The sequence below is a fragment of the Centroberyx gerrardi genome, chromosome 11 (assembly GCF_048128805.1).
Source record: "Centroberyx gerrardi isolate f3 chromosome 11, fCenGer3.hap1.cur.20231027, whole genome shotgun sequence".
Taxonomy (NCBI): Eukaryota; Metazoa; Chordata; class Actinopteri; order Beryciformes; family Berycidae; genus Centroberyx; species Centroberyx gerrardi.
Genome location: NC_136007.1, coordinates 11890536 through 11959737, shown reverse-complemented (window position 1 = coordinate 11959737; position 69202 = coordinate 11890536). Strand labels below are relative to the sequence as shown.

General features: G+C 41.4%; 7 protein-coding genes and 2 non-coding genes across 9 annotated transcripts; 2 read left to right on the top strand and 7 right to left on the bottom strand.

Moving 5' to 3' along the window:
* The first annotated feature begins 9133 nt into the window (after positions 1–9133).
* Positions 9134–14971, top strand: abhd11 (abhydrolase domain containing 11). The gene is made up of 6 exons (XM_071910415.2): positions 9134–9290; positions 9925–10060; positions 10858–11031; positions 11299–11469; positions 11994–12175; positions 12721–14971. The coding sequence occupies exons 1-6, from the start codon at positions 9166–9168 to the stop codon at positions 12854–12856; spliced, it is 924 nt and encodes a 307-aa protein (XP_071766516.1). The 5' UTR covers positions 9134–9165; the 3' UTR covers positions 12857–14971.
* Positions 14972–15093: 122 nt separating this feature from the next.
* On the bottom strand, positions 15094–20715 carry bicdl2l (bicaudal-D-related protein 2-like). Its single transcript, XM_071910413.2, has 6 exons — positions 20053–20715; positions 19076–19195; positions 18783–18941; positions 17551–17642; positions 17277–17397; positions 15094–15744 (listed from the first exon to the last, which is right to left on the bottom strand). Exons 1-6 carry the CDS (start codon positions 20602–20604, stop codon positions 15340–15342), a joined length of 1449 nt encoding a protein of 482 aa, XP_071766514.2. The 5' UTR covers positions 20605–20715; the 3' UTR covers positions 15094–15339.
* A 2902-nt stretch (positions 20716–23617) lies between these two features.
* sumf2 (sulfatase modifying factor 2) lies at positions 23618–27126 on the bottom strand. The gene is made up of 9 exons (XM_071910417.2): positions 26951–27126; positions 26635–26785; positions 26428–26542; positions 26206–26250; positions 25424–25574; positions 24889–24944; positions 24709–24793; positions 24162–24303; positions 23618–24071 (listed from the first exon to the last, which is right to left on the bottom strand). The coding sequence occupies exons 1-9, from the start codon at positions 27006–27008 to the stop codon at positions 23969–23971; spliced, it is 906 nt and encodes a 301-aa protein (XP_071766518.1). The 5' UTR covers positions 27009–27126; the 3' UTR covers positions 23618–23968.
* A 2577-nt stretch (positions 27127–29703) lies between these two features.
* cct6a (chaperonin containing TCP1, subunit 6A (zeta 1)) lies at positions 29704–37033 on the bottom strand. The gene is made up of 13 exons (XM_071910405.2): positions 36806–37033; positions 35995–36058; positions 35204–35338; positions 34749–34922; positions 34398–34501; positions 33985–34255; positions 32690–32772; positions 32278–32374; positions 31965–32112; positions 30998–31131; positions 30446–30548; positions 30207–30279; positions 29704–30086 (listed from the first exon to the last, which is right to left on the bottom strand). The coding sequence occupies exons 1-13, from the start codon at positions 36940–36942 to the stop codon at positions 30014–30016; spliced, it is 1596 nt and encodes a 531-aa protein (XP_071766506.1). The 5' UTR covers positions 36943–37033; the 3' UTR covers positions 29704–30013.
* Positions 31268–31404, bottom strand: LOC139920434 (small nucleolar RNA SNORA22). Its single transcript, XR_011785046.1, has one exon. It is a non-coding gene; the product is annotated as a small nucleolar RNA SNORA22 (small nucleolar RNA).
* On the bottom strand, positions 32918–33054 carry LOC139920435 (small nucleolar RNA SNORA22). The gene has a single exon (XR_011785047.2). It is a non-coding gene; the product is annotated as a small nucleolar RNA SNORA22 (small nucleolar RNA).
* A 1216-nt stretch (positions 37034–38249) lies between the features above and the next one.
* On the top strand, positions 38250–41514 carry LOC139920416 (phosphoserine phosphatase-like). The gene is made up of 5 exons (XM_078286815.1): positions 38250–38389; positions 39933–40067; positions 40316–40461; positions 40724–40872; positions 41404–41514. Exons 1-5 carry the CDS (start codon positions 38250–38252, stop codon positions 41512–41514), a joined length of 681 nt encoding a protein of 226 aa, XP_078142941.1.
* Positions 41515–42983: 1469 nt separating this feature from the next.
* Positions 42984–51143, bottom strand: LOC139914533 (protein NipSnap homolog 2). Its single transcript, XM_078286755.1, has 10 exons — positions 50940–51143; positions 49754–49893; positions 49523–49568; positions 49295–49389; positions 47531–47601; positions 46350–46490; positions 46172–46203; positions 45432–45526; positions 44809–44892; positions 42984–44657 (listed from the first exon to the last, which is right to left on the bottom strand). The coding sequence occupies exons 1-10, from the start codon at positions 51029–51031 to the stop codon at positions 44593–44595; spliced, it is 861 nt and encodes a 286-aa protein (XP_078142881.1). The 5' UTR covers positions 51032–51143; the 3' UTR covers positions 42984–44592.
* A 473-nt stretch (positions 51144–51616) lies between these two features.
* Positions 51617–53738, bottom strand: mrps17 (mitochondrial ribosomal protein S17). Its single transcript, XM_071902874.2, has 3 exons — positions 53645–53738; positions 53073–53216; positions 51617–52350 (listed from the first exon to the last, which is right to left on the bottom strand). The coding sequence occupies exons 2-3, from the start codon at positions 53193–53195 to the stop codon at positions 52054–52056; spliced, it is 420 nt and encodes a 139-aa protein (XP_071758975.1). The 5' UTR covers positions 53196–53216; positions 53645–53738; the 3' UTR covers positions 51617–52053.
* Positions 53739–69202: the final 15464 nt, after the last annotated feature.

The following is a 69202-nucleotide window of genomic DNA, read 5'->3' as shown; positions in this document are numbered from 1 at the left end:
GAGAGAGAGAGAGAGAGTGAGAGAGAGAGAGAGAGAGAGAGAGAACAGAGAGAGAGAGAAAACAGAGACAGAAAGAGTTAGAAGGCAATGTAAGTTATTGTGTTCCTCCCTCACTACAGTGTCGGCAAAATGTCATCAGTTCTCAGAGAAACAGAGAAAGAGACACACACACACACACACACACACACACACACACACGCTTCACTACAGCTCCAGTGACACTTTATGAGGAAGTAAAACTTGAAAACATCGATACTTGTTGTTCTAAGTATCAGTGTTTTTTTGAATGAGTTATTTCCATGTAGAACTTCCCTTCTTGTGGTAGATGAAAAAACATTTAGTCCCTCACCTTTGTCAGAAGAATATTTCAAGTAAATTTGTATACAATTACACTGAATACATTTATACATTAGTGTTTGTTGTAGAAGTGCAACAAGATGCACATTCCTACTTTTTCTACTTGCTCATCTCCATCATTTCTCAGTGGATTAACACCAATCTAGACTGATGTTGTTGTGAGATGTGTCATTCACATCATGTTGCCTGCTACTGCTTCAGTTTCAGACTCCATCAGAAAGCCTGTTGACAGACATTTGAATCAATCCAGAGCCAGTAGGAGTGTGGCAAGATGCCGTTTGCCAAACATTGTTTATGCAGCTTCATAATGTTCTTGTCTATACTGTTGGGACTAGAAAGTAAAGGGGATCAGGGGATCAACATGTTGTCATTATAATGGAAGTCATTTTGATGTGATTGATAATGTAAAACCTGGCCTGCTGAAACTGCTCCACACCAAGCTTCAGACTCAGACTGACAGAACACCGACAGACGCATCTTTTTTTTGTCACTTATTTAGCCTGTGAGAGATGTAGTTCATGCTTGGGAAAAACTGCAGCTTCATTTTGTTGCGAGTGTCTCTCTCATGTAAATGATCTATTTCATGAATTACAACCAGGGGTGGAAAGAGCACTAAAACATCCTACTCAAGTAGAAGTACTGTTACCTTGCTGAAATTTTACTCAAGTAAAAGTAAAATTACTGACAAAATACCCCAAAAACAGTACAAGTACACAAAAAACTACTCAATTACAGTAATGTGAGTAAATGTAATTAGCTGAGACTGAACTGACTGCTCAGTATTTTCCTTGCCTATATAGTGTCACTGTAAATGTGGGAGGGTCATGTTTTGAAGCACTGAGTCACTGCCTTTTACCTTTTACAGCCTAATAATCTGTAGAAAATAGATCCAAAGGTACTTTATCAGCCAGTAAATGACCCTCCCATACTCACTCTTCAGAGAACAGTTCTCTCTCACCAAGTATTACAGACAGTTACCACATACTCTGTACGCACACGCACACACACACATACACCTTGCCCCTCTATGGTAATCTCAAAGGACCGTGAGTGGAATTTTACCAATTCAACTGCAACAAATGTGCCAAGTGTGACACTCATCTTTTTGAGAGCAAAATAAAGTACCTATTGTAAATAACCTTCATCTAACTGCAGAGAGAGAGAGAGAGAGAGAGAGAGAGAGAGAAAAGTTATTGTGTTCCTCCCTCACTACAGTGTCAGCAAAATGTCATCAGTTCTCAGTTCTCCTAGACAGCGTCACCACTGGAACAAAACTGTGGGGAATGCAGCGTCACGTCTTAAAGGAAAGATCCACCCTAAAACACCTTAACACTGTTTAAAATGTACTGTAGGCTACCTTGCATTTCTGGGCCCATTTTGTTGTTTGGTGGTGTATTTTTAGATGCAAAGCAACTCGTGGACCTGTAAAGTAACTCACTCACATCGTCATGGTCGGCCTATCTGACCCCTATAGGCCAATAGGAGACATGGCGATGTCTACAGGCAACACACTGAACCAGGATCCTTCACTATGACACTGTGTGTCCTTGTTCTTTATTCCCGTAGATAATTGGCCAAACATAGACAATCAGCAGTTCAGCAGTAACACCAACAGTAAACATCAGGTTTTGGTGTCAGTCCCTCACAATCATTGGGCTTCTTTCTAGAGCGGCCATTTTGCACAGACATTCAACAATCTTACAGGGAGAAATCCATCAAGAGAGACCAATTTCTCCACTGACAGAAGCCTCAATAGACCAGAATGCAATGCAGCTACATGTTGAGTTTTGAGTAAGGGGCACAGCCATGGTCATAGACACGCCTCAATGTTCACAAACTAGTTGGCTAGCTAGCCAGATTTATTTGCCCATATGCCGACCTTTGATTGAAAGCAAAGCACATTCTCTGGGGGCTGTGAAAAAGCATTCTGGGAAATGAAGGAAATCACTAACTGAAGTGGAAGTAACAAGGCAGGTTCAGGGAAAGTGGATACATCAAAAAAGTAAATTACAACACTTCATCGCAAAATAACTCCTGGCATGTATTGATCATCAGAAATTGATGATATATAACAATGTTAGAGTATCTGAGGGTGAAGTTTTCTCTCCACAGTGGAAAGTAAAGACACTAGCAGCATCTCTATGCAACAGACATTGATTATTGAAAAGCTGCTCTAAAGTAGAACAAAGTGAGAAGTACCATGACATGCCAAAAAATCAATGACAGCCAGGTAGAACAGAGTATGGAGAAGGACCGTCGGTCTTTCAGGCCCACAAATGTCAGTGAATACGTATTTGAATAATAACTTCCCTTTGCCTGTTTCCACAGGAACGTGTTCAGCTGACAGGTAGCAGGTTTCTCACAAACAAGCTGATGATCGGACAGCAAAGTCCAACAGGTAACTGATAGGGAAACTAGTAAAAATAATCACAGGTTATCACTGATTTTTTAACCTCCATTGATTGTTTGTGTGAAGCAGATAATCTATCTGATGCAAACATTTCAAGAGGCTTATGGCAGTAAATATTTGTCACGCAGGCGAGATTACGATTGGCTAGCTTCAGCTGAAGGGCAGACAGTATGTTGTAGTAGATTTAGTATTACGGAGCTTAAATCTATGCCTATGACAACACATATAAAAATCAACATAAAATTTCTAGCATCTGTGCTTACTCTACTAAGACTCCTGACTCCACAAGATAAAATATTGAACCCAAAGTTCACCAGAACAGAATATGAAATAATTTTAGAAATCTCAAGTAAATACTATTATTAGAATCCCAACTTCAGGGCCAAAAGACATGCAAAGAAATATAAAAATGTGTATTTTCTTTTGCTGCCCTACATCATTCCTTGGCAGATTAAGAGTAAACTAGACTCTGGTTGCATACAGTGTTTTGTGAGATGTGTAAATCAAATCATGTTGCCTGCTACTTCTCATGACAAAATATTAAGTTTGAAACTCTGTCAGATCAGAAAGCCTGTTGACAGACATCTTAATCAATCCAGAGGCAACCGGACTGAGTCTTTTACATCTTATTATGTATATTGCTATAGGATAGGCTGATGAGAAATAAACCCTTTCTGTCATTGAGTTTATGTCATTTTGTTTCTCTTATCCCATTCAGTTGTGTTTTGTGTATCAGCTTCTTGTCAGGTAAAATGTTTTAATAAGCATCCTATTTTTTTTTTTAAATTTTATCTCACCTACACAATCAGCATTTTTTCTCTTCCATTAGTGTTTTATTACTTTTATATGCATGAATAAATTAACCTTAAACTGTCTATTTAACCAAAACTTTGATTTGGTGAATATTACAGCATATTTACTCTGCTACTTTGACCGTTGGGCGGTACTGTTAGGCGGGAATCAAAAATGTTGGCTCTGGCTGTGGGAGCATGGGGGAAAATCCAATTCCGTTCTGAGAAAGAGAGCCATTTAAAAAAAAACTTGACAGGTCGTCATGGATCAGAGATCACGATCAGAGTTGTGTTTCCCTTTCCCACCGCCAAAATCAGTGTTATGACAGTCAGGCAGATCTGACTCTGGAGTCCAAACAGGAGTATGAAGTGAGTTCATGTAGTTGTTGTGCTCTGTGTCATCCTCGAGTGTCTGCTCTCCCTGGAAATAACAGCATTCCTTTCTGTATCCAAGCGCATCCCTGATACACCGACTCTTATCAGGGAGCTTTGAGCTTGTGCTTTATGACTTAATGAGTCATCAAACTATTTATATCTGTAAACACAGATAAATGGGCCGTGTTGTGAAAGACTAAAATAGCAACTAATTGGATGGAAATGTTTTGATATCACCTTTGATGTTTGTAAGATAAATAAACAATACAAATTCTGTCGGACTGCTGTCTCGTTTTATGAATACCAGGCCTGTATTCCAGGAAGTGACTAAATGTGGAAAAGCTTGTTATTTCTTGGAAAGTCAATGAGTGGCGGTCTAAGTTGTGCCATTATTTACAAAGAGTCATATATATATATATATATATATATATATATATATATCGATACTCTCCCCATGTGCGTCATAAGCGTTGTTAGGCTCAGGTTTTTAATATAAACATCTTTCTCCATAAATCGTTCTCATAAAACAGCCTGTGAAACCTCTTACACATTTCTATGAAACAAAAAAGATATAGGGTGGGCAAAGGTTTATAGAGACGACACAGATGACACTGAAACACACAGTTAAAAGCAGAAGTAAGTAAGAGTCTCTTCACATTGCTGTAAAAGAGCTGAAACCTGATACCATGGCAGAGGCATTACGTGCGCATGAAAGTAGAAAACACAATAGGTCCGCACACTGAAATGCTCCTATTGTTGTGTATTTATTTATGCTACTTTTTCAACTTCCGTGGTCTTCAGCTTAGTCCAGCACCTGTCTGAAAGGTTTTGGATGTTTGTGTGACTTCTGCTTACAAGGCAATTAAGCATCAGTCAGTGCAGGTCACAGGTGAGGCGTTTAACCACAAATCATGACTTGCTGAACTGACTAGCTGTGTGTGGTGTAATGAGTCATGTGAACTGAAAAACCATAGAGGCACATATAGACTTTGACTTTATTAATTCATGCTTGCAGTAAACTATACAGAAACAGAGCAGAATTTTACATAGAAACACTGAATCCATAAAAGAGCACATTTGGACACGTGGACAAGACAAAGAAACATAAAAGATTAAAAAGGAATTATATAGATAGATATAGATATACATACAAAGTTCCTAAAAATAGGTGTAGCACAGACTGTTATTACATGACAATGCAGCCTCTAGGGAACTAGACAAAAGGTGAAAAAGATTTTCCCAAGTTACTTCCTACACATTTTGACAAAGGAAACAAATATACACAAACTGTATTCTCACCACCTGCCTCAAAAGGTTAATAGTTCATATTTTTCAGTCGATTTGTTGTAGTCTCTCAATGTTCTGGCAGTACAGCTGCCTCACATTGGGGGCAGCAGGTTTACAGATCTATATTTCAGTGCTCTTTGATTTAATAAATGCATTACAGGGTGCCATTAACAAATAGCACATCATAGTATGAGAAACTTGACACCATTATGTGTGACAGAAGCTCGTCTTTATCTGTGGGTTCATGGCATTTGGGTTTATGTGCCATTAAGCTTAGTGAGCTATCCTCATGGCTTTGGCTAAAACATACATTATTCATGTTTTTATGGGCTAACATAGTGGTTTTCAAAGTATGGGTCATGACCCAATGCTTGGTCTCAGCATGGAAACGTTTGGGTCACGGAATGAAGGCGGGGAAAAAAGTGTTAAAGGTTGTGTGAGCTGTGCTATTCTGTTGTTCAATGATGATTTAGACATGTTACAGTAATAGACATGTATTAGTACATTTTCACTGCCAATTTAGTAATTGTGAGCTAAAAATATTCCCACACTTATAAGATAAGATAAGATAAGATAAGATAGCACTTTATTGATCCCCTTGGGGAAATTCAGGAATATGGCAGTTGATTTAAGGTGATTTTAGTCAACTGTGAGAGCATCAATTACCACGTTACCTTGACCAATGACACTATACACTGAGTGAACACTGACTAATGTTCTCTGTCAATGCAACAACTCAAAATAGTCTATTTTTCCCAATATTAGAAACCGAATAAAGAGTCCTATAAAGCTTGAATTCTCTATTTTGCATCAGGCAGTCAAACTGAGTGAATACTTTCCCATGTGTCCTATTTAATTCCTTCACTGAATGAAATGTTTTGTCAGTCCCAAGTAGCTCTTGTGGTTAAAAAGCTTAGGAAACTAGAAAAAAAAGCATTAACTTCTGTGAGTGTGTGTGTGTGTGTGTGCGCACACATTTTGAACGAGCAGGTGAGACAAAGACAAGGACTTTATTTGCTGTGCTTTGTGTAGCATGGAGAAGAGCCGTAGTTAACCGTCTGGCCACTCCGGTTCGTCACACAGGAGACAACTTATTCAGGGAGCAGGTATGCAAAGTCAGCAGAATCACCAAAGTAACTTCAGCACCTTCACTGCTCCGACTTAATAAATCATTTAGTCGCATATTCAGTCGTAAAAAAATTCTGCCATTGGAGTGAGATTATTCCACTCGTTACCAATGCAGTTTCACTTGTTTTAGGAATTTAAATGACTGCCAATATCTTGAAACAAGGCATAACAAGGCAAATCACTCCACTAGTATCAAGAAAATTACACTTGATTGAAGTCTTGAAAGAAGTTGATTTGCATTGGACACAAGTGAAGCTGTCTCGCCCCTTTGGCAAATTTGATTTTTTTTTCTTTTGGTTTCAGGAAAATAGGAATTATTACTCAATACTAGATTAAATGACTTAAGATGGATAATATTTGGAGTGTGGAAAATGGCTGCTCCCCATCCCCCACCTCACCCAGTCTCTCTCTTTCGCTCTCTCTCTCTCTCTCTCTCTCTCTCTCTCTCTCTCTCTCTCACTGGTTCCCCATGGGCCTCTGTGTCACGCCATCTCTATGGTGACAGTGCATAACGTGCTTTCCCCCAGCAGACTTGTCTCCCATAGTAATGAGCAGTTAGAGACATACAGAGAGAGAGAGGCCCGGCCTCCATGTCCATAGATTGATGGTTTCTTTTTAGCTGTATACGGCAGGAGGACACACAGATGGCACAAAACAAATCAACTGTACTGACTATAACCCATGGTGATGGGAGCAGGAGAGGGCGAAACATGACAACAAGACTCACAGTTACACAGCACTGTGTTCACTATTGAGCACCTACACCTATAAATAAATATCCCTGTAATAACTTGTAAACCTCCAAAGGGGCTGAGGTGTCTCTGAGGTTGATGAGTGGCTCAAACTCATGAATATGTTACAAAGGTTGAGCTATATGCAAGTGTTTTTAAAGCTTTTTTTTGTACAAATGCACTTTGAAAAAAAAAAAAAAAAACCTGATAAATAATTGATAATCATACAAATGGACCAGCAAACACAATGAGCTGCTGAACTTCACCCAAATTGCATTACATTGCAGGAAAAGCTTTGTCTATAAGTTCATTAAAATATGAGCACATATGATAATTTTGCCTGATATTGACTGTTTTAAGTTTTTGAGGAAAATCTCAAAGAAAACCTGAGCTCACTCCAAGGCTCAACACTGAGCCACAGAGAAGCAACAGGTTAACTTTCCCTCAGAAAAGTGGGAAAATGATATACAATGTCTCCAGCACAGGGTGTTTTGCCTCCTATCAACAAAGCGATCGCATAGATTCCAGAGATGAACTCCAGTCTCTCGATCTCAAGTCATGATTTTGATGAAAAATAATTTTTCATCTGTGAAGTGTCACGGTGAAGCCACACTTGCATCCTGCAGCTTGTTGTTACTGCAGGCCAGCTCTCTGCTGGTTAATGTTTGAACTGACATTGAAGGCCAGCAAATCCTCAAACTACTGGGTCAATACTAAGCCTACACAGTGGATTGGGGAGGCACTTTGAAAATTTTTCGTTAAAATCAATTATAATGAGTGATGCAGTTCACTGGATTAATCAAACTCAGTAATGCTATCTAATTAGGATTAGGGTTGCAACTAACGATTATTTTCATTGTCGATTAATCTGTCGATTATTTTCTCGATTAATCGATTAGTTGTTTGGTCTATAAAATGTCAGAAAATGGTGAAAAATGTCGATCAGTGTTTCCCAAAGCCCAAGATGACGTCCTCAAATATCTTGTTTTGTCCACAACCCAAAGATATTCAGTTTACTGTCATAGAGGAGTAAAGAAACCAGAAAATATTCACATTTAAGAAGCTGGAATCAGAGAATTTTGACTTATTTTTCTTAAAAAATTACTCAAACCGATTAATCGATTATCAAAATAGTTGGCGATTAATTTAATAGTTGACAACTAATCAATTAATCGATTAATCATTGCAGCTCTAATTAGGATGCTTTTTTTTGCCTCCCAAATCCACAAAATGTTTAGTTAAATTAATGGACAATTTAGTCCATCATTGAGTGAGATCTGAGTGATGAAATCATAATCTACAACCATTAGCAAGCATTATTTCATAAATGTATAAAATTATGGTTTCGTCCATATAACTCCACAATAAAAACATCTTCTTCTCTTCAGGATTGTTAAGCTGTGGCTGACTAGAGAGGTGTTTTCCTGCAAGTGGAGATGAGAAAGACAGAAAAGACACTTTAAAGGATTAACTAAGTGATCAAGCCTGCCAGCTTCACTGGGTAAATGCCCCTTCACTATCTAACTGGCTGTGACTGCCAAAGCTTCCCCTTTGAATGTGGCCTTTCAGCTCTTGACAGCTGACGACCTTAGATCTTGAATGTTTTCATGAGGGGTTTTCATATTTGAGGGTTTCTCCGTGGTGGTAGAGTGGCCTGAACGGTCAGAGAGACTGTCCTGTAACAAAAGGGTCACATGTTAGATCCCTGTACAAACTCAGTGCTTGTTTATCAACAGCCATGAGCTGTTCCTGAGCAAGACACTGAACGCCCTCAGCTATTTTCCCAAAATGTAAATGTAAACTCAAATGTATTTCTGAGTGCTAAGTGGCTCACATTATAATACTCTGGAGCCCCCTGGTGCCTCCCTGAGCAGTGGCTTGTGTGCCTTACGTCCGTTTGCGTGCTGAACCGATGTCGCTGCGTGCTACGTCATTACGCACTATCAGCTGTTACCGAGGCTACTCATTCCCGAACTCTGAGCCTGGCGCGGTGCATGCGTACTCACAGATTTTACTCCGGTTATTGCTGCATATTTTAAAAGCATATGCCGTTTTTTAACCTCCGAATAATCGAGCATATGCTGCCATGAGTGCTTTGTGTCGCGTAATCCAGAGAGGACTGCTAACCGGGCGGCCGTCGTGTCGTTTTGTAACCGGACAGCAGGATGTGTGCGGCGTGCCTGCGATGGTGCGGGCATCCAGCTCATCCAGGTAGCAAAGCTAGCCGACCGGCTAACTAATGCCCTCTGTGCTTTAGCTGGGCTAATGCAGCGTATACCGGTGCTGCTGTGTGCAAACGATGGCTCGACATCCCAGTGTTTTTAAGCAGTGAAAATTTCGCGAATGGATTTTGTTACTTTTTCACGTCTGCATCCTTTAATTGGGCGTCCATGTTAACGGCTAACTTTACACTATTTAGATGACATTTAGGCTTCTAGTTAGCAAGCAGTTTAACCTACAGCCGGGCTGTAGCTCCTACATTTGGCACGCCGAGAGCTTGACTCGCAGTTGATAAAGAGGGTTTTACAAATGGGCTCTCCCCGTCTGTTTCTGATTTATCTTTTTATTGGGGTAGTTAATGGCAATGAAATGGTGCTATCACGGATGTTGGTGTAATTATGTTGTTGGATGTCTATATCAGCTGTTAAAGATGTCTAGTTCAATGGGTGTCGGCAGGGAAGGGAACCCCAAGGTTGCCACGCCTGCCTTGCCCTGAAGGTTTATTATACGCCTGTCAACAAAATTATCTGAGATTTGTGTCTTCTTCTCATCTAAGTGATGACAAATCTCACCACAGACGTCTCAGAGGAGAGCCTAACTAATGATGATGTGTTTGCTCTTTCAGCCCAGTCAACTTGACCTATGATGTCTTCGATGGGAAGGGAGAGAGCACTCCACTGGTGTTCCTGCATGGCCTTTTTGGCAGCAAGTCCAACTTCCACTCAATAGCCAAGTCCCTGGTGCAGCGCACAGGCCGGAAGGTAATGCAGTGGTGAAGACATAGTACATGCCTGTTGTTGCAACAGTAACGCAATGCATCTTTATCTCTCTAAATGGTTTCTCAGCAGCATAACAATAGGCTACTTATAAAAAGCAGGCATGGGAATGTACTGAAAATCAACCGGTGTGTTGCCAGTCCTTTGATACAACTCCCTGCTATTGGCACTGCTGTAACAAATATTAACATACGTAGATACCCTGCCTTTTTGCTTATTTAAAGCTCATCACCTCATGTGCACAATACAGCCTTTGCACTTAGATTCGACTGTAATTGCACATTACCTTCCTAATGTAATGTGCAATTACAAGATACAGGATGCTGTTGACATAATCACTTGGAAAAACACACAAGAAGTCTGATTGTGTTCCTTCTGGGGGGGGTTTCTGTTTGTTTTATTCTCAGCATTGTAATCCAGCATCAAGTCAAAGTCTCTATTGTACGTATTAGTTGTAGTGTTGAGTGTGTCAATGAGCAAATAGACAAATAAGACATTTGTTAATATTTATTTTTACAGGGTTGCTTGCTTGTAATTATAAAAAGTGACCAACAGTGCACTTGGACTTGCCAATTGGACATTTATGAATCTGTCACACCAGCATGTGCATGAGTAAACCACAATATTCAAAGCCGCTCTCTTGTGACCATCAGTATGATTAGTGTCAAATCACTGGCACTGTTGGGGCAAACAGATTATTAACTGACTACGTTTTTGTCTCCCTTCTCCGTTCCCTCTTTTCCCCCCATCCCAAGTGTACTAACTGTCCTTTGTCCAGTTAGGTGCTGACCATAGATGCTCGTAACCATGGCAACAGCACGCACAGCCCCGTGCTGACCTATGAGGCAATGACCAGTGATTTGAAACACCTCCTCGCACAGCTGCACATTGAGAAGTGCGTCCTGATTGGGCACAGCATGGGAGGGAAAGTCGCCATGACGACTGCCCTTACGCAGGTAAGCTGTCCCAAAATGTCACCATGAATTTATCATGATGCTTCAGTCCCATCACTGGGTGTCACCTAACCCTTCTCACTGCACTTCTTCTCTTAACTCATCATTTTCTGCTTGTCTTCACGTCAACCCCAACTGTCCTCATTCCACTTTATCGTTCTTTCTCCACACTCACTTCTCTCCTTTCCTCCTTCCTTTTCTTCCTCCATCCTTCCTTGTCTTCCTTTCATACTTTTCCTCCCTCCTTTCCCCATCCATCCCTGCCCACAGCCCAGTTTAGTGGAGAGGCTGGTGGTAGTGGACATCAGTCCGGCACAGACCACCACCCGCACCAACTTCCGCTACTACATCCAGGCCATGCAGGAGATGAAGGTCTCCAGTGACCTGCCGCGCTCCACCGCCAGACGAATGGCTGAGGACCAGCTGCGCAAGTTGGTCAAGGTGAGGACTCCTCTTCCTCCAGTGCTTACAGATCTGAGATAGGTACATGTAGGCTGTGCTGCAATCCTTGTGACAAACAGACATCCAGTAGGTTTCAGCACAGGTGCGTCAGATTAGGGATGAAGTCAATTGGAAGAGGAGTCCCACACACTGTTCTTGCATGACTACAGTTTATTACAAAACTAACATTTAACTCTGACGAAGGTTTGTTTGAGCCAAAATGTTTGTTTTGTAACAATCTGTGGTTGAGCAAGAACAGTGTGCAGGACTCCTCTCTCAATTGTGTTCTGTAATCCTTGAAACCAAGGATGAAAGTTGCTTTTTCCATTAAAACCTTGGTGGTTTGTCAGGAGTGATCAGTCCCTCTGCTGTGCTCTGCAAATGGCTTCACAGCGGCGCTTAATCTCTCTTGACAAGGAGTTTCCAGAATTAGATATTTAAGTCGATATCTGATAGACACAGACTGAATCTAAAATTGAGTGTGTTTAATAAGTCTAGTCATGTACCGTCCTTCCCTTCAACAGGAGCACTCAGTGCGTCAGTTCCTGCTGACCAACCTGGTGGAGCAGAACGGCCACTATGCCTGGAGAGTCAACTTGGAAGCCATCTCGGCGCACCTCGATGACATCATGAGCTTCCCCAGCTTCGACACAACCTACGAGGGACCCACACTGTTCTTGGGTGGAGCCAGTTCTGCTTACATCAGGTACAAACACCACAGACTGCCATTGTGCAAAGACATGGACAGAGTTATTTACATTTAAAGATCCCATGAAATGGAAAATACCTTTTTTTACCTTTTTGCCGATGCTGCTGGACTTAGTGTACACATATTCGCCAATACAGGCCAAAAAAATGACAAAAAATGTTTGTTTTCTAGAAATTTTATATCCAAATTAACAGACCGCCTCTTTCCGGTAAGCAACGGGCAACGGAGGCGGAGAATATTCCTCCACAATCGAGTGTAGACTGCTGTCCATGTTTGATCTGAGTAGGTTTGACATTGACGCGCCCGCTGCTGCGATATTCAAATAAGTGCCTCCCACTGAAGCTTCCCACCCTAACTTTCTGTTTTATTCGGAAATACGTCACTACATGGAAGCAAACTACGCTCTCCATGCCACTTCATGGGGTCTTTAATCAGTTCATGTTATGTCTGGTAATTAGTGATAACTGTGAGTGAATGTATGAATGGCTCTGTTGTATTTCAGATATGATAATGTTCTCTTGTTCTTGTTCTCTCTCTTGCAGCTCCGAGGATTACCCAGAGATCCAGAGGTTGTTCCCTACCGCTGACATCCAGTACATCCCGGACGCGAGCCATTGGATCCATGCAGATAAACCCTTAGATTTCATCAGCTCCATCATATCCTTCCTCCAGTCCTAGCTTCCTCCTACTTCCTCCTTCCCGCTGAACTTTTGCGCTCAGCGTCTCTCAGAGGGTTCCCTCCCTGAAACTGGTGGTGAGAATTAAGCAGCTTCAGCAGGAGCAGGTGGAGCCATTAACAATGCTAATATTCACCAATCCTGGACCAAACTCACCCTCTCAATGCAGTCAGATCTTACCTTATAATGCTCTGAAAAATAACGTGTAGCCTAGATGTCTAGAAGTTTATTTTGTTCAGTCTCTGTGGCAGAGAGGTAGTGTCGCTGGAGCGGTTGGTTTCTAGATTTATATGTGCATTTGAGTTATAGATTGGTAGGTTGACAGCAGTAGGAATATGTTTTCATTTTAACATAAGGGAAATGTTTTGGAGATGACTTACTAATCCAAAGAATCTCTCATTTGCACAGTACCATTCTTTATGTCAAATAGATTTATGCCATTATCATAGAAAAATTGGCTTTTGGCTAGTACAATCTGGGGCTGCCACAATGGATCAACGACGAGATGTTTTGGATCTGAAATCCTTGACAGTACTGGAACAAAAGCAAATACGGATGAGAAGTCAAGCATGTGGACTTTTAAGCAAAAATTCCTTTTCACGAGGGCATTTGGTATCATATTTGAGGGGACGTGTCTAGCTCTGCAGGAAGGCTGTAATGCAGACTGTGTGTGTACAGTTGCTTGTTTTAGAAACACTGTTTTATGTTGTTAATAGTGGTATGTTTAGTATTTTGGTCTGGAAATAAATTTTTTTTTTCTCATATCCTCTCCTCGGTGTTATCCATGTCAGAGTTGAGGATTTCGAGGTTGGTTTCTCTTTCACAACTCGATGTCATTGAGAAAGCTGGCTATATTTTTATGCCAACAACTACATCAATAAGAACCAAGCTGAAACTTCCAAGTGCAGTATTGTCAAGCTGTCTCCTGAATATCTCAGGTTACAACTGTATATTCTAGTTATTATACTCTATTATACTGTTATTCTGCTTCTCTCTGTCTGGTAAAAAGCCATGTTGTTATTGCTGTCGTGTCTATGTATTTGGTCAATCTACTCAGTGTTTTGATGAAAAACGTTTTACTCAGATTTATTATCTGTATCACACTTATCTATGTACACAACTAAAGTGCAAGGCTATATGGGTATGTGACAAATATATGCTGCAACAATGTACATTGTAATCTAATCGTAATAGTGTTAATGACATCATTTCTGTTCCCACGAGTTGGAAAAGTACGGTCAAATAGTGAAACTGCCATGTATGTGTTTTATGAGTAAGCAGGGTGTTGTATATTTGTATGTGCCTCACTTGTCTAGAGCTCCTTTTTCATCTCTGTAAAACTTGACAAAAAGTTTTATTCTACAATAATAACAAGCAGAATGGAGGTTGGCAGCTGGGTTGCCAGATCTGTGTGAATTGTATCACAGGGAATCCTAACTGGCTACGGTTTGCATGCATTCAATTTTGTATATCCTTTTATGGCGGTAAATATTGAACTCAATCAGTGTTTTATGCTGTTATCATTTTATGTGAATACCCGGTCTAAAAGACTTTAAATAATCAGATTTGATTTGAGTGAAACTCTCCCTTATTTTATCCCTTTTCGAGTGCTCCAGTACAGTAGCCAGACAACCCCCTTATCCATCTCAACCACTGGCCGCTGGTCAGATTTCTCCTGTTGCACAATATGAATGGACCAGTGGGGCGGGCGGCGTTAGCAGTGGCATTTGGATGCAGGTCCTGCATCAGTGTCTGTCGCCTTGCTGTGGGACCAGAATGTGTCAAAGAGTATATTGACTATATAGTAAAGTTAATTTATTGAGTCACATTGAAATGATGTTTGAAGACTGTAATAATCTGATCAGGATTGTGCATTGTATTTTACTATGAGCATGCCTTTTCTCTTTTGTCTTCAGGTGTGAGTTTGCTGTGCTATATGCGTCCGAGTTTGTTGAAAACATTGCCACAGTAATGACATTCATTCTAGATAATGGCATATAGAAATTTTAAATGTGTGCGAGATGCATATGAGTGAATTATTTAGATATACATTATCTATTGAAAATGTACAAAATCTATTACTGATATACAATAAAATGGAAAAATTTTGACTGAATGTTGATGCCTTTTCTATTGAATCTTTAAAACAACAAAAGTGCAGACAAAAGAGATTTTGAAGGTTTGGGACTTGGTGACAGGGTCCCTTGGTGTCCCTGATAAAAATAAATACGCTCTGACTCAGCAAGACATCTGAAGGAGCTTTTACAGTAAGGCTTTCAGTTCAGAATTACATTTATTAAGTTTTTGTACAACAATATGGCAACTAGCACAGACAAACAAAATTCAGAAAAATAAGTGCAAATCAACAGTATTACACAATTATATGGCTCAATCTTAACCGCAGTTATACTTTCACACACAAATTGTTCCCATGAGTACATGATGACATCAGCATGAATGCACTCGCTGCAATGTATCACTGTTTCAGTCGAGTGATACGACCTGGAAGCCGTCCTCATCCTTGCCCTCTTGCCCCACTGCTTCCTGGTCTCCTTGACGACTGTTCTTGCCCCTCCTCAGCCGGTCCCTCCAGTTGCGATGGGGGGCGGCAGGAGCAGGAGGGCTGGGGGACGGAGCCGGAGAAGGAGCTGGAGCCAGAGCCGGGGCGGATCTGGGAGTCGTAGTGTTGGAAAGGGAAGGTCTGGAGATGAAGATTTGGTTTGTGTTGGTTGAGGGAGTAGCAGGAGCAGGGAGGGGGAAGGAGGTCGGTCTCTGGCTGAGGGGCTGCTTGTTTCTCCTCAGCAGACCCAGACGGGACGGCTTCCTCTGGGCTTGTTCCGCCTGCTGCTGACTCAGGAGCTGCTGGTGGAGGATCAGCTGAACATCCTCCTGTGACGAGCCGAGGAAAACACAAAGGTTAGCGAGACGCAGTAACTTAAAAAAAATCTGGAATCTCTGCTTTATTGCACAGCAAATGGAGGACAGTAACAGGAAAAATGGGAAAGAGAGTGAGGGCATGACGGGACAAAGATGGTGAGCCAGATTTTAACCTGCGAGAGTGTGGTCCAATGTTACATTTACATTTTAAGTATTAAGTTGACACTCTTTTCTAGAGCAACTTACGAGTGCAACTGTAGAATAAGCTTAAATCAAACTTTGCAAGTGAACAGTATTGAGGAGTGCAAAGGTTAACGTCAATGCACACAGACAGCAGATATAAGAAATATTCCTGTGTCCCTATAATGCAAGTAAAGGAGGAAGATGTGATAAAGATACGATAAGATTAAATTTTAATGATCCCCATAGGGAAATAGAGTTTTTGCAGCAGCAAATAGAAACTGGATACACCAAAGAAATTAATGAATAAAAATGGAGCAAATGAGTAGTGATAAACTTAATGCAACCGACAATTATAACACCAGGGGGAAGGGGGTAGATAGACAGTGAGTGGATAGAGATAGGTAAAAGTACTTTGTGAAGAAATTAGTTTTCAGATCACATTGACTTGCAGCAAGATCCAAACGTTTTTATTCATTTAAGACAGCATCCATATTCAGATTAGGGTTCTCTCATAGTGATTTTTGAAGGCTGATGCCAACATCAATATTTTGGGATTTTAAGATGCCGACAGCCGATATTTTGTGCAGATATTCAGTACCTTTAAATTTGACGATTTTATGCCAAAAAATGACAAGAATGAAGTTTTTTCCCCTGGACAAAAGGCTTCAGAGCCTCTGAAACAGCATGTAGACCATCGTGGGACACTGAAACTCTCCACTGAAACCCATGCTGATGAAAATATTTTAGGTATGTTGGCAGCTCCTTAATGCTGGGTGAGGCAGGTGTCACTGCAGGGTTTACTGACTGATATCCGATTATTATTAAAAGGCCAATATCAGCTCGATATTTATCGATCTGACCCTGATCCAGATCAGTTCAGATCCAGCATGTATAACTGAAGCAGATCCTGCTATCGCTGCCAGTGAACTTGTGCAGCGTCGTCCCAGTTTAACCCTGCAGTGCACGAGTCGCTCAGCAGATGGACACATGGGCCTCAGGCTTAAAAACCAAGCCAAGATAACCAGCTGGTCATAATGGCTGAATACACTGTGGGCACTGCATGTAATGTGTGTATATTTTAACACTAGTTGTGTGTGTGTGTGTGTGCGTGTGTAATTGCTGTTGTTCCAATTAGTAAGAACTACTTTTCCAGACTAACGCCCTCTCTGACTGAGTCCCATGTCAGAATATCCCTTCTGCTCCCTGCCCTCTTCCCATCATTTCTAGTTTATAATATTCCCTTTCATTATTCCACTTTTTAAACTCTAACCCTAACCCTCAGCACCGTCATTAGGCTCCTAATTAGCACTTCAGCCTTTCCTTCTTCCTTTCCCCCTTCCCTTCATCACTTCCAGTCTTACCTTCCAGGCCTCCAGCTCCAGCGACAGCTCCAGACGTTTCTGCACGGCCTCCAGCAGCTGGTTGTTCAGCAACATCATCTCCGTCTTACTGCGCAGGAGTTCGGCCTCCATCGCCTTTTTTCTGTACGGCAGAAACATAAAGAATGACGCATTCCTCAAAAATAGCTCAATGTCTTTCGCAAGGGAGCTTCCCTACTTCCTTCTATCTTGATTCATCTGCTATTTAGAGGAGGTGAGTATGTGTGTGTGTGTGTGGGTGTGTATGGGTGCTCACTTCTCCATGGCTTCATCTCTGTCCCGTAGCGCCTGCTGTAGAATAGCACTGTCCTCCTCTCCGTTTCCTTTTGTCACTCCAGATTTGAACTCCTGAGTGAACAATGAAGCAAGTCAGAGTGTGAAGGAGAGTCAGGTTAAGTTTTGATGGCACTTTTTACCTAACTGTGTTCCCTCTGCCTGTCTATGTGTCTATCGGCCTGAAAAGATTAGACTTCACCTAACCGCAGTCTATCACACACGTTTTGACTTTCCATTGGCTCATCTCTAGCCCGGCATGACTATAACAAAGACTCTACTTGTTGTTATTGTTACCCCTAAACTTGTCAGGCCACATTGCTGAGCTTAAATACCTGGGAGGAGGAGTTCTGGTTCAGCTCAGGGACAGGATCTCTGCTCAGCTGGAAGATAAGTGGCTTCATCCCGAGGGCTCAGCTGCCTTTCCCCTGAAACTTAGTGTCTATATGTTCTGGCCCCGGGGCTTATTCTGGGCTTCAGATACTGACCTACATTGATAGCAGAAATTTCTTGCTGCACTACACTGCCAAAAAGTCATTTAATCTAGTATTAAATGAGCTGTAGTAGTAGAGTCTTAAAAATCTGCCACTGGGGTGAGATAATTGCACTTGCTTCCAATGCAGTTCCACTTGTTTTTCTGTAATTTTCAAGTGACAACATCTTGAAATAAGGCAGATCCCACCACTTGTATCAAGATAATGTGATTTGATTCTAGAACATTTAAGTAAGATTAAGATTAAGATAATTAAAGACTTTAAGACTCAATGTAACATTAATTGACTTGTTCAGTTGAGATTTTTGCACTGTAATTAGTGTAATTTCTTCTTTTTTTTGTTTAAACTTTTTATTGAGGTATATAGAGTAAAAAAAATGACAATCCTGGTATCTGAGACTTTTTCCAATTTTTACAACAATTTACAATTTTCACAGCAATTGCATGGAAGCATAAAAGCAAAAAAAAAGAAAACAGTGGAACACCCTAATGTCCCCCTCATTTCTCCTGCCTAACCCACAATCTCACCCCGTGTTCCATTAGTGTCACTTCTACACAAACAGAATTAGCCCCATTTATCTCACTTTTCCTGTATTTGCACTAGTGTGTGAAAAGCAAGCACTCCTCTGAATAACTTCCCCACTAAGATCAATGCGGACTGAGATTGCTGCGATAACGTCGAGAGTAAACTTGATTTGAATGCACCCAGGCTTTGTGCTGACCTGTTTGGTGTGGCTGATGGCCAGCTTGCGGGCCGCACTCTGCAGCTGGCTGAGCGCGGCGTCCAGGCGGTTTTCACCAGCAGAGGGTTCAGCTGGACCGGACTCCGGCTCTGTCAGCGGGTGCAGCAGCCTCAGAATTGACAGAACTTCCTCTGTCACCTGGAGTGAAAACATAGATGAATTAAAATAAGTGTTTTCATCAAAATCTTAAAGAGCTCCGTAGACGTATGTCCTCATAGGTTTGCTCTGTGTGTGTGTGTGTGTGTGTGTGTGTGTGTGTGTGTGTGTTTTACCCTCTCTCTGTGTTGACTCCATCCTGGTCCATCTCTGCTCTCCTGTAGTCTGTCCACCTGGGCCTTAAGCTTGAGACTGCGCCTCCGAGACAGCTCCACTTCTCTGCGCACCTCCTTTAGCTGCACACACACACACACACAAGTAAATATGTCATTACATTTTAAAAAGCCATTTTACCTCTTTTAGCTACACACACTTCCGTGTACACACACGCACACACACGCACATGGAAAACACTGTATCGGGACATTTTAACGTAGTGTAAATAGAAACCCTGATAATCTAGATTCCTGGGTGAAACTGTAGAAGACAAATCCAGTCTTACCGGCTGAAATGATATTCAGCACAAGTGGATGCTTTCACAGAAACACACACAGACACACACACACACACACACACACACACACACACACACACACCAAGATAACTGACTAAGAAAGGCTATGAACATATGAGACACAGCATTCTTCCCACACATCTTTCCCAGCTAACACTCATAACCACAAATCATGTCCTGTCATCATCAAGTGATAATGTGTTGCTGTGTTAAATCACACACCAGCACACTGCGGACAGAGGCTGGCTGGGCTCCGTTCTGGTTTGAGGTCTCTGACGTAATATCATCAAACTGATTTTGGTCATACTTCCTAATACTGAGGGGCATTTTTGTCTCGGTGCAATGTTGAGAGTCCTGAGTAAAACCTTACATCTTAAATTTTGTCCTTTTTCAAGTTTGATATTCCAAGTGACAGTTGAGATTTTCTCCTACATGTGTAACAGGTTTCATTACCTATGATATTAATCCTGTTAGTGGAGAATCCATTTAAAATATGCTGTATATGCAAAGTATATGTAAGCATCAACAAGGATCAACAAGGAGCTAATCTTCTGTCCCACCTCCAGAAAACTAGCCTTTTTCCCATGTCAAACACACACTTGCTCAATACACACACACACACAAAGACTGTTATCATACTGTATCTGAGACGGGTCCCAGTGTTCTGCGTCTGCTGAGCGGTCTGCCACTCCTGATCAGGTCCGGTAAGGTCCCGTCTATGTAGCTCCTCCTGGACGGACTCCCACCTTCACCGTCCCGCGCTGCTGGCTCTGGACCCTCTCCGCTCCCCGCTGTGGTCAGATCGTTCGGACCGTCGCTCTCCTCGGTCTGAGAGGGGCTGCTGCTCTCCTGATCCAGCTCCTCCTCACCCACAGATGTCATATCTGTTAAGTTCAGAGAAGGGATCGGACACTGGCTGATAAGCAGATCAGCACCTTCCTCTAACCCATCAGAGACCAAATCCTCCTGCTCTGCCTCTTCTTCTGGTTCTTCTGGCTTTGTAGTGATCACAGGATCCTTTGGTTCTGGTTGTCTAGACAGAATTGTACATCTGACAGTTGAAGAGCTGCTCCTCAGTGAGCCTGGCTGTCTTTCCTCCAGCGTGTGGAGAGAGGAGCAGAGCTGCTCCATAGCACTGACCCGAGGTCTCAGCCTCTCATTCAGGACCGAGAAAGGCAGAGAGTATTCCATGGTCAGCTTTACAGGTCCAACAAGGCAGATTCAGGTGAAGATACAGGCAGAAGTAGACTCAGTTAAACCTCAGAGAACCATCTGAAGCTTCTGTCAGCCGGGAGATTTGGATGAGCGAGACTGAGTAAGAGGAAGAAAGAAAAAAGGGGGAGGAGGGAGGGTGACAAACAGAATGTCTCCCAACTCGTTTTTCCTGAACCCTGTGCGTCTTTGCAGGGACCTGATGTGACATAACGCGACGTGATGTCACTGGAGGCTGAGCCTTCACCCCGCCCGTCTGGGTTTTCTTCCTCCCCTTCTTTTTTTTTTAATCGTTACAGCAACAACAGCCTGGACACGACGTGCAAACATACCAGAGCTGCAGGGCAGCAGAGGGAGGAGGCCCTTTGATCCTTTCACACAGTCCCTGATAAATTACGCGGGGCCTGACGCACAGTTCCTGTTTTAGACTGCTCTTTTATCATGCAGCTCCATTCCACAGAGCAGAGGGCAGGTAGAGACGACAAGACAACAGACAGGAGGACAGAGCAAAAACAAACTCATCTAGTCAGTGGCAAGGGCAACTGGAGAGTGAAGGGAAACTGGCCCTAACTGCTGTAAACGGGAAATTTTCTCATCTGATGAGTCAAAAGATGAGTCAAAAGCACCAACTGTCAACTATTCATTGGTGTATTTTTAGTATTGGGTTAAAACATTTTGAGAAAAATGTCAGTTGTTGTAATCATTCCCCCCAATTTAGTCATGTAAAGAGGGTCTGTTTTGGTTGTAAACCCCTTACATAGCGCTGGGTGACAATTCAATATTATCATTTATCATCTTTCAGTGGAATCATATCTGATAATATGGTGATTTTGGGACATTGTGACACAATTCTGCTGTCTAAATTGATGATAACAAGCACATTTTATTTAAAAACGGAGGTATGAAACATTTTAAGGAATGTTATTTGAAAATTTAAGTTTTGTTTGACATCACACCGAACATTACCATTCGGTTCAATGGGATGAACATTAATTTGATTATTGAACATGTCATTTTGCATATGTGAACAATATTGAAAAAAAATCTTATGATTATAGTGATATTGATTTCAACCATATCGCCCAGCTCTTCCCTTACGTACAATAACAGAGTAGAGTCTGTGACCCATCCACACATCAGACTGAAGTTGAGTAGTCAGAGCTGCTGATGGGCAGCAGGGAGAACAGGTCTGGTCTAAATGAATGTGAGCGTCGATGGTTGCAGCCAAGGCTCCACCTACTGTCCCAAAGCAGCAGTTCCCAGAGGGACGAGTTTCACCCTGGCATGAGGGTAATATGAACTCTCTGAAGTAGGACGGCTCTCTGCCTTCTGTGATAACTTGACTAAAACTATGGAAGTGTTTTATTGTCAGTTACACTAATTGTTTTCCTTTTCTTTCTCTTTTACAATGCTGACTGCTGTTTTGCGTATTTTAGATTCTGTAATGTCGTTGCATATTTTGGAGAAGAGAGAGATTTTGGAGAGAGAAGCTCTTGCACTTGGCTGTGTATTTACTGTGATGTAATCTGACCAAACCAACTGCCTCTGTACAACTAGTTTTTCTCTGCTCCACTGGGGAGTGGTTGGCAGTTGTTGCTGTTTGGAATTGCGGATTAAGCATTTCCCTTCCAATCACCTGCAAGCTTGTGTGCCAAAAACGTTTGCAGTTAACACTTTGCACATTCTTTATCGTCTTTTGCAGTGTATGTGTGTGTGTGTGTGTGTGTGTTTTTCACGTGTGGTGGTACATAGCTCACACCTGATTTAGCACATGAGATCCTCACCCATTACTAGATTGTTTTTTGGTTGTTTTTTTGTATTTTTTAGATAGGAGATTTAATCATCTTCTACAAGCTAAATTGTTTTTTTTATAACCTGGTCGCCTTTTTCATCTCCACCAATTTATAATCTTTTTTTTTATTAAACAAAACATATTTATGTAGTTGGAAAACTTGTCTCTGCTTATTCTTTACATAGCTTTTATATGCTATTATATTATCACTTTGGGGGTGTGAAACCAACTCTTAGTCTTAAGGTGTCATAGTCTGTTAGGCTGAGAGGACATTTCTGCAGGTCACAAATGTATTCACACACTATTAATGCATTATACAGTAGATTACTATCTATAGATAATTCTCACTGAAATGCAAGAGGCTGCAGTTAGGGCTCAAAGAATCAAGAGCCCAGGGTTGTTGTCGTTTTTCCAACCAAAATGACTTTGCATAAATTTACCTGATGTAAATTTTTTCCCATCTGTTACTTTTAGAACAAGAAAGTTGCCAGTTTTACTTTGCCAGCTCCACAAGAACAATCTCTTTGCCATTGATTGTATAATTAGATGAAAAGTACTTGTTAATGTCTTAAGAACAGCAAAAAGGCAGGCTAATATACATAACCTGAATGGAGACCTGATACTGCTGCTTATCTGTGGCGTTTGACACAATCGTTCCATTCTTATGAGTCCTAATTTATATCAGTCGATCCAAACTGCCGCTGAATAGTCGGCCACTCATGAGAAAGTAAAGAAACGGACAAAGGCAGCATTAGAGGAGGCCATGACTAAGCCCATCAGCCCCCCCAACTCCCATTGCTATTTATAGGAAGTTCCTATTTACTCTCTGGTCACATAAAAACCCACAAAAGACAGATCCCAGTGTGTGGAATGTGGAATACCAGTGCTGACAATCAGTGAGTGACCCATTTCTTCCCTTTGGTGCTGTGTGCATGCTAAAGACTTCATTACAATATTTAATGTTAAAGACACTACATGTGGGATTTTCTTATTAATATGTTGCAGTGAAATTAGTCAATGAGACTTTCCAATGAGTGTTGACAGTTAAATGATCTGTGTGGGGCTTTGATTTGTTCCAATCTGGATCGTCTCTGGGTGAAATCAAAAACTCTTCTGTTATAGTGAGTTATGGACAAAAACCAGCAGGAAGGGGAGACATTAAAATGTGCATTTAGAAAAATAAAACTACAAAACATAACGTCAGCAGTCATTTACCACAGTTTATTTAAAAATAATATATTTACTGCAAGTCTCACACTATTTACTGGTTAAATGTGTTAGCATTTTTACTTTTATTCTTTATCAAATTAATAATAAAAAAAGGTTTCCATGATGAGCTCTCCACAGGAGAAATACAGCATTTCTCTATGCTCACATGTTCGTGTCACCATCAGCATTCATGTTATTATTATTCAATTGGTCCCTCTGTTTGTTACGGTCCTCCGTCAACATCAAAGTCATCAGATCCATGAATATTATCTGATTCAAAATCTTCAGCATCAGCTCAAATGAACATCATCTTCATTCACTCACTTTTTTGTTATCTTGTTTCTACAGTTCTGTTTTCTCTTTTTTCTTCCCTTGTTTCTGTCCATCGCTGGCAGCGCACCTGAATCCCAGGTTATCGGAGGCGGAGTCAGGAGTGTTACCCATCCTACATGACACACATAACCATTAGTCAGGACTATTGTACGGTTTCTCTGGATGCTCAAACTGTGAAAATACAGTGCATCTAATAACTCGCCTGGTAGTGAGTCGTGCCTTGTGATTGGCCGATCCGTCTACAGTGTCGATCCAAGACGCACCGCGCAGCACGTACATTTTATTCGCTCCAGGAAACGGTGTGGCTGTCCATTCCCATGCGTTTCCCATCATGTCGTACAGTCCTGTGGGAAGAATTGACATTAATTATGATATTAAAAGAATGCACAGTGAGGATCCAGCCTATATCAGATTTCACATGTGGTTTTGCTACGACCTAGGAAAAGGTCAATCAAGATATGACAGCATGAATAATTCTTAAAGCTGGAAACAGAAAGGCCAGACTCTAATCTGTAATGTCTGTTTCTTGAGATTTAGAGTCTTGGTTGTTGGTCATGTTCACAAATACTGATTTAACTGTCCAACATTGTGAAAATAATAATACTAGGGTGGTTTTGGATGCTTGAAGACTAGGCGCTATGCCTGGTTTTCATATACTTGAACTGCTTGGGCTGCACTTCATGTGACTTTGAACAGCATCAAAAGTGGCCAAAAAACTTGGAAGTGAGGACAGTTTGATGGAAATTTACCATAACTGTTCTGAGGAGGAAAGGCTGTGACAGGGGAGACGCCATGGTAGCCATCTTCTGCAGTGTCTCCATCTGGAAACAATCCCTAAAACATACAGAAAAATATCATATCAAAGCATGTTAGAAGGAAAACACAGGCTGCTAATGCTACTCCAGTATGCATTATTTTAGTAGGCTGACCTGCCACAGGTTGGTTCGGTTCGCCTGGAACTTGTTTCCCCAGGGATACGTCCTGCCTGGAACACAAGATACAAGAGAGGGATGGGAGGAGAGAAAACAAAGAAATTACCGCATCTCATCCTGAGTCTATTGCATGTCTGTTAGTGAACATGGCGCTGAGAAATAGTAGTTTCCCGTCTTTCTTCTTTGACTTCCATAAAAAGACTTCCCGCTTGTAGCAGAAAAGGCACTAGTCATATTTCAGGACAAACAAAGACATTCACCTAGTTTACAAAAAATGAGGATGAGCTGCTCCCTCCATGAAATAAGACAGATGCATCAAGGTAAATACAATTATTGACCGACCCTATTAAATGAACTTCAGCCATGAAGGGGAGATTGTGTGAGTACATGAAGGTGATGGAGACAGGATGAAGGACTTTTTAAGTCTTAAATCAAATTGCATGCATGAGACGGATTGTCCAAAAAGTTACACAACTCTGTATTAGAATGGCAGTACACTATATTGTATGGTTTCAGTGTATAAGCTGTGTACCCTGCAGCCCCCCGCGTGCCGCCCACTCCCACTCCTCTTCCGTCGGCAGCCTCTTCCCCTTCCAGCTGCAAAAGGCCTGGGCGTCACTCCAACTCACTTGAACCACTGGGAAGTCAAGGCGCTCCCGAATGCCTGAACCGGGTCCTGCTGGCTGGACAACAGAGGGGTAAAGGAATCAAAGGCAGCCAATGGCAGCAGAAGATACACAGAAAATTAGGGATGGGACGATATATCAAAATTCAATATAACACGATACGAAAATGTGACGATACGTATCGTGGGGCAGAAAAATGAATTGTGATATTAGCTACACTTTATTCTGCTGTAGAAATCACAAATGAGACGGTTTGTCCATCACAATTTCACAAGAACTCCATCAAAATTATATTATTTACACTTTGTAATGACATTTTTAAATTGTTGTTTACATTCTAGCAAGCCAATCCCATTTCTAGAAAGATTTGTGGCTCAAAAATAAACAAATCTGCTCAGTCAGACTTTGTTGTCATCTATTAAATCGTATCTTGGTTGTATTGAATTGTGAACCCCATATCGCATATTGAATCGTGAGATAAGCATATCGTCCCATCCCTACTGGAAATACAGGAAAAAAGGATCCAGGGCACTCCAAAAAAAATTGAAAAATCATCCGTGTCCAAACAGCACACAATGTTTATAACCTTTTAACATGAGGAGATAAGCATCGTTACAGAGGTTTTTTTACTTTCACAGGTATGTGTATGACTGAAAATGGACTATGGAAGCAAAACAATTGACCTCACCTGTCTCCAAAACACCCTTTCTATAGGCAGCCACCAAGGAGCAGACTGGTTGGGAAAGATGAGAAAATGAGTCAAGAGTAAAACATAGAAACAGTCATTCACCAGCTACTCTTATGGAAGACCACCGCTAACCATACAATCCATGACAAGTGTATTGTAATAGTGTATGTGTAGCAAACAGCCAAATGTTCTGAATAAAAGTGGTTTCAACAACTCTAATACCTCTATCCTCTCGGTAACTTTGCTCTTCAGCTCTTCTGACACAAAATCCTGAAACACAAAACTCCAGCCAAACGTCTCGGCTTCAGTTTTGTACTTCTGCGCTCTCACAAAGTCTCTGTGGTGGATGACACACACCAACAGATCAGTCAATGACTTTAAATTTATAACTGACAATCTACTGACTAATCACAAGTTAAGCTTCTTCACCTAAAATCAGCATTTGTGACAGGGTATGTGTCTATTCTGAAGGGTCCAACTTTCACTTCCTTGGTCGGGGATTCTCCATCTCTGCCATCTGCTGAGTTTGTTCCCATGGTCATCTTTCCTCCTGGTACCTTCACCATCTCCTCTTCAGCTGCTGAGGGACAGAAAAATGGTGTCAGACTGTCACTGATGGCCACCATTTATATATGATGTTCATTCAATGGCATACTTTGTATTGCAGTAGGTGAACAAAGCTAGTCAACATGTTAAGAAACGGCCGGTCTGGTTGTGTGATTCGTATTTGTGCGGCTCTTCTTACCTGCCGCTAGTGCTATTAGAGACACAGCAGACATCCACAAAGCGGCTTTGACATACATCGCTGACTAGTAAGTTAGACCGAACACTAATTTGACACGACACACTTAAATATACACGTAAATGTTTAAAAGTTAACTAAAGCTAGCTCTCTCCAACTTTGATTACATGTTTTGTCGTTTCTCGTCGGACAATCTTCACGGTAGGACGGGAAACGGGACCAACGGTAGAAAGATTCCGTGTGAACAAAGGTTCCGCGTCAACTAAAAACTTGATTGCAGGAGCGTTGTTTTCATTTTTCTAGCTTGCAATGAAGAACGGCAACGCAAATTTTAACACTCTATACCACATGATGCTGTAGTCTTCTATAGAATCAAATAGAAACGTGGCATAGTGCTTACGGAATCACCAAAATCTTCCCTAAATTGTAAGACAGTTGAAAATGAGAAACAAGGTCCATTAATGAAACTTCCCTTGTCGGAGGAACAAGATGGAGAATGTGCAATCAAACAGCAGAGAATATTTGTCTAGATGGGGAGTGTAAAACAGACAAAAGAAAAAGAGAGTGTGAAGATTTGTTTTTATTTTTGCCAAAATGCCAAAGTCAGGCAAACCTGTTACTTATTAAAGATCATGTATTACCTTCCTATAATGGTTGTTGTATGGAGAGGAAAAGAAGTAGCCTACAGAGAACCACCCACCTTAACAGAAACACATACCACTTGGCCAAACGATTAGGGGAAGGGAAGACAGCATTCATTCTAATACTTAGTGAGCTAGTTAAGATGTGAAAACGAGAGGACATCCAGGAACTACATTAGAAATATGAAAGACAGTAGAAAAGTTAAGAAGAAACAAGACAAGGAACACACCATTTTCACAACAAGACAGGCGAGAGATGTTGGAGCGTCCAACCAATTGAGCCAAACATCAAGTTATGTCCAGCATTTGCAAGGAGAAATCCATAAATATACAGATACAGGAATACAAGTCTTCACTGAGCATCTGAGAGGACAAACACTAGTCTCACCCTGCATAGATGTAACTGGTGGGATATGTTTGGTAAAAATCACACATCAAGCCAAAAGAGTTCTCTGTAAATATGGAGGAAACATTGATTCTGTGTTGCCATGCAGGGACTAGAAGAACAGCAAGCCGCCTCTAACTGTTTCTGAGCTGGTATCAAATTGGCACTCAGCCCAAAACCCTTTGATACTGGCTGGAGACCCTCCAAAAAGTCTCATCACAAGAAAGGAAGGTTCAGCATGTTGAAACAGACTAAACCATGAGCTCCTCAACAAAGAGGGGACCTTAAACCTCTTTGTTTCAAACGTGAATAAAAAGAAAATAGGTCACTGTTCATTATCTTTTCTCAGCCCATGTCCTGAAAATAACAAATGATACTGGTGTCAAGGGATGTGCTACTTGCTGTAGACAGTTGTTAGATAGCAACGTAACAGATATTAAAGTCCTTTCTGCATTTCACCATTTGTTCAGTCCTTTGGAGGAGAGTTGTTTGGTTCAAAATGGCAAGAAATGTAGATAATACACGTCCAACTGCAGACATCACAGCAGAGAGGATTTACAGTAGCCTACCACAACTGACACTATACACACTATAGTATCCTATGCAAAATCTATATTTGGGCAATCACCATTTCACACACATCTCAGGCCAAACTCAATCACGTCCAACATAATATTTTGTCAGAGCTGAAGACTGGTGTCAGTCCAAACATTTTCCCATAATAAATTTGTTCCTGTATGCCTCCTGCTGGCTGGTCAGCCAACCTGTGGTACATACTGTACCTAGAGCAAGTGTTAATTTCAGTTGGCTATGATGTGGATACAACTTCCATATATGCCATCTTTGTTAGCCCGATTGGTATCAGTTATGAACAGAGGTGGGTAGGTCTATGCTCAACACCTGGTTCAATTATTGACTACTATTACGCTTTAATGTAGAGAATCCTGCTGAGGAGACAAGATGATCTATTGCTTTAATAAAGAATATGGCAACATTACATGATGAAATGTATTATCAGGTAATCTAGAACTAGTCAAGGGATTTGTTTGATAGAAATATCTTGAAATATCAGACCAAAAAACATGCATACACATTCTAAAACCCTTTTAAAGATTTGTGACTTAAATGTTTTGAAATTCCCATCAATTACATTTCAACAAATGTAATCACTAGAATACTATTTTTGCATTACAATATTCATTACGCTGTGTCTAGTCAGTTCATGAGTTTGTATATATTATATTCAACTTTATGTTCCATTGTTTTGAATGGTTTAGTCAAGATTTATTTATACAAACAAATCTACCCCATAGCTTGAAATAGAGAACCAAGAGTCTAATCTGTAATGGTATAAAGCTGTTTTTTCAATGGCAGCTGTTCCATTGACAGTGAATGTGAGACTTGACTTCATGGACACTGTGATAGCACTTTTACTGGGAAAATTGATTCCTTTTCTAGTTTAAATAAAGCCAATTTTAAATCCAAAAAATTAGTCAGTCACAATGTCAGTGGAGCTGCTGCAGAAAGTGTTGCTTGATGACATCAGAAATGTGTGTTAATTCTACGTTTTCTAATCTTTCGAAGTTTGGTTATGTTTGCAACACTGACAAACCTGTCCAACATCATAACATGCAAATCCTGTTGGGACAAATTTTCTTTTTAACCATCTATAATGTGGTTCACACCATCCACTCATCCTTCACATAAAAAAAACAAACACCAAAACTCACTTCAAGAGCCAAGAAAACTTTTAATGGGTAGAAACAAAACTGAGTGGCAGAGGTCAGTGCTTTTAACAAAATCTCATAAATAGACCAATCATTTTGGAGGGAGGCGTTGACAAATCCATGAAAAACCCATGAAAAAACATAACAATGGTTTCTGACACACACTGTGATGGATGCCGTGACGTTGACAGTGGGCCGTCCATCTGACTGGGGTGCTTCAGCGTGCCGAGAGCGGGAAGCGCGTTGACTGAACCTTCAGGTAAACAACTATCGCTGTGGGTATGAGAACGGCCGCAGCTTCTACAGTTGACCTTTAACCTTTGAGAGACGACATTCCAGCTCGCATGATCTCATCTACCAGCAGGATGTTGCTGGCGATCACCGTGCTGGAAAGTAACAGGAACAGACAGGAAGAAAGACAGATTGGTGAGTATTGGAAACAATGCATCAAGGAAATAATAAAATATTCTGTTTGTCCTTTACTCTCCAGATATGACTAATCTCACCATGAATGCAGAAGCTGTTTCTTGACGCTGTAGTTATCCCACACACCCGCCTCTGCTGCCACCATGGGTTCCCCTACAAAGAAAAAAAACAAAAAAAAGGGATCAAACTCAATAACAAGCTTGCGATAGAAGTGCACCATAACCCAGTAGTGTATTTTGAACACAGTGGGTTATAGGGATTAAAGAACACAAATATCTAACAGTCTTGTGAAGCACCATGACTGTGCAGCGGGTCTGACCTGTGCTGAGGTCCACTCCCACCAGCTGAGCAGACTCTTTATACTCCGTCTGCAGCTTCACCAGGGTCTCCTGTGGGTCATAGCCAGAGTTCTGGGCCAAAACCTACAGCAGTGACAGAGGGACAAGAGCAGAGCATTATGAAATGAACAGGGGTTCTCATGAGTAGATCAACCATTTTTCCTTTCCAATTATAAACTTCAGATCAGAGGGTAACAAGGCCAGAGACTAAAATTCAGGGCTGTGATCAGGAGCACAAAGCACAAATAAATAAAGTGCTCTATTACAAATTAAAAGAAACCTGGTCAAAAAAGGAAACACTCCTCACAAAACAACGGCGTTCCTCATAAGCATCTTCTAGCAGTTGAAGTATCTTATTATCAGTGCTGATCTCAAGGCCACAGCTCCTTCACTCACATCTGAATTGGCCAATTGTAACATACTGTATCTCCATTAGTAGTTTTCCACTGGGTTACGCTGAATCTTAAACAGAGCATTTTCTATTTGGCTTATGCTTTATTATGCAGAGTGAGCCGCTGTGTGTGCCTCCTCACCTTGGGGATGACGAGGAGAGCATCTGCAAAGGCCTGGACTCCCAGCTGGGCTCTGCCCTTCACCTTGGGCTTGTGTTTCACCAGAGCATCCGCCACAGCCACCTCAAACGCTCCCGCTCCAGACACGACACTGCCTGAAGACACACAGAGACAGGAGGGTTGTCAGAAACACGTACACAACTTAGGACTGCCTCAGCTCAGTAAAGGCAAGAAGCGTCTCAATGTGAGAAAAAAGATTCACTGCTGAAAACTCCTTGAGGTGGGATGCGAGTTTGTACTGATCCGCTGAATACATGTAGGGGAGAAGGCAGCTCTCCTAATGCAGAGGTACAGATCAGAGTCACTGTAGCACAGATATAGGAGACCAGGGAGAGCCACATTAGCATCCTTGGGTGTTCTCTGTGCAAATGAGACCAACTACACTATAACCAATATTCAAGAATATAGGAAACTATTTTAGTCACGCCAGTGGTTCTCAATCCTGGTTCTCGGGGCCCAGGGACCTGCTAGTTTTCCTTCTAGCTGTCTAATCAGGGACCTGGGACATTAAGTGAATGAAATTAACTAGCTGGTAGGATAGACAACCAACAACACTCTGGGTCCCGGGGACCAGGATTTGAGAACCTCCGAGTTGTGTGATAGGGATGTTATCAGAACAAAAACAGGAATGGAAAAAGGGCAACACGCTGTTGAGTGGAGCTGGTGTTCCCAAAACAGTTGAATTCAGCTGTGTGGATCCACCCTAGACTGGCCTGGGAGAAGCAGGTCGCCAAGACAACTGGAGGACGTTGAAATGGACCAATGATGTAACTGAATCATTATGAATATTGTTGCACTTAACTGCAACACACTGCATAAAATAAAAAAAATAAAAAAAATAAAAAAAATCACGTTTCAGTGAATTGTAGCCTTCGTCGGGAGATACGAAGTACACACACACACTGTAAAACTTCCTCTAGTCTCTTACCGTCTTCAATGGCGTTCTTGACCGCCCGCAGGCCGTCCCTCACAGCATCTTTGATCTGTGTGAGGGTGTGCTTGTTGGGTCCCTTCACCAACAGGGTCACTGAGCGAGGGTTCCCACACTTCTCAATGAACGTGTATTTCTCCTCTCCCTGTGGAAGAGGGCGGGCAAAGAGGATTAGGGGCAATTCTGATTAACAACTGCGCCTCAGCTCTAAACAGGTGTCAGCAGACTGCATGCACTTCAAGACAAGAGGTCAAACAATCAGATTTTTTTGTCAATGAACCAGGACGGAGAAACCCAGGCAGATACTCACCAGTGTGTGTTCGTAAACCAACCCAGCATGTCCCAAGCACTCTGGAGTGAGGTCGTCAACCGAGTTCATGGCAATGCCGCCACAAGCGAGGGTGAGCCTGCAAAGAAACACAGACACATATGAGTCATCATACGTACAATTTAGTTTTTTGCTGTGATTTATGCAAAACTTTGCTCAATCCCCAAGCAGCTGTCAGGGAGCACTCTCCCAAAATTGAGCAAACACAGAATGAGAGTTGATTTCACTCTGACTTAAGGAGCGACACAGTTGTCTTAGGGACCGACTTAGGATACTCATTATCATTATTATACATAATGTCAAAAACAAAAGGCCTATCAACCACAACAATCCCATTGTCACTAAACAAAGGCAAGTGATATTTGCAACGGGGCAAACATTTTTTTTTTCTTACCTCTCCATGTTCCTCCTCTTCGCCCTGCGCAGGGCTACAATGCCTTCTTTGGCCAGAGCATCTAGGGAGTACGGGTCGATACCCTGCAGGATACCAAGAGAAGAAACAAAAGGTATTAATGTGTAAAATGAATTAGAACTGAGATACAGCTGCCATGTATGCTCATCAATTCAAGAACCAATTCATCATGTACTTGAACAAGCCTGAATTTTAACATAGGTAACATAAGTTTATTCTGATCCGCTGAATACATGTAGGGGAGAAGGCAGCTCTCCTAATGCAGAGGTACAGATCAGAGTTACTGTGGCACAGATATAGGAGACCAGGGAGAGCCACGTTAGCATCCTTGGGTGTTCTCTGTGCAAAGGACAACTTAGGTGAACGCATTAGAGCATGTGGTAACAATAAATAGATCCTGAGTTTATTCCACTATTTATATCGGGGATAGAAACCTGCTAAAAGAAAATGTATTGAGGATACCGCTTACTTCTGTGGTAAAAGCAAAAATTAAGATTGAGCTGAGCAGTGTCATTTTTCAGGTTCTCTCAGGATTTCAGGTTTTCTGGAAGTGCAACTCTAATTTCTAAAAAGAGGGAGTTGTGTTTTCCTGTTTTTGTGCTGCAAATGACACTTATGACCCTTTTCCTGCCACCGTCTCTTAGTTGTCCGTGTGATGGGACAAACTAGAGTGTTACACCTTTGCACCATGACAGTATTAGTCGTGAGGTAAGAATCTTTTCTCTCAAACTCTGTGGGAAGATTTCAAGGGAAACAACCAAAGTTATAATCCTATCAATCTTTAGGTTATGCAGCAGAAATCAAATTTAAATTAATTAATTTATCGCTTACTTGTTTTATTTTATCTAGATCATGTACTCTATATTGCCTCAGAGTAACTTACAGCCAAGCATAGTCACAGATGAATCTTCAGAGAGACATTAAAATGTAAACAGCCTGGTGAGAGACTCTGACAATAACATTAATAGTCTGGTAAAGTTTAAGGGTTGCAGACTACTAGACATCACTGCACAGATGTTTGACTACAGGCTAGAAATTACAACATTACCATCTGTGCAAAATACTTCTGAATGATAAATATGAACACATAGGGCTTTATTCCTGCGACTTTCATCCAATATAGCTGAAAATAACCACATATTAAAGCTGACAGTCTGCACTTAAACCTCATGGTCAACGTTTCATTTTACATTCAGTAAGTGAAACAAAATGAAAGGAGCCAATACTTTAAGTGTGCTGACGTTCAAATACTTGTGTAGCTCACTGTACAACCATACCTTCTGGTTGATGACGACAAAGCTCTTCTCTCCACTGGGACAAACGGCGTTCTTCAGGGCGATGATTTTCTGCACGCGCTCCTCGATGAACTTCCTTTCCGCGGCCACAAGCTTCTCCCTCTCTTCGGCACTCTTGTAGAAGAAACCAGAGTTGACCTCCGTCTTTTCATACTCCAAGGAGACGTTGCAGGTCAGAACGTAGGCGTCCTCCACCCTCTTCTTCATGTCTGGGTGTCGCGCACCGTGGTCCAGCACCAACCCTCTGATCAGCCTGAGAAAGAGGCATCGTGGGAGCTTAGGAGGCTATTTGGGCCTTTGCCATGCCAACTTTTCTTTGGTTTGACAAATACTAAATGCAATTAAGGGATGAATTACTTTGCATTGCAAGTCTTTTGTCTTAATGAGAGACTCACTGTGTATCACTGTCAGTCTTGTGCTTCATCTCCATGATTTCCACCATGTACAGGTCGATGGGCTCATTGGGTTTGGTGATGGCCAGCACAGCGTCTACTACAGCCTGCAGACAATCAGTCATGAAACCCATCAGCAACAGAATAATCACAAATTAGGCCTACAGGAACTGGAAAATCAATCTGACTGCAATAGCACTGTTCCCAACTGGAAAAATGCTCTGTTGTGTTTAAGTATTACACAAATTTAAATAGCTAGCCGTCATCACTAATCTCCTTAGTTCATAGGTCAAGGTTCAGATGCCGGTCCCCTAAGCCCTGCATTTGCTCCGACATTTTTCCCTCGTCTCTCACCTCGGTGAGGCAGTCTGCCAGCTCTGTGTGGACCTTGGTTCTCAGGGAGGTGCGCGCTACGTTGATGAGGGTCTCTCTGTCCATTTCCCGCGTCACCTTAACCTCCTCCAGGACAGCCAAGGCCTTCTCCTTTGCCGCCTCAAAGCCCTCAGCAATGATTCTGGGATGGAGGCCCTGCAAGGCAAAAATCAGTTGAGGGAGTTGTGTCTTAAGACAACATTTTCAGTGTTTTGTAACATAATTATCCATTTCATTTCTAAATACTGAATCTTTACATGCTCCAGAGATCCACACATCAAATTAGATAAATAATATCAACTACTTCAAGACAATTACTCATGACACAGATGGATTAAATACGTTCACATAGACAGTACTGCTACACATCCTTGGAGAGATCAATAGACAGAGTAGTGAGTGTAGAGGTTTTTAATAGACAAGCCTCGACCTCTCACCTCTGACACGTAGAGGTCGGCCTGCTTCAGGAGTTCGCCAATGATGAGAACGTTGGAGGTGGTCCCATCACCTGTGATGTCATCCTGCGCTGTGGCAACCTTAGCAATAAGCGACGCTGTGGGATGCTGAATTTGCTGAGGGAACAAGAAGAGAAACATTTGCAAATGCATCGGAACACCAAAAGTAAGATCTTCATCACAGGGGTTAAGCAAAAACCCTTGAGGGTGCATAAAAAGAGAACAAATTCTTATGATCAAATCCGGATTTTCCCCAATCATGTGATGTTGTACTAGTCTGATGAATACATGTAGGGGAGGCAACAACTCTTGCAGACCAGAGCTGCTTGCTGTAGCAGACATACAGGAGACCATGGCACCCTGAGGTGTCTCTGTGCAGCATGTGAAAATGCATGGATTGAATTACATCCATGCAATAAAAGCATTTTGAATGCATGCATGTTCATTGTTCAAGATATGTGAAGATAGAGGACATAAGATATGTATAATCATTTTATATGCATCATCATTTTATAATATATTTTTTTAACATATTGTGTTTTGTGGTCTATTAGGCAGTAGTTATGCATGTGTTAAGTTAATTACCATTTATTATCCTATATGTTGATGTGAGAATGTGCTAGAACAGTCTCGCCACAGTCTTAAATGACAACGACACACAATAGGGGTGTGGTTACGAATGCCTCTATTCATGACTGGACAGTAAACAGTAAGATAAAGACAAGTCGGTTGGACAAAATAGAGATACATTTCACAGTTGAACACTTCCTTACCATCTCATGTAACAAGACATTGCCGTCTTTGGTCAACTTTATGTCCCCCGCACCAGACACAAGCCTGCGGGTCGAGACAGGCAGGGATGGGTTAGGAGAGGAAAGTGAGACGGGCAGCTAGCTGGCTCGCTCCAACATACAGTTTACATGGCAATGCTGGTCAACAGTTAGTAAATCAAATCTGATTTAAGCCGTCTGGACTAGGCAGACAAGGCGTGACTGTTTAATATGCCCAGTCTGCTCACACAGTAACTTGTCAGACAGATTATGAAGCATTATCTTGCTGAACTTCCTTAAGCAGCAAAAAAATAAGATTTTCCCGGCCCTGTAACGTTGCGGTTCAACGAAAATTAAAACATTAGCTCGTAACTCTGAAAAAACAATAAGGCTAGGTTGGCAGAAACTAAATTTAACTAAGTGTTTTTGTGTCGTGTAGTTTAGTATTAGCACAGTCTGCTAACCGGCTGGGGATGTCATGCTAACATTAGCTTGATTGTCAAAACGGATCATGACGATGACAAGGCAGGGCAACGTGCGCCGGGAAAATCCGTTATCCGGTTAGCAAAGGGAGGCCTCAACTGAACGACTTTATAGTTTTGTACATAAAAGTATAAAGTACGTCATATGCACGACTTATTAAATTACACAGATACATAATCAGGTGGCGAAAACAATGACTACAATGCTACTTGCCCAAACACTCTCATTAGAAGCTAATGTTAGCTAGTTAGCGAACTAGCGAGTTAGCTTAGCAAGCGTGCTTAACAAAAGGTTCCGCTGCTGCGCATGCTGCACGGGGCTGGACGCTCACATTTTCATGGTTCCCTTAGGTCCCAGGTTACTTTTCAGCACATCTTGAAGTCCGCGGGCGGCACTGATGTTAACAGCCAGGGCAGCCTGGGCCCGGGCCACCTCTGCTTTCGGGTTCAGAGCTTTCACCGCAGCCATGGCGAAGCAGTTAGAGCCAGCGAAGGGGGGAAAAACTGCCGCTGGTCGGGAGTGTAGACTGCTCGGCCTCGGACGCTCACGAGAAGGGGTGTCGGCTTCCAGAAGGCTCCAACATGTGTTCTGGTGCTGCGTTTAATGACCCCACCTAAACTCGTACATTCCCATTTTAGGAGTTAAATACGACTTGTCTTATTTATATTATAAGTGCTTTTGTCCGGAAACGATATCAAATGGACCCTGTAACAAAAGTACATCTTAGTTGGCTGTTATTTTATTTTGAAAATCAAGAGCTACTTTGTGCTATAACGGTAGAATGAAGAGGTGAAATGTGCATCAGGCATGTCATTGTTAATAAAAGTAATCAAGGCATGCAAAACCCAAAAATAGAAACACAGCTATTCATAGCATTCCCATGATGTCACATGCATTTCCTACCAATATAATGCTTTACCATATACACAGCTCATTGACTGAGACTGTCATTTGATTATAATCACCTGTTAATTAATTATAATCACCTGTTATTTTCCTACCAAGATGACCGTGTGGTGATGTAACAGAATACTATGAATACTAGTTGTTGTTTACATACCATGACCAACCAATGGCATGTAATAAATAAATAAAATGCATCACATTTACAATCAGTTGTCCACGGCCTCCGCCCATATCGGCAAATCAAACGCAGTCATTCTCATTATTCACCACTTTGACGGATTGTTCATTTGCGCTCAATCAGTAAGCTCTAGATTTCCGACATCACATGAAGGCAGCATTGGTCACACACTAAACGGCGTGCCGATTGGACGTGTTACGTCGGCCGAAATCTTTACTATTCGAGCGTCTAATTGGTTCAGACGTTTGTCAATCATAATATCCCGTGCGCTTTGAATCTTCATACAGCATTTACTGTAAATGGTAAGTCAGGAAACATACTATATTAGGCTATAAATGCACATACCATAAAATCCTTTCAATGGATTGATTTTCAGAGAGATTTTTTTTGAAGTGTCACACAATCGAACCACTAATACTAACATTTGAACAAAATGTGTTTATGAAATCCAGCCACGTCCTTGAATATGCCTAGTTTAGTCAATATTTGAGGAATGTGCCTGGCCCTTCACACAACACCACTACGCATTGTTCAGCATTTTCACGGATGGTCTGACACATTTATCCTGAAAAAAGCATGAAGCCACTGCCAGTACCCACCGTTGGCTTGTAGACAGTGGACGCAACGTGAGAGCGTGAGCACGGACTCTCTTGTCTCTTTAAACTATCTCTAATTTTGGAGTCTATAAATCATGACGACGTTGGCCCAGACCAAGGACTTGTTTCGAAATGCCCAGGCTGTGTGTTTTGACGTGGACAGCACCGTGATCAGAGAGGAGGGCATCGATGAGCTGGCCCGGTTCTGCGGGGTTGGAGATGCTGTGGCGGAGATGTGAGTAAAGTCTTCACCAACTGAAAGCGCAGTAGAATATCCTACTCAGGTAGAAGTGCTGGTACTTTGCTGATATTTTACTTAAGTACAAGTTAAAGTGCTGGTGTAAAAATCTTCTTAAGTAAAAGTAAAAAAGTAGCTTAAAATGGACTCAGAATAAAAGTTAGGCTACTGTTTTAGAAAAGAGATCGATATCAAAGGTGACTCCATGCAACTCCAAAAGGACGAGAGGACAGAGTTCAAACTCGAGTCTTTTAATTTGAAAAATTGGAAATTACAAAATAAAGTGCACAAAGTAAATCCAAAATATTTTATATTCTTTGCTGACTGACCGTTCACTGTGAATGGCTCCACAATTTGCCACAAAAGTGTCCAGTTTCTGTTGCTTATGGAGAGCCACAAAATATGTGTTCTGTAATGGATGTGATTTAAAAATGTAGCTAAGTATAATCCTTGAGTAAACACGTACTTAAGTAAAAGTAAAATTAGCCTACTGACTTTAAAAAATATTCAAAAGTTCACAAAAACCTATACTCAATTACAATAACGTGAGTAAATAATTAGTTACTTCCACCCTTGGTCTTCACTACTTTCTGGAGCCAAAGCTACAATCATCATATTATTGAATTCCTTAGCTAGTGGAGTAGGCTAGTGTGTTGTGTGTAGTTGTAGTATGTACTAGTAAAACATTGTTATATAGGTCACTTTATAGGAGGCTATTCACATTGTGGCAGCTATCAGCCTGCATGGTGTAGTTTCCTGCACATTTCAGAATTCCCTCTATCTTCCTCACTTTCTCTCAGGTCGCCTAATTGATAAGATGTGATGAAACTTAAACATGAAAAGGGGCAAAAAAAAAAAAAAAAAAAAGGAAACGAGATTCACACAGTTTATTTTCAGTGAGATGCAGTCACCCCAGGTAACAATAAAAGAGTGAAAGGAGGGTTGTTGAATTTATGGCCTGGCAGGAATTTGCAAAATAAATCTCACCAGATAAGCAAGTGAGATGAGTGGATCTCTTACTGCTCCCCCAAAGGCACAAATATTTGGACAGTCTGCTAACACTGGTCTTTGTTTTTTCTATAAATCTATCTAATTTGTATTGACTGCCCAGGCTCAATTTTTCCATTTGTTGACCAATTGGCTTCATAAAGGGGAATATCACTAAATTCCACTAAATATGTGATTCTTATGTTCTAATACAGTCTGGGAAAGATGTCAAAAAAGACTGTATAAAATGTGAAATGTGACTGCGAAAGGATCCATGATGATTTTCTGGGGATCAGGATAGATTTTCTAAAAAAAATAGTAACATCACCATTAAAGTTCTCATTTATGAGTCTATAAAAACTGCCTCTCATGGAGGACAAATCCTCAAATCAAAAGCTGGCAGTTTTACTTCTGCCCCACATCAAGGCATCTTAAATGCAAATGAGATGAGTCTACTTTTGACTGTTGAACATATTGTGGTCACACTGTGTGAGGCAAATTCAAATCACCTATAACAGTGTTGAAGTAAGTATGAATCTTTTTAAACTCACAGGACTCGGCGGGCCATGGGAGGGTCAGAAACCTTCAGAACCGCCCTCTCAGAGAGACTGTCAATCATCCGCTGCTCCCGAGAGCAAGTTAACAAACTCATCACCAACCACCCGCCTCACCTCACCCACGGGATCAAGTGTGTGTTTTAATGTGGGAAGGCAACATGTCTTTTCTATGGCCAGTCCCACAAGTTTTAACAGTTTGTATTTTAATAGATTTCCAAATCATGTTTTCAGATTTGACAGAAATCAAAATCACAATCATTTACTCACCAACTACATACAATGAATACACATACAAGGAATTTGACATAAGTAGCTAACTGCAAAAGATATGAATAAATTCTTGGTATACTGACTGACTGACTGACTGACTGGTCATCAGGGAGCTGGTTGACCGACTGCACCAGAGAGGAGTGAAGGTGTTCCTGATTTCTGGAGGCTTCCGCTGCATTGTGGAGCATGTGGCAGCTCAGCTTGGCATTCCTGCTCACCATGTCTACGCAAACCGACTGAAGTTCTACTTTAACGGTGAGTAGAGACAATAAAGAGACACTACAGGCAGCCCAATATTGGAAGATGCAAGGGAGAGAGAGAGTCCCAGAGCATGAGAGACTTGTAGTAGGGAGAAAAGAGTTTATTATTTGAAGAAAAATGCTGCAGAATAAGTTGGATAGACTATAAGAGCCGTTTTTCGATCAATAACGTGTTTGTTTTGTATGGAGCAGATTGTGCTGATTGTGTGTGTATGTTTGTGACTGACTGGTGCGTTGTGTTTGGTCCCTGTGTTCAGGCGAGTACACGGGGTTCGATGAGTCCCAGCTCACTGCAGAGTCAGGGGGGAAAGGAAGAGTGGTGGCCCTTCTTAAGAAAACCTACGGCTTGCAGAGAGTTGTCATGGTTGGGGATGGAGCCACTGACATGGAGGCGTGTCCACCGGCTGTAAGAGTGAAAACATGCAACACATACATACACACACACACACACACACACACACACACACACACGCACAGTAACACATAAACACCATACTTACACTGCATAGCATTGGGACCAATACACACACCATCTTGCAGAAGAGGATTAGGGCCACATATGAAAAATTTCTGAGAGATCTGAGACTAATCTCAGAATTTTGAGAACAAAGTCAGAATTCTGAGATTAAAGGCCGAATTCTGAGAATAAAGTCCAAATTCTGATTTCAATCTCAGAATTCTGAGAATACAGTCAAAATTCTGAGGGGGGAAAAAGTCAGAATTCTGAGGGGAAAAAAGTCAGAATTCTGAGGGGAAAAAAGTCAGTTAATCTCAGATCTCAAATACATTTTTCACGTGGCCCTAATCCTCTTTTGCATCATCTGCTGTGATTTACAAAGCTTCTCCTGAATACTAAGTTTGTCTTAACAAATGCATTTCTCAAGCCACAATTTCCATTCACTTGACTTGTGTTTTTTTTTTTTTGGTTTCTTGCCAGGATGCTTTCATCAGCTTCGAGGGCAATGTGGTGAGGCATCAAGTGAAGGAGAATTGTTTGTGGTATGTCACGAGTTTCACTGAACTGCTGAGGGAGCTGGAGAAGATATGAAGCCACAGCCTGCCTGATGAAAGCTCACATCTGTTAATCTGTCACCACTAGCATCGTAAATGTGCTGCTCTTTCCCTCTCAGTTTTCAATAACGTAGTAAGGATTCAAAAATAAATATTACCTTTGTATATCAAGGTGAATGTACTTTTTCAGTAAACTGTTTTTTTATTCAGTATAAGACGGCTGTGTGTACAACAGGAATTACTGCCTTATAAATTGACTGTAAAGTAAGATGTATCAGTATATGGAATGGAAATATTTTGTCAAATGTTGAATGAACAATGACCACAGCTGGGGACTTTATCAGAAGGTGGAAGGAACTCTTAGGAACTATTAAACACAACAGACTCATCCTCTGTTCAGGAGGCAGTGCTGGAAGACTGTGGAGGGTCTAACTCATGATCTCCCTGGCCTAAGTTAGAAAGCTCTGCAGTGGCATCGCTCCATGGATGGATCCGTCCTGAAATGCTGAAACCTCTGGATATTGTTGGGGTGTTTTGTCTTGACACATCTCTTCAATATTGTGAAAAAAAAAACAGAAAAAAAGAGACTAGAGGGGTGTGTTCCAACTATCTCGAGTCACACTGCTCAGCTTCTCTGGGAAAGCCTATGCCAAGGTGCTGGAATGGAGACTGCTGATGGTCCAGCCTCAGATCCAGGAGGAACAACAAGGATTTTAGCCTGGTCTTAGAACAGCTGATCAGCTTTTTATCCCCTCTTTCAGATAATCAAGGGGTCATGGGTTTTTTGGTTTTGTAAAATGCCTGTGACCGTGTTCCCCAAGGTGTCCTGTGGGACGTGCTGCAGGAGTGTGGGGTGCTGGGGCCGCTGCTGCGAGGCATTGGGTCCGTCCTTATACAAGCAGCTGAAATGACAGTTGAAGTGGTTCAGGCACTTGGTAAGGATGCGCTGCCCCCCTCCACCCTTTAATATTGGGCACAGCCAACTGAGAGGAGGCCCCAGGGCGGAGGGAGGGAGGAGCTGGCCTGGGGAGCCGCCAGGGGGAGCTGGAGGCAGTTGCTGTGGAAAAGGATTATCTGGGCTGCTCTTCTTCAATGGATAGATGGATAAAGAGAAAGAGTCTGCACACTGAAGTTCTTCAGCAGAGTTATTGCATTTTTGCCCCCCTGGCCTGCTTCAAAAACCATGCTTTCATTTTAAGGAAGACCAGGGGGCTGAAATGTCGTGCAATAAATCTTCCAATTCTAGCCAAACTCTGCAGACTCAATTTCTCTTTATTACTTCTTCCTGCACCTGTAATATAGCCTTTTTGGATGTGCATGTTCCATTTTTTCTGTCATGGATGGATGAATAAACAATATGATGCAGCTATCCAAAGAGCTGCATGGCTAAAATCTTTATCTTTAGCCAAGAGCTGTGTGATATAGTCACCCTGCAAGCCATGAAGTAAACTGGATCATCCTATAATTTCAAATGTGTGATTTAGTAGAGCCAGAGACAAAACCCACTTTTTTCATTTTCATCAGAAGTTTAATTCAATATGTACAACTAATCTTATTAAAGCACTGCATTTCACATTTACCACATTGAGATATTATTCCTCTCCTGTCCACCTGTTTATCAACACAAGATAGTTATAGAATTCCCCGCTTCATTTACAAATAAATGATTGACCGTATCTCTGCCTTGGTCAATAAGCCCACTATGTATATCTACAATCTGACCATTTAAAAAAAACATTCATCTCAGTTATAGCACACAATCACCTGGTTGGCATGAAATTATCTGACTGATGATATAGGGATGAGCCAAACCGGTCAGTGTACAGCAGTTTGTAGATACTGATTAGTTCTGCTTAAGTCAAAAACAAAAACAGTTTTTTTTTTTTAAACATTTGTCAAGAATCCTCTTATCCCCCTCTCCATAGTTGGAAGAGTCAGAAGCGTTGTGATCTTAAAAGTTAGCAAACAAACTACAGATGTGGTCAGTTTCACAGAGGAGACGCAGGCTGACAAAGGACTCCTGCAGGAGATTCAGAACAATTTCACCCGAAAAACCGGATACTATTTTCATATCCTGTGGGGATGTTGTCGACTTGGACAAGAATGAAAGGACTGTGCTCTAGTTCAAATTCCACCTTCCTGCTCTATACACCTGACAAGTCTGACACTCTGTGGTGCGTTTGTGAACTTCAACTTGTCCAACTGATTCTGAACCATAGTTATGAACCAGACTCAGCCGGTTGGATCAAAATCACGTGAGTGGAAGGTGATGTTTTCTGGAATGGAAACCAGATTAAATACTTTTACTGAAGACAAGGATATGGTATCTCCAGACATCTGTGGCCCTTAAGGGCATAAGCCATCATCTCTGTGAATCAAAATCAATCAATTTGTAAACAGCAAGCTAGTCTTTGTAAAACTGACCATCACCTGAAACAGACAGTTAACTTTCTTAAGAAGCTTATGCAATTTATAACAAACTGAGAGTCCTTAGTCCATCAAAAAAGGCCCCGGACTCAGTGTTTTAGTTTGTGAGATACTGGAGGCAGAATTTGAAAGCATTTATCAATGCTAGTGCAGCAGGGCTAAAATTGATTTGCAAGAAATATCATCCATGACATAATTTTATACAAGACCTTAAGGTTTTCCAAGAGATTGTTTTCGCCCATTTATTCACATCCTCTGCCCAGTATCTCAATAACCAAAAACAGAGGTGCAAGTGGTTTTTAGATCATCATAAAATCAGACAAGCTTCTTAAAACCTGACCCTTAAATGATGGAGATGATGAAGAGGAGGAAGAGTCAAATAATTTCATCTACACACAGCACATTTATGGATCAGTAACAAAGTAACTGCTGTAACAGATAACTGTCTTTGTGATAATAATTTTGAACTTATCACCTGTAATAAGACATTCTAGGCCCACACAGAAAAGGGGAGTAAAGAAATCAAGAAAGAAGAAAACAGAAAAAACTGAAGTGACATGTTGATGTTGCGCTGAAATCCCTGGCAGTGCACACTCCGATAGTTGATTACACTCTCTATGGATCAGTGTGGTAGTTAGCTGTGGTTGTTGAGAGTTTGTTGGAGTTTCCCCTGGTTGTTGGCGGGGGGTTACTTCAAGGGCGAACTCTTCATGGGAATCATTATTCTAGACTCCATGTGCTGAATAAGAGGAACTGTGGGGGGGGGGGGGGGGGGGGGGGGGGGGGGGAGAAGAAACAATGGTCAAAGCAAAACATCTCTGTGTCGTTCTTTCATGTGGATAGAAAGAGAGAAAGGCAAAGAGAGGGAGGACCAGAGAGAAAAACAAAGAGACAACCGGCTTACCTGTGTAATAAACAACCTCATCCCAGCCTTCGTGCTGCCAGGCTGCGTTTCTGGTGTCTTCTCTTGACTGAAGATCTTTGTAAGCTGAGATGAAAACAAAATGGATACGGTTGCTTGCTTTAAATTGAACAGACAGATTTATTTTTTGCTAACATCCACGTTATCATACCTACGGTTCCCACTCTTAGAAAAATGTAAAAATTGACTTTTGCATGAACTTCATAGAGATAATTTCCATGATCTAAAATGTATGTTCTTTGTATGTTGGCACTGGTACTTGGTTGAGAAAATGTCTAAACTCCACCACAGATGCAACAAGCTGTGACAAGTAATTAGATAAATACATTTGGGTAAATATTTGCTGTAAAGTGATCCATTCCCCAACTTTTCCTGCATGGACCAGAACTCTCAAAACACCATGATATTCCAGAAAGCCCGTGAAAACGTAGGAACCATGCGTATTTTATTTATTTAACCTATACTTTACAAGAAAGTCTCATTTGAGAACCAATTTCTCTATTACAAGTCAGACCTGGTCAAGAGGCAGCACTGATAATAATAATAAAAAAATGACAATCATAGAACAATGAAATTTAAAACATGAAATAACAAATAAAACCTACCCCATAGGTGGTGAACCATGTAGAGACTTCCAATCTGTGAGAAAAAGCCTCCCACTGCCTCATGGTTCTGCTGGCGAAACTCGATGGCGCGAGCCCTGCAGAGCACAGGAACCTCAAGTTACATGTCAATAAACAGCTATATCGGCTTGTTACTGAGGGTTTGTGTTTGTTGTGAATTACAAGCATGATTTCGTGGACACTGTAGTCCAAATGAAATTGCCATTCACTGATAGCCCAATCATTTCCATCCCATTATGTGCAACATGTTCTGTTTTCCCCCCATATTCTAATCCATCAGTTCAAAACATCAAATCTTGATGTTCCAATCACAGACTTTTTTTTTAACCTTCCCTGCATTTTTTTATTTGATTACATTACCAGCTAATTTCCCAGTCATTGTATGGTTTGTTAGATTTGGCATATGATAAATAAACAGCATATTGGTCAATTATGCTCGACTTTTAAAAATTATCTTCATCCGCTCATGCTTATGAGTCATGCATAGATTGTGTAGGCAAGAGGTACCGTTCACTCATATTCATCTTCTACAATCTGTGAAGGCAATAATATAGTAGTAAGGGATTTTTAAATGGTACAAAATAATGGCAGCTTTACTATAACCAGATAACCAGGAGAAAGCTTGTGAGCTTGTCATTTTGAGTATGATACTGTACAATTTTAATAAAAGTCTGAGGACCTACTCAAAAAACACAAATGAATATGAGAAAATTTTGCCTTACCAGTAATTTCCCCACTCGATCATAGTCCCTGGCTGAGAAAAAAAAGATGTGAAGAGGGGAGAGAAGGGGAAAATAAGTAGTCTGGTCGCTTGCATATAAAGAGAGGAAGCAGGTAAATTAACTGTGGAAAAAGAGGAGCAACCTGAGGACACAGACAGAGATAAAAAGATGTGTTTACCCTAAGTTGGTATGAGCGGAGCTCGTAGATATTGGGTCCTGGACGGGGCACCGGCTCATTCCAGAAGCTGAACTCCAGCAGCAGCTGGTTCCTGCGGGACAGCAGCATCTTCCCCCTCTCATTTCTGTAGTCCATAAACTCCTACAGCAAGGAGGAACATCAGAAACAAATTACTCAGCAAGCTAGGGTAAGCCCACCAATACTCGTCAGCCATACTGATTACAGAATATCAACTGAGATCAAGAAATTTTAGGACTGTAGAGGATTAACATTTTAAACAGCTGAAAAATCATGTCTTCCCAGCACAAGGCATGATAATCTGCAGCAAGCTAGAAAAGAGACGGGCAACTTTGATGGTAGTGGGAGACAAAAATTCTGTTGTCCTTTTGGGGGCTTGCATCCTACACCAACACCCACAAATCACATTTTGCATTATCCAATATATTCAATTTTGGGGGAATAAGTATGAATTTAGTATCAAGAGCTTCACAAGATCTGGAAGTCTTAAATCATCTTCTGTGTGAGAGTGTGTATGTTACATAGACCACCATTCATGACTGAGAACATGTGATGTATGAAAAATGTTCAGATGTTCAGACTAATTAAAAAGGAATTTGCTTCAGTAACCTACTGATATGTGAGCAATAACTGCTTCATTTTGAACTGACAGAGTCAGGCATTTTAGTTGCAAACTGAATAATCTCTATTAAGGCAGGTAAAATGGCCGATATAGTTTTAAATTCATTTGTTATTTAATTACAAAAATTATACTTGACCTTCATTCTGAGCCATGTTATGTTTCCTCTTAAAGACAGTGAAAGTGAAAATCGGTGAAAAAAAAACATCTTTAAAGACTTAGGACCCAAAAAACCTCCCTAACTTGTGACTTCATGTCCCACTTATACCTTTGAAGCAGATTAGACCGACAAAGAACGGTTTAAGTAAGAATGGGCCAAAAACTCCAGTAACCTGTGTTTATACACTTGTGTTTGTGTAAATAAAAGTTTCCAACAACACCAAATAGTGTCGAAAAATCAGATTAAACTGATTCAAGCACCAACTCCCATTACTACACATAGGTGGGAAATTGGTCTGAGGATCATATTTAAGGGGTGCGCTGCCAAAGGTGGCCCACAGGTCACCAGTTGCCAATTAGCTGCACTACATGGACCACCCCATACCTTATTCTGCCTGAGTTTGTTCATGACTTCGGTGAGGGCCGGGTATCCTCCCCGGTATCTCCACAGGTGAACTAGGATACAAGGAGCAGAAGAGCGAAAATGAATGTGGCTCTCTCATATCATTTATACATGTTGGCGGGCCTGCATTTCCTGGGGGGGAAGATATTCTTACACTGTGTATCAACAATTATATTTTTAGCGTTTATTTAACCTTCTAGATCCCCAATGGCCTTGAGGGTGAATTCTAGTGTATCAGACATGAACTCTAGCCCATTTCTGTAGGTAATTTCAACATGAAAACACAATATCTGACCACTACAATTACATCCACTTAATTGAGAGATTCTAAATCGAGAAAGATTGTTGTGAAATAACCACAAACTACCATTTAAAAATATCAGCATTTAGTAAAATGGATGAAACAACACACGCTGTTCATCCCATCATGTAAAAAACCCATGTACTTTGGTACTTTGTAGCAAATCTGCTGACTTGGTTATACAACATGGTAAAATATGAACCTCCTGGAGCATTACTACACATGGCATTCTACACGATTATACTTGAGTAACACAAAGATGTGTGCATACACATCAGGACTCTCATAATGTCACTGGATTGATGTCCTCATCAGCATCAGCTATTTTGTCAAAACTAAATCTGTGAACATTTACATAACTTCTGACACCTGGCAGCTCTGAATCTTTAACATTCCCACATAGGCTTGAACCTGGAACTTCCACTATTATATATTGAGGTTCTGATTTAAAATATTTCTACCTTGTGGTAAAAAGGGAAAAGTGAGAAAAAAATGTTTCCCGTTAAAACAAACCATCTCTATCTTGATGTACCGTAGTAGTACAACCACGATCAGGCAAGTTTACCTCCAATACACTGATAAAAGTTAATCATATAGTCCAAAATACACATCAGTATTAGTAAACATCAGCTAAACCCGATCCATACCAGAAACCCCACTGAGACAAAGAGATGGCAATTTATTTTTGACAAAACATCTCTGGCAGTATAATCTTCTTAAGAAAGAAGACTAACTTAACAGGACTATGACTGCGGGTCCCATGATCTAGATGAATCATATTTGAAGAAATAACTAATCTAACTTAAATCTATTAAACAACTAACCTCGCAGGACTTGCCAAAAATGACAACCATCTTTCACAGAGTAAGGTTGTCATATTTCCTATGAAACAACCTCTCTCTGTACATAATATAATCTTCTACATTTTCAGAGTGTACAGTTCATTACTTGTGTTATTTATATAGCCTTTTGCCTTATCTTTATCAAGGTTACCAATATTTCAAGACAGCTCTGTAACATTAGAGGTTACAACTGGGGAATGACAAATGTCACCACAAGGACAAATGGACAGCAGCCAGAGAATGTGCAATTCAGTCATGGCTATAATTAACTAAAACGTAAAAGCAGAGAAAGTGGCTGTTAGTGTTACTGGGTAGGAGAGCAACTGCAAGAGTCTTAAAGAATGAATTGAAAATGAACTGAAAGAAACTTAGTCTGTGACTAAGTCCTTCAAGGCGAAAATAGAAATGAAACTGTGCAGTTTCAAAATCCTCACGACTCATTCTAATCCCCCAGCAGCAGCAACCTGGAAGAAGGAGTGTTTTGTGGAGGTTCATGTCATTCATAAGCAAGGTTATTGCTTGCATGTGAATCCTTGAGAAGAAATGTATAAGGTTATTGCTAATGTGTGTGTTTAGACATGGAGCTCGAGGGTAAGCTCTTACCTGCCTGATCCTGCTCTCCGTACCATGTGTTCCAGGTGCCCACTAGCTCACATGGGTAATGAGGGTCGGCATGAATGGAAGGCAGGACGTCCTCACTAAGGATGCGCACACACACCAACACACACACACAGATGTAGAGAAAATCAACCAAAGCATCTGCACTGTTTACTAAACCAGCTCCTTGCCCAGGCTGTTGACTAAAGTGAGAGAGGGATGGGGATTTCTTACCAAAGTTTGTTGTAAGCATCAAGGCACTCAGGCTTGACATTGTGAACTGCAAGAAAATAAAACTTGAGTGAGGCAATACAGCATGTAACAGATTTTATAAGACTGTCCTGAGAAAAACGTTTTTTTTTTCTTTGAATTCATCTTAAGCCTGTTGAAAAACACAATCAAGGCAGGGTAATCTTGTACAACGTATCATTATAACGCCCACAGCAGGTCGCATATAATACATACACTGTATTTTGTACAGGTTGCTTTCTTCCTTCTTGGCAAGCAGATGAGAGTGGGCATCTTTTCTGGGGTCCACCTTTCTGACAAACAGAGACTTGAACCAACTGTCTTCACGGTGCCTGTTGTTGGAGGCTGAGAGGCTCCTGGGGTGCAAAGAAGCACAAGGGTGAGATAAAAAACGAATCTAATCTGTTACACAACACTCAGGACCATACAAAGCCTGAATATCAAGTCAGGTGTGGCATGCAATGATGCTTGCATTCCTTTAAATCATCAGTGGAAACACACAAGGTGGACAGGATAATTATTATTGATGATTGCAGTGAATCAGGAGCTTTGCACTAATCTATACAGACTATCCAACTCATTCATTACCCAGAAATTCCACAGCTAACAGGCCAGCAATTGAGAAGACTATAAGCTGTAAGTAGCCAAAGGATTAGTCTACATTTACTCCTCACGTAGGCTAACATACTTATGAGCTGCCTCTCCATGGTATATTCTCAAAACAGGAAATATATATATATATAAACCGAGTTGTACAAGTATCTACAATCACTCTATACAGAGGTTAGTGTTGCTTGCTGGCAGAAAGGAGCCTTTTGACAGTTTGCCAACTGGTACAAGTACAACTACATAGTACACTCAAAAGATGCAACATTTTCAGCAAAGTTTAACATAAAACGTAACATTTCAGTAAACAGCATGTAAATATCACTGAAAGCTTTGGGACACACACCTATCACAGCAAGGGACCGTGCCATACACCAAACAAAACAAACATTGCCTTGTAGCGATTCACTGCATTTTGACCTTGAAGTTGAATTCGGTTAGAGACTGACAGAAGCCGAGCTTTAATTTTGCTTTCTGCACATGGCTACTGTACTTCTAAGCTCAAACGTGTAAAGTGTGTGTAAAACAAATGCTAAAATAAGTTACTTCACAACTTTGTATGAAGGGAGCACAATAATTAGCATTAGCAAGAAGTTAGCAAGTTTACAACCCCTTGCTAGCTAGCTAACGCTAGCTATGTTACACAGAATTGAAGGCGCCGTGGATAGCGTAACTTTAGCGTCAGCTAGCCAGCTAGCATACAGGACTTTGTCATTGATGTTAACTCTCTATGAGCTCCATGTATTCTTGGGGATTTTTCCATCAACATTCACAATCTTCATCTGAAAAATCTAACCTGATGATAACAGTGACCTGTCCGTTCGCCTGAAGCCCATTTTTCGTCTGTTTCAGGCCGTTGCCCACACTTTGAAGGACTCGGGTCGCCATCTTTCCCCTTAGCGCTGTTGTTGCTGGTTGTTTTGACACGGCTGCAGCAGTCAGTCCGGGGTGTTCCCGGAGGACTGGACTAGCAGCTGACGTTAATCATACCTGCTAACTTTATCTACCGGGATCCAATATAACAAACTTTAACGTTATGCGGGTTTTAAGTTGCTAGAGGGCATAATGTACATGAAGTGTTAAAAGTGCACTTATCCTATTCAAACTGTATTCACGAGTAAGCACATAACTTTGATTTTCCACCAGATTTGAGCACAGATTTCACAAACTAGAACAGCAAACATTATAACACTAACGGTAATGTTCCTTTAGCTTTGAGTGACATTTCACTTTTGTTGTTTTCAGGACTTGCGTTTGAAACACCGACTTATCTGTACTTTAATTCAGCAGTGAGAACCTCCTTGGATGGCACTCGTTTCCTAAACAACTTCAAATGATCTGATTTCATTCTGCTGTTAGTACATCATCATACAGATATGCCCCATTTAGGAGAATGGACCAATGGTTTCACAGATGAAGCAAACAAAAAAAAAAAAAAAAAAATAGCCTAATAATACTTTAAATGTTAGTGAATTAGAGCGAATTTATTGAATATACATACACTGGCTAACGATATTCCCAAGGAACTGACCAATGAATGATAAAGGGGCTTTTACATTATGCACCTTGCATACTTAAGCAACCATAAAGGACTGGACAGTGAAAATCATTTTTTAAATAAATGAGTATGTAATGCATTTCAAATACATATATTTGATCTGACTGTAAACATGTTTTCTGTGGACCATGGATTGGTAGGTGTGAATATGACAGAGTAGCTACTTAACAAGCTTTTCTCTTTGTCATTTTATTGTAAATTCCTCAGAAATGTGTCTTCAATTCCACTACCTGAGAAAAAATTTCAGTGTGTATCCTTGTACATTCCTATGTATATTAACACCTGAAACATAGACTTAATTGCAGAGTGACAAACATTATTACATACAATAATTAAGTTTTGTAACATGGGGTCAGGGTGTTTGTGCCGGCGAGGCGGAGATATTCAGCTGCTGTAGTTTCTCTGCTAACGTTGTCTGCTCTTCCAGGCTGTGTGCAGAGTCGGTCAGAGGCTCCAGAAACTCAGTTCCTTCAACTTTCTTTCCTGTCAGCGGGTCAACCACCCGGCCGACTTTATACACGATCTCAGCCAGTTCGTGCTTCACGTGTTTGGACCTGGGCTCAGGCAGGGCCTTGAGAAGAACTATATCTCCCACAGTGCACTGCTGCAGAGCATCGTGGGCAAAGTAGGTCTTCCTCTTGTTGTAGTACTGTGGGGAAGAAACGACAACAGTTGCTAGCATTAGACTTTTTTTAAAGACTTGGTCAATGTGCAGAAATAAAACATCTCCATTAGAGCTGGAACAGTCTTTTGTCAAAACGTCCATTTGGTGTGTGTTCCTTGGTTTGGACACAACTGATAGGGGAATTTGTTTTACACATGGAGGCTACTGACTTGAAGATCAATAGTAAGCAAATTAATTAGTTGTGTGCCATTAATTTAAGTCTGATTGTGCAGCAAGGACATCGGTAGCAGTTTCACAACTGTGTATCACACTTCATCATTACTTATGCATGTAGTGTATAGTATATTTACTTTGCTACTAAGATCGCTTGTGCCATCTAAAAATACACCATGAGTTTACCATAATCCATAGCAAGTTAAATAAATACCAATCAGCAATGGCAAGTATTCTCTTATGGCCTAAGATATACTCATTCACTTTCTTAATTTCCTCTCACTGTCGGGTTTTTCACTCTCTGGCAGTGAGAGGATATTAAGAAACTGAATGAGTATACACCAGAAAAACCCATCGGAGCTCTTGTGGGTGATTCATGTTTTTCATGTTTGAGGATGTAATAGCAGGTGAATAGAATATGGAAATACACTGACTGGTTTCTACAATCGCATTTTTGTTTTTTTCTCATTTGGAAAGTACACAACGTCCCATGTCATCTCAGCAGCGAGCTGACTGACACCGTCTCAGTTTACCTTGAGCAGGTAGGGGTCCAGCACCAGCCTGGTGACTCGCACTTTGGCAGTCTTCACCATCTTGGTCCCTGTCACCCTGCCGATGATCCATTTGGCATGAACTGACGCCTGCTTCACCGACATCCTGGAATGGTCTATTCAAGCCTAGGGTACATAAAACACATAAAACCAGGATTTATCAATGCAATCTGACAGTGACTGTGTTCATTATTTGGGTTTAGCATTTCTGTCTGACCAGATGATGACCGGTTGACAGCTCAGTCCCTCTTTGATTGTGGTTATAAAGTCTAGAAATTGGCCTGTACCACATCTTATTTAACTGTACTTTAATTGACTCAGTGGCGAAAGATAACAACGCTCAAAAAAAGTTAAAAGATGACGTTTAAAACCTGCAGAGTAAAACCCTGATCTGGGAGCAGCCAGCCGCAGCCCACTAGCCTAGCTGCAGCTAACGTTAGCTTTAACTAATTCATTGTCACGTTCATTCATCAGCAGGAAATACCAGCGACGCCAACTTTATTGAAACAAATTAACTTACGTCAATGGTGCGATTTAAAGAACCAACATCTTACCGAGACTATTTTAAAGGAATAATTTTAGAAGGTCACAAACTCTTCAGCGTGAATGCTCCTCCATGCCTGTCCGGCTTGGCTTGTTTTGATGACGTAAATACTACGGCTAGTAAAGAGGGACAGACTGTGTGACATTTGAAGCTTGTGACAGACCTATAAGCATAGACCGTAAAAACCATAACACTGTGTTATAGCTGGTAATTAGTAGGCTACTGAGAATGTGACTTTGCCACCATTAAAATCAGAAACTATCAAAGTGGTAGGCTACATTTATGGAGGTAAAATGCTGATATAAACAATGTGATATTGTTGTTCATTCATTCATAACTGTAAATTCCTTAAACCACAACCACTAGTATTGTCTTTCAAGAATGACTTGAGTCTAGTTGTCCATGGTATGCATAATGAGTAAGCAAGCCCAAAACCTATTGTCTCCATTAGCCATTGGAACCCCTTCATTTGTAATTTGATTATATTACATTTCTAATTTTTTTCTTGCACTTGAACATTCACTTTTATGTAAGTTTACATTAGGGTACTCAATAGAAATATGCTAATTGCATTTTTTTGTATGCGTTTTTTATAGCCTATTGTAATTGAGAAAGTTGCAGAATAATAATTTTGCTAAGTTTCAAACCTGTCTATTAAAAGTCAGTCATAACTATGTCATTAAATAGGTCTGAAGCCTTTCAGTATGTAGTTGAATACTTTCATTTATTGAAGTTAGCTGTCACGTTTAGATCTGTTATCCCTGCTCCCAGACAGGTTTAAGGTAGAGCTGTGGCAGCAGAACGGAGGTCAGGAGGATCTCACCTGAAAGACATTAATAAAGACATAATCTACTTTCACACAGCAGGAAGTGATGCAGGACCGGGGGGCAACTCAGTTTATAACAGCTGATTGAAAGTATGTGGTTAAATAATAGCCCAACTGGTAGATGATGATGATGATGATGGAAAAAACACAGAGATGTTGTTGAGTAAGTCATGGATAGCCCAGGTTTGCTCTACTATTGTTGAGCCAAGCCAAGTCAAGCTTTCTATTCTGTTCTATTCTATTCTCTCTTCCCTTTCCCCTAAGAAAATGAAATTTCCATTTTGACCACTAGAGAGTAGTAGAGAGTCACCGCTTCCTAAACATGGAGAGAAAACCTCAAAGTACTGTAAGATGAGATAAGATGAAACATTAATGTTCCTCATGGGGAAAATGGATTGATTACATACAAAATCAAACCATCACTTTCAACAGTAGAACATGCTGAGCAGACTGTATGAATGAACAGTAGGAGTAACAGTATGGATTACAGCATTATTAGGGTGTGAAAAATAACAACAGAAGAACTTATTGAGACAAATAAAGAGTGGATGCAGAATATGTACGATAGGAAAAAAGTAGAAAGTAGAAAAAGTATGTATGTATGTAATATTCAGTACATATATATATATGATGAAGATGATATGCAAACTGTGCATTGTATTCTCTTTAACAAAGGGCCATACTTATGTTCAGAAAGTGTCTAGATGTATAGATATGCATAGTAAAATAAAATATATATACACATTGGCAATATATTAACTTTACAGAGAGAGAAAGCATACAGAATGTGCCGATGTAGATGTGTACATTGTGAGTTGTCGACTTATCTACAGTCCTGATGGAGGCACCACATGTACAAATGGCATTACGCAAAGCACATATGCATTGTTGTCTGTTCTCAATAACACTTATCAGAACACAGATGGAGGTAACATACATGGCATGTGTATAGCGTGCAGAAAAATGTCATGTGTCATGTGCAGAAAATGTCATATGTGCCGACTCACATGCAGAGAATGTACATGAAAACAGTGCAAGGCAATGTCGTATAGATTAGTGCAGAGCATAGGAATGTGAAACGCAATCCAGGGTCGGTGGAAGAGACGGTGCAGTCACCCTGCTTCAGCACCCTGCTTCAGCACCCTGCTAGTCGGCTGAAGATGGGACTGTTGGGGCAGGAAGTATTGTACAGTGCGATGGCTGTTGGCACAACACAGCGTCTACAGAACCAGCCTTTTAAACCAGTTTGTAAATCCTCCTGATATAACACAAATGTTTTGTAGAACATGTTGAGTAGTTTGTGGAATACATTGAAAAACCCGAGGCTCCCTCACACACAGAAAAATAAAGGTGCAAACTGGCACTGAAAATGGTTCTTCAGAGTGAAGCCATAGAAGAACTGGTTCTACAATGAAGGTTTTTTAAAGAACCATTTCTGCACTACTTTGCTTGGACACCTGCACTGTGTTTTTGTTTATCTGCCCTTGTGTAGCCTCATTTGCAAATGCACAATATATACTATGGAGGGGTTTGGTTATTTTCCACATTTATGCCATCACCCACCATCCAACAGCTAAGAATTAAGAACCTTTTAACATCCCAAAGAACCATATATGGTAAAGTATGGTAAAATATCTATGGTAAAAGGTTCTTCGTGGAACAAGAAATGGTTCTTTTATGGCATCACTCTGAAGAACCATTTTCCGTTCCAGTTGGCACCTTTATTTTTCTGTCTGCAGAAGAACAGCTGCTCTGCTCTCTTGTCCGGTGCCTCTGTGTTATCAGCCCTGGGCAGTTTTTTGTTGATATGATATGAACCCTCAGGTACACGTGGGACCGCACCATCTCCACCTCCTCACCCCGGACGGTGACAGGTGTCAGTGAATTCTTCTTCTGGGCCGTCGGAAATCCACAGCTCAGCTCCCCTGTCTTACTGACGCTGAGCTGCAGATGGTTCCTCTCACAGCACCCGATGAAATGAAATGAGACAGAAACATGTGAGAGGCTTAGAAAACATGTCATCATCTGTCATCCTAAAAGAGGAAGATGAAAAATCAAGATGACAAGCAATGACACAAAACTCATAATGCTGTAAAAAGAACAAAATGCACAAACAACAAGTTCGCCAAACAAAATAAATTAGAGTGTGGTCATGAGCGGGAATGTGTGAGTGACAGAACTTGTCCTGTTACTGTTGAATCATCTATAAGCACACAGATGTGAGAGAGAACGTGGGTAGAGGATTCAAACCTAAGGGACAGCATGTGTTACTGTCACTGCTGCATTACATTCTTGTGTCCATGCTATTGATACCTTTACGTCAGAATATTGTAAAAGGGACACAAAATGAACATCGATGCCCATAATCTATCAGCCACTTGGCAATGATAGGAGCTCTTTCTGATTTCCACTGAGGCAGAAGTGAGGGCCTGAAAGGGAGGAGAGGTTTTACATAAATGTATGCATAACACAGAGTAAACAGTCCTGTCCCTGAGTGGGACTTGGCTGCGGGTCAGAACCAACCACAGGCAGACCAATCTGGTCTTAATCAGAGCCATGTTGTAGTAAAGCATAGGTCTGGTTCTCTCTGTTTCCCATTTAAGGCAGTGCAGCATTGGTATACCTCTGCCAGAGTCACAGCCGGAGCCAACTGAACAGGCTCCCTCATGCAGGAACACTGAGACAATACACACAGTATCGCACTGTTTTCTCATTGTTTCCTATGGAGGTAGAATTCTATCAATAATAAACATACTGTATATAAAAGTATAGTCCACAAATGTGTGTACCAAGATCCGTAAGTAAAAAACAAACAAACCACAAATGTCTTTTACTATCCACAAAAAACACCTCTCAACTTGTGTTTTGTAAATCGTCATTTGAATAAATGCAAATTGATATTCACAAATGCATGCATATTTGTCAATAAATGTTTTCACTTTTGCAAAAACCTCAAATACAAACATTTTTCCAAATATCTTTCATTTATTTATTTTTTGTTTTATTTGGCAATACACATTCTTAAATCTAAAATTGGCTTACAAAGTGTTGAATCTGCGTTTGTGAACACGTGTGGATCAGCTTGTATTTATCTACAGATTTTTGAGAGAAATATTCCGCTGTTTGGTGAGCTGATTCACACACAAATGCAGCTATAGTTTCCCACCAAACATGTTGTCTGACAAATAATGTGTGACTAAAGTGAAACGGAGCAGCATTCTACAGACATAACCCGCCCGCAACCATAGCCAACATTGTATGAGATATATAGTAACAGGACTATAGAGCATAACATCTGTTCTATTGCACCTTTATTGTGAATGAAGCACAGGAACAGCTTAACTGTAAAGTCTACGTCTTATCAAATGTGGGAGTAAAGCCTACAGACGCAGATCACATGGTATTAATGGCCTGTCTAATATTTACCCAAGGATAACCACACATGCAGCCAATGTTTTTCTATATGAGAAAGCTGACATGGTAAGTTATCGGCTCTGAATCATGCGAAACCACGGCCGCTGTGACATAAGACAGAGGCACGATAGCTCATAGACTATTTGATTACAGTCGTATGTTTTTTATGATAACACAGTGACCTCCCCATCAGCAAGCTTTATATATAAATTCTCAGATTAAAATGCGAGCATTATGTTGGCCTACATCCTCTCTTGTAAACTATTAGTCCCCAGATATTACATTTTTCATTGATTAGACTAGACTTCATTTGACTGATTAGGCTAAATGTGGACCATTGAGCCTAACACTCAGTTCCACTTCCTATGTTGTTTAAAAGCAAGAAGTGTAATCCACAAACTGATGATGGCACTCCTATCCTAACTGAGAAGGCTTTACAGACCCTGAAACACTTGACGTTTACATTATAGTTCATAATTGTTGATTACATACTAGAGAACTAGCTGGTTAATGTTAGGAAACCTGAATGGTTTGGCATGTATCTGCCAGATTTTCTTTTCAGTTGGCCCATTTGAACCCCAGTATTTTGTGTTGGGCAAAGGATTACTTTGGGACCCAATCCATGAAATTCAATTCAAGATCAGTCATTGTTTGACAGATTTGATCCTAAAAAACAGGTCTAATAGATATGATAGAGCCTTGCCCGACTTATTCATTCATTTCTTCAGCTGATAAACCTATTTGTTCCAACGCCTTGGTACGGCAGTCAGTGAAAACGGCGAGGTGCCACCGCTGCGTCAGTCAGTCTCCGCTTCATTCAACCTCCGAACCTGCAGGTTAAAAGTTGAATGCGACAGATAGCACAGCAGCGGCGGCGAGCAGCGGAGGAAGGGCGAGGCATGGCGGACAGGAAATAGCCCAGCAGCGCTAACATTCATGGTCGGTGTGAAAGGGCAGTGAGTCATACGGAATGGCAGGCTAATGTGTGTTTGTTTTCACGGTGGATTGACTGCAGGGTTAATGAATGTGTTCCCCTCATGGGCCGCAGCCCCAATTTAAACAGAGCTGGTGATGATTAGAGAGATGGTTATCCTCGGGGCCCGGTCGCCGCGCAAGAACAAGGCCGGGGCCCGCTGCACTCCGTCTCCGTCTCTGACTATCTGTCCTCCTCTTCTCTCTCATGTCTTTCATTCCCCTCATTACTGTTACAGTTAAGGTGTTGGTTTAACCTCAGTCAGTAATGCCGAGACTTTGAGACAAGGAGCTGTGGCACGTGGCGGTGTGGGGAGAGAGTTTCTTCTTACATTCAAACACAAGATGACAAAGTGACACAGATACACTGAGCAATTAGGCTTTTTGTCTGAACAGAGAGAGTTCACACAGCTAAAGCAACATATTCAGAGCTTGAATGATTAGTTGTTTTGTTGTATGGGTTTGATTATATTGTTCTGTACTATATAGGCCTCTATCTGCAGTATAGGCTATATGCAGTTAGAGCTGGGCGATATTGACAAAATCAAATATCACAATATTTTAGACCGAATACGTGTACCACTTATGTGCCAGTACCAGTACATGTATAGTTGGCCACAGAGACACACACACACACACAGAGAGCTAGAATCGCCCTAGCAACCACCTAGTACACCCTAGCAACCACCTAGTACACCCTTGCAACCACCCAGAACACCCTAGCAACCACCTAGAAACACCCTATCAACCACATAGAAACACCCTTGCAACCACCTAGTACACCCTAGCAACCACATAGAACACCGTGGCAACCAACTTGAAACACCCTAGCAACTACCTAGAAACATCCTAGCAACCACCTAGAACACCCTAGTAACCAACTTGAAACACCATAGCAACCACCTAGTACACCCTAGCAACCACCTAGAACACCTTAGCAACCACCTAGAAGCACCCTAGCAACCACCTACTACGCCCTAGTAACCACCTAGCACACCCTAGCAACCACCTAGAAACACCCTAGCAACCACCTAGTGCACCCTAGCAACCACCTAGTACGCCCTAGCAACCACCTTGAAACACCCTAGCAACCACCTAGAACAACCTTGCAACCAACTTGAAACACCATAGCAACCACATAGAAGCGCCCTAGCAACCACCTAGTGCACCCTAGCAACCACCTAGAAGCGCCCTAGCAACCACCTAGTACACCCTTGCAACCACCTAGAAACACCCTATCAACCACCTACTACACCCTAGCAACCACCTACTACACCCTAGCAACTACCTACAAAGGCCCTAGCAACCACCTAGAAACACCCTAGCAACCACCTAGTACACCCTAGCAACCACCAAGAACACCCTAGCAACCACTTGAAACACCCTAGAAACTACCTAGAAACACCCTAGCAACCACCTAGAACACCCTAGCAACCAATTTGAAACACCATAGCAACCACCTAGAAGCACCGTAGCAACCACCTAGAAACACCCTAGAAACCACCTAGTCCACCCTAGCAACCACCTAGAAACACCTTAGCAACCACCTAGAAACACCCTAGCAACCACCTACAACCACCTAGATATATCCTAGCAACCGGTACTCTACAGCAAGCCCACGCATTTTCTCCAGGAAATGTATTCTAGTACAATAACCAAAATCCCAGATTATATCTAGTCTCATATCACAATATCGATATTATACGACATATCGCCCAGCCCTAGCACTTACCTGTATGGTTCTGTGTTATCTGTCTCACACTAGGCGCTTTACAAACTGCCCAATCTGATTGATGGATACATTAAAGGAAACCTAATGATGGAATAATGGGAACGTTAAATGTCCTCTCCTAAATGGGGCGACCACTCCTACCTCACCCAGCATTTCATTGGTCTAGAGGTCAGTATTAATTCAACTGCCGCTGAGTTCCATTCCTCAATGCTGACCCTGTCACAACACGACACCCTGTCTTTTCCTTGGCTCTCACACTCCACTTCCGTCATATGGAGTGTTACAAAGTACAGTTGGAGTATGCGCTCACTCTCCTGCCTCTAACAACACTTGTTGCCGCAGCTAATGATAATAATTAAAAGCGACTGTTTTAACCATATTTTGCATATGAGGCGAATGTGTCACTGCGCTGTGTTTATGCTGGTGCACACAGGTCTGCATCTGTACCCTGACAGACGTGAAGCTAATATGTCAACATGGGTCCTTCTGGGAGAGGGGCATAAATCATCTAGTATTTGCCCAAATAATAACCAACTCATCTGGATCACATGCTGAGAAAGAACGGCACTCTCTCTCTCGCTCTCCATCCTATAGACCCTGTGGCTGGATTATGGGTATTTTCCTCTGAGAAATGCTAATGTCATATTTATGAATGCTGTGGAATGCAATATGTACAGTGGGAGAAGAGGGCCTGTCATGTCAGTTGTACTTGTGTTGGCTGCTGGCACTGCAGATTTTTGTGTATTGTGTTCTGTTATTACTGCTGCTGCATTTGTCTGTGTATCCGTATGTGTGTGTGTGTGTGTGTGTCTGAGTTGTCAAAGATCCTGTACTACTGGGGCCCCTTGAAGTAGGGATGAGGTCCCCTTCTGCAGAACCAGCAAGGGTAATGTATAGCCATAAGGGCCACCAGGTTAAAGGAACAGCTCAGGCAGGGACCGACCAGATACAGAGAATGGCCAGAGCGTACAGTATGTCAGTACAGGGGAATGGAGGAAAGCTCAGAAAAGGCCAAGAAAGAGAAAGGATTTTTATTTGTTCTTATGAACAAAAAGGGGGAATTTGTGGAATAATTCTACATAGTATACCATGATTTAAAGTGATGATTTAAATCATAAAGTTCTGCTTTTAGGACCCCATGGTTTAATGTAACATGATGAATGGGAGACTTGCCCTTTCCTTCATTCTCCTTCTTCTCTATAATCACTAGTTCTGTCCCTGACCTGATGTTTCCCTGATGTTTCCCACTTTCTCTCGCTATCTTTGTGTGGTCTACATCGAAAAGTCTCCTTCTTTCTTATTCAAACCCAGGGTCAACTTTACCTGCAGGAATGTCTCTTTGGCAAACAACATGAAAAGAGTCAAATCTGTGTATAGTCAAATCTATTTGTATGCATATATGCAGGCTACATGCTTCATATACCTTGACAAATGCATTCAAATCTGGGCCGAGCGGAAGGTGTGATGGACAGTGAAGCAGCCGAGTCATGTTACCCATGTAGCGGTGTCAGATTCATGTTCTGTGCCACATGTTCTAGCACAAATGCACGTTACAGCGTTAACGCAGGTCATAGGTAACAATGTGGTATCACTTTGGTTAATGTGCTGTAAATTAACGATCCACGTCGGGAGGGATTCTGCGATATTCCCCGGGCAGTGACATCATCTCTTCCCGTCTCCGCTGCCAGCCCCCTGACCTTGTGCAGCGAGTGTTGTAAGAGAATACTCCCTCCAAATGGAGCGTCACACACTCGGCCCTCCCCACGATTCATAATGGGACTTTGTGGGTTGTTAAAGTGACTGATATCCTTGTCGATACCTGCGCTAGAAACGCGGGAGGTATTCCTGTTAGAGCTGTGGAGGGCAGAGCGTGTGAAGCAAACCTGTTATCGCGAATCCCTCTGCTGCAAGATGTGGTGCTGACAATATGGCTTACATTTAGGATTCACAACACATGTTCGAACACTCCTATTGGGTTTATCAAGATGCTGGATTTACGCTGGTGTCTTTTTTTCCCTGCAACGTATACCTTTGCACAATATATAGTGTGACACAGAAACTAAAATAAACACTTCTATGATCGGTTTCAAAAGCTGTAGTTTAACTTTAGGTAGATATACTGCATTTGCTGTCAAAAGGAACTATACAAAAAGATTATTCTTTATTTTACATCAGAAATAACCAGTGCACAGAGTTCCTGTTGTGCCTCATTTAGTATAAATTGAATTGTTATGAGGTCATATGATAACTGTTCATGCTACAGCCATGCCACTTTCCTGATGAATTAATGATGGTCTCTTACTGTCTCTCTCTCTCTCTCTCTCTCTCTCTCTCTCACACACACACACACACACACATACATATCACGTAATGGTCCAGTGTTGGCTCCAGCGAGTTGGGAGCAGAGACAGTGAGACAGACAGACAGACAGTAGATAGTAGATGTTGGTGGGGGGGGTTTCTGGACCCTCAGACCTCAGACAACCAGGCCTCGGACCAGAGAATTACCTCAGTCATGACACACACAACGTGACTCTGATAATGCAGATCAGGCTGGTATGGAAACCTTGATTCAAATTGGAATCAGCACACCAGACTTGCTAGGGTAGCTTTACTGAGGCATATAGTAGCGTTAGTGTGACATACAGAACAGATACACATTTATGTTTATGTTTGTTTGTTTGAGGATCAATCAATAGTCATTAGTATGTATATGATGTAGTAAACAATGTATATGAAGTATGTATATGACCTAGTATAGGATGTATATAATGTGTATGTATGTAGTATGTATATGTATGATGTAGTGTGGTATATGACATGTATGTGATGGTATGTAAAGCCCTTTGAGACCTGACTGTGATAAAGGACTATATAAATAAACAAGACTAATCAGACTGAATCCTTATTCTGAATCACTGGGAATCCCAGCCATGACCATGTGAATCAGTATCAGTCCTTGCACTGACAGAGAAAGTATGATTGAATTAAACAGTGATGGAGGCAGAAAACCTCGGACATTTCCCACAGTGCAGTGAGGTCATCCGCAGATAATGGAGCTGCGAGGCTGCAGCTCTATCTCTGAACACTTGATGAAAACTTGAAGCTTGAAGTCTCCACTGACTCGTTTACTCTTCGAACATCAGTTTAAAAAAAAAAAAAAAACTCTAATGGAACAAACATTACACAGGCAACCTTCGACCTGGATGAGTAATGATTGCTGCAGCAACTATTAGAAAGGCGATATGTCATCATGGAGTGCCAGCAGCTGGGTCGTGTCGACAGTTGTTTCACATTGTGGGGCAGAAACACAGAGAACTGGCACACATCAGACATCAAGCCACGATTGTAACGACTTCGTTGTCTGATTTGGAGTAAATGTGTACACAAATGATATGGTTAAACATGAATCAAATCCGGAGCAATTCACTGGCCAGGTTGAACGGAAGTTTTGTGTTGGGGATGTGCAACATCGGAGGTTATGTGCTGTAATGGCGGCATAAATCTCTCCGTTTTTGGCCATGGTCTCCAAATGTGACACACGATTTGTCTGGAAATTGGGAAATTGTCCAGAGGCACTTTGTGCTCTATTTGTGGGAACAATTCTGATAATCTGCAGGAAATGTTGGCTCTCAATGTGTCTTCATGTCAGGCCCATTCTTTATATTCAGTGTTTGAGAAATCACCACATCATTGGTTTATTTTACAGTATTTCTACCACTGGTGGAGAGGTGTGTAGTGGCAGACTATCCAGGCAGAGTTTAATCTACCATAAAGCATAACTGACAATAAACAACCGGCCTGGTCACTATGACAATGACTTACTGGAAGATATGAATTTTTGTGAAGACTCTGTAATAATTCTGTAAAAGTAAGGCACCAGTGAGCGCAGCCAGACTGGATATCACAAGACAAGATGAGACAAAAAGAAATGACACATCATCTTAGTGTAGTAATACATCAGGCAGTTATTTCACCAATGCTCCCAGCAACAAGAAACTAACCGAGCCACACAAGGTCAAAAAACTATTCAAATGTCTCCAGGAAACAAGATTTTCCTTTGTGATTAATGCAACAATAGTGAAGCATCTCCATAGCTACTGTTGCCCAACAGAATTGCCCCAAAACAGTTGCCCTTGAGTATGACTGCCTTCATGTTGCGAGGAGTATTATGTCAAATATCTGCTTCCAACCAGTGAAGGCATTCAGTCCCTCTCTATGATTAATGGTTTTGCCACACCAGACTGCCCAGATAGTCTATAAAAAGATTACAGTAACTTAATTCGTTTTTTTTTCTCTCTTGCTTCTAAGAAACACCCATCAGCGCTGTTCATAGTTTCAGCATTTAGGTCACAGTTTCAGCTGCCAAAGCGTCTAAACTCAATATTTATATCACGGCTGTCTGATTGTGCCTGATTCTATGTATGGTCAGGAGAGGGGAACGTGCTGCAGGTATGCGCCACAAGCAGAGCTGATTAATGCTGCTGCCAAGGGCTTGAGTGACAGCTCAGTCAAACTGTCCGACGTCTTTCTCTCCTCCTCCCTCTCTTTCGCTCTTTCAACCTCTCCAGCTTTCCTTCTCTCTCTCTCTCTTTTACTCTTTTCCTCCCTCCCTCACTCTCTCTCTCTCTCTCTCTCTCTCTCTCTCTCTCTTGGGAATGATTAAATTCTCTTGTTGTGTTTGGGCGGCGATTCAAGGATCAGACACTGTACGGTCATAGCTGTGGCATGCACTGGCAACACACACACAATCAACACTCACACTCACACACACACACATACACACACTGCAGCAATGTACAGACATTCATGCACAGAAGATATGTGAGCTTTATGTTTATGTTCCCAGTCTCATGTAGTCCAGGTCTATCTTGCTCTATAGTTACAGTTTAGCCTCCAACCATATAAATTTTAATAGCTGCATTAAATCATTTGATAACCATGAATCTAGTCTGGTAAGTACTAGCTTAACCCAGTTTTTAATCATCATAAGTCATTAGATATACGACGCTTTCTGTTCACTGTGCCACTGGGTAAAAGATGATCCCTCTTACAAATAACACAGCATTATGAGTATGAGTGGAGCTTCTTTGCCTTGATTTACATTCACTCTTCCACATTCAGAAATTCTTTTTTTCCCTGTTCATAACATGTCAAATGGCGTCCTTGATTGAATTGTTCAAATGTTATTTAAAGTTTAAAAGCTAAATGTACTGAATGACAAGCTGATCTGGATGAGAATTTTGTTGAGGCACTGATGTGATTCAAACTGTTATGTCAAACTCTTTATTCCAAAGTAGGATTATGGCATAATTTGTAAATTTTTCTTTCCGATTAGCTCAGCATGATTAAGGGTGCAGAAATAGCCTAAATTGTGAATATCTAAGACTTAACAGTCTGGAGTAATAGATCCTTCTAAATTCATGCCATGATCACTATGTTACATCATTATTACCCTAACATTTTAGCAGCATTTTTTTCTCTCTCTCTCCCTCTCTGTCAATCTTTCATTTTCACTCTGTTTGCAGACACTCAAGAAAACACAACAGCCTCGCGACAACACTGGTCGGGTGCCACGCATCGTCATGGTAACGACTGTGTTTGCCATGTAGTCATTGCACAGGTCAGTGGTGTTGTTCTCGCTGACTCACACACACAGTAACGTCCTTTAACTGTAACAGTAAGACGCTGTCTGGCTCAACACATGGATGCTGATGTTATGAGGCCTGTGAGAGGGGCATCCCAGAAAAACTGAGCAGGGAATACGGCCAGGAGGAGAATGGAGCTTTAGAAACGAACCTTTCCATTTCAGTCACATTTATTGTAACTCAGTAAGTCTATTCGCCCTCTATGTAAAGCTATACTTATTTGTTTCAATCAATTTAGCAAATCTACTCAAGCTACAGCTATAAGTAGATTTACTTTTGATTTGGTAAATCGACTTACACCACATGAATCAGCACAGGAAAAGATTCTGAAGTAACTAAATCACGATTCCAAAAGCAGCTACACAGGCGAATCCCATTTAAATGAATACCATTTTGCAGTGTTGTAAAAAGGCGAAATAGTTGGCGCTTGAATTGTACATGCATTGGTCACAAAAACTGCAAAATTATTGGCAAGGGGAACAGTCGAAAATCATGACAGCATGTCGGAGATCACCGACAGAGGTAGACACTTACTGTAACAGTTCCTAAACACCACAAAACGAAATTACCACAAAACTGAATCAACACCTTTGTGCAACAGTCTCAACGGAAACTGTATGTTGTCAGCTTCAAAAAGCTGCTATTTATGACAGGGCTGCCATTCTGAGACCAACTGTTTCCAAGTCCAATGCACAAAGATGCATAACCTGGTGTAAGGAGCACAAAACCTGAACCCCTGAGCAGTGAAAAAGTAACATGGTCTGATGAGTTGTCTGTCAGCCTTTTTCCTGCATCCAGACAGATTTATGTTTGGGAAAATTACAAAGAACACCTTCAACCCACAATGTCTGTTGCCGACTGCTGAGGAATATGAGGCCATTTTACAGGACCAGGTGCTTTTATTAGCCCAGTATCCCACTACACACAGTTCAGGACTGGCATGACAGCATTGAAAGGAGGACTGAAGCGGTTCTGAAAGCAAAGGGGGGCCCTGCTCCTTACTAGGTGTTTCTGTTATTTTGTCTTCCCCTGCATATTACAGTAAGCCACTAGAACAACTTCATCAACTCTCCAGTTCACACATCTTTCCAGTTAAGTCACATTTCACTAGTTTACTCTGGCCACTTTCTTTACAGTGCTCTGTACACTATTCCTCTGAAAGTCTTATTAAACCTTTCTCACAGTAGTTAAGAAAACAATAAAAATAGAAATCGAAACAGGTTTCAGTGCCAACAAAAACGTCTTGGCCAGAGCGGGCTGTTATGTATAAATGATATGCATGTACTGTATGTGGGTAATGTGCACAATGTTGGCTCACTGGTTAAGCTTTGGTGAGTGACTGTACGACTGTATAACGTCACAGGACCAGCCACCTGTCTGCTGTAACTGTGGCATTTTGATGACATCAATCACGGCGATAAGGGGGAGACACTTAAAAGCCGCTTGGTTAGTGTACCAAGGCCACCGAGTCAGCAGTTAGACTGAGTCTGGCCAATGGGAAGATTAACACTCCTGATTACTGTTTCACTGTTTTAATACAATTTCAGATACTACAATTTACTGTAATCCCATTTCAAGTAATCCATTACCCAAGACCATGTATATGTTCATGTTTATTCATTATCAAACTGTGTGTGTGTGTGTGTCTGTGTGTTCTGTCACCGTTGCGTCAGCTTGCTGTTAACATAAGTCAAGCAGCAGGTCATCGTTCACTCTGGGAGTGGCGAGGGCTCCAAGAGCGCTCTTATCTGACTGGCCAGCCTCCATCTCTGTCCCTCTGGTAATGAAACATTATTAAACTATTCCCTCTGGGACCTACGAGACTGGCCTGGAAAGTCATTTTCAAGGAATATCTGTCTGTACTTAAGCACTAAAGCCAAGTGAAGCTTTCAGAAAAGTACTCCCCTGTTTGCTGTTCTCTTTCTCTCTCATGTTCTCGCTCTCTTTTAGGGCGCTATCACACCTACAGTTCATTTCTTTGGTCCGAACGATAGCTGAATAGTTTACTTTATTGCTTTTTTGCATTTGGATTGTTTAGGTTCACACTGCCCAATTACAAGCAAACCAGGGCTTGTAAACAAAAGTCACACGGACTCACGAGTAGCTTGTTTACTGGAGTTTTGATAACCTGTCATCCTGTGAGCTTAGAGATTTTGGCGGTTCATTTTGCTACGCTAGGCTTTCCAAACCTGAGTATAATTGCTGGCTATCAGATGCCAACATCCATCTCCTTATGCCCATAAAACGGTACGTTTTGGGGGTCGTTTCCTGTAGTTGGTACAATTACGTTCTTACTCCTAATAAACTGCACCACAGTTCACTTGGAGGAGGGCCAAAACAGTTTCAGCCGTCTCGCTGTGGCTATTTGGTGCGTCCATGAGTTCAAATGGCATTATTCTCACCTGCCCAAATGAACCGAACTAAAGCAGTAACCACTCCAGAGTTTGAATAAACTGCTCCAAATACGCTTGGTGTGAAAGCGCCCTTACTTTCTGAATACACACACACATAGTCACACACACACAGACTGACTGATGGGAGGGATACAGTACAATATGTAGACCAGCGTCTTACACCATGACCTAAAACCTGACTCGCTGAACACTCTGTCTATTCTGTCATTACAGACATGGACGAAGCCAGGGAAATCCACTCCTCATCATCACATCGCCGCGCTCATCATCTCTCAGACTGTGACCAATCACAAAGGGTCCGGAGTAGAAACCCCACAAGAAAACCGATAGGTGTGAATTGCATCAGGAGAAAGGTTTTCAGCATGCACTTTCACAAGTGTAAAAACGCTTTCAGATCAGGCAAGGAGATAGATGAGCCTGCTGTCTAAGTGGCCTCTTCTGATGATGTCAGCAGGACAATGAGACGATTACCGAGCCCAAATTGCCTCCATCTGGCTGCCGCAGTCCTGACGTTGTGGTGATGACAGAGATGGGCTCATCATCTTTGTCCTCAGCTAGGTTCT

What these genes read in the sequence shown, in the direction of transcription:
- LOC139914533 (XM_078286755.1), bottom strand. Translation starts at nt 51,031, where the DNA reads ATGGCGACCCGAGTCCTTCAAAGTGTGGGCAACGGCCTGAAACAGACG. An exon ending in TCCGCTCATACCAACTTAGG is followed by an intron (nt 46,204 to 46,349) that starts GTAAACACATCT and finishes TTTTTTTCTCAG; the next exon opens with CCAGGGACTATGATCGAGTG. An exon ending in ATCGAGTGGGGAAATTACTG is followed by an intron (nt 45,527 to 46,171) that starts GTAAGGCAAAAT and finishes TGTGCTCTGCAG; the next exon opens with GGCTCGCGCCATCGAGTTTC.
- cct6a (XM_071910405.2), bottom strand. Translation starts at nt 36,942, where the DNA reads ATGGCTGCGGTGAAAGCTCTGAACCCGAAAGCAGAGGTGGCCCGGGCC. An exon ending in CCGACCTCTACGTGTCAGAG is followed by an intron (nt 34,923 to 35,203) that starts GTGAGAGGTCGA and finishes TTTGCCTTGCAG; the next exon opens with GGCCTCCATCCCAGAATCAT. An exon ending in AAGAGGAGGAACATGGAGAG is followed by an intron (nt 32,375 to 32,689) that starts GTAAGAAAAAAA and finishes GTTTCTTTGCAG; the next exon opens with GCTCACCCTCGCTTGTGGCG.
- sumf2 (XM_071910417.2), bottom strand. Translation starts at nt 27,008, where the DNA reads ATGTATGTCAAAGCCGCTTTGTGGATGTCTGCTGTGTCTCTAATAGCA. An exon ending in AAAGGGTGTTTTGGAGACAG is followed by an intron (nt 25,575 to 26,205) that starts GTGAGGTCAATT and finishes TCTGTTGTCCAG; the next exon opens with CCAGCAGGACCCGGTTCAGG. An exon ending in TCCTCCTCAGAACAGTTATG is followed by an intron (nt 24,304 to 24,708) that starts GTAAATTTCCAT and finishes TTCTTCCCACAG; the next exon opens with GACTGTACGACATGATGGGA.
- bicdl2l (XM_071910413.2), bottom strand. Translation starts at nt 20,604, where the DNA reads ATGGAATACTCTCTGCCTTTCTCGGTCCTGAATGAGAGGCTGAGACCT. An exon ending in TGGGACCCGTCTCAGATACA is followed by an intron (nt 19,196 to 20,052) that starts GTATGATAACAG and finishes GTGTGTGTGCAG; the next exon opens with CTAAAGGAGGTGCGCAGAGA. An exon ending in AGAGATGAAGCCATGGAGAA is followed by an intron (nt 17,398 to 17,550) that starts GTGAGCACCCAT and finishes TCTGCCGTACAG; the next exon opens with AAAAAAGGCGATGGAGGCCG.
- LOC139920416 (XM_078286815.1), top strand. Translation starts at nt 38,250, where the DNA reads ATGACGACGTTGGCCCAGACCAAGGACTTGTTTCGAAATGCCCAGGCT. An exon ending in CACCTCACCCACGGGATCAA is followed by an intron (nt 40,068 to 40,315) that starts GTGTGTGTTTTA and finishes ACTGGTCATCAG; the next exon opens with GGAGCTGGTTGACCGACTGC. An exon ending in TGGAGGCGTGTCCACCGGCT is followed by an intron (nt 40,873 to 41,403) that starts GTAAGAGTGAAA and finishes GTTTCTTGCCAG; the next exon opens with GATGCTTTCATCAGCTTCGA.
- abhd11 (XM_071910415.2), top strand. Translation starts at nt 9,166, where the DNA reads ATGAGTGCTTTGTGTCGCGTAATCCAGAGAGGACTGCTAACCGGGCGG. An exon ending in AGCTGCGCAAGTTGGTCAAG is followed by an intron (nt 11,470 to 11,993) that starts GTGAGGACTCCT and finishes TCCCTTCAACAG; the next exon opens with GAGCACTCAGTGCGTCAGTT. An exon ending in GCCAGTTCTGCTTACATCAG is followed by an intron (nt 12,176 to 12,720) that starts GTACAAACACCA and finishes TCTCTCTTGCAG; the next exon opens with CTCCGAGGATTACCCAGAGA.
- mrps17 (XM_071902874.2), bottom strand. Translation starts at nt 53,195, where the DNA reads ATGTCGGTGAAGCAGGCGTCAGTTCATGCCAAATGGATCATCGGCAGG. An exon ending in TGGACCCCTACCTGCTCAAG is followed by an intron (nt 52,351 to 53,072) that starts GTAAACTGAGAC and finishes TCTTCCCCACAG; the next exon opens with TACTACAACAAGAGGAAGAC.